The 70,976-nt window shown below is 33.1% G+C and overlaps 1 long non-coding RNA gene across 1 annotated transcript; it reads left to right on the top strand.

Moving 5' to 3' along the window:
• Window positions 1-31,635: 31,635 nt before the first annotated feature.
• On the top strand, window positions 31,636-57,870 carry LOC143048992 (uncharacterized). The gene is made up of 3 exons (XR_012969981.1): window positions 31,636-31,888; window positions 34,844-35,186; window positions 55,861-57,870. It is a non-coding gene; the product is annotated as an uncharacterized LOC143048992 (long non-coding RNA).
• The last annotated feature ends 13,106 nt before the right edge of the window (window positions 57,871-70,976 follow it).

Genomic DNA, 70,976 nt, shown 5'->3' with positions numbered 1-70,976 from the left:
TTAATTTGTTCTGAAATAATTCCACGTATTTGTAGTTTTCTCCAGATCCTATGCAATCCTCCGTATATACTTAAACATTTAGTAAACGTACCGCGGACGTCTCGAAAAGTTTCAACGGTGTCAGTTAAATAGAGTCCGTTTTAAATCTTTTAAAACAGACGTATAATTTTCAGGATTGAATTCTTTCAAAATGAAATGAACATCATCTGAAAATATCTCCATTGTACCAATTAGCATAATAATCTATTGCAATAACAATTCATAATTTATAATAAAATTTGTAGATTTAGCTAACTAAGTCCTTATATTTGTATAAATAACATTCGTTTATAGTGGAAAATTGTTTTAACAATGAATTAGCTGCAATCAAAATTTGCTTGCTAGTCCCTCTCTGTCATCAATAAGGGGAACTCTGGCTCATTTCCCAATAAATCTATCATGAAGGGAATTAATATCATGCAGTTTTTATTCATAGTCTATTTCAAAAATGATAAAAAGTTCTTTATATTGGTATGTAAAAATTTTAAACGTTTCAAATTTATGAAATTATATTCGTACATCAATTGTTTTGATACATCAATAACAAACACTGAAATATATTGCATTGATTCATTTTGTAATTATTCAAAATTATATCAGAAACCTAAACATACTTATAAAAAAAATGAACCTGTTAAGGGGAGAAAATTCTCGTATAACTTTTTCGAATTGGCACATAATACCACGGAATGTCACTCATCATACAAATGGCACATCCATATAATTAATTAACTGCGCAATCGCGCTCCACCTTCAATGATGATTCTGAATTATAAATATAACCAACAGTTGTTACTCTATAGATAGTGAAGACTAATGAAAGCTAACCCACTGTAAAAATATTTTTTTGCACTCTTTTAAAACTTCCTCAGGAAAAATTCTCTAGCCACTTGACTTTCATAGCTCAAAATTAACGTTTTTACAGAATATTTGAATAAAGTAGTTACAGATTATTCGCTTCTCAAAGTGTAAGACGCAATAAAAATCGTATGCTTGCACAATCTTACCGAAATACGGATTTAATTAAGTCCTAAACATTTTAATATTTCTTCGTATATTTTTAGCGAAAACCGGTTTAAACAAATCACACGTACGTGTTAAGATCCGACTAAATACCTATTTCCCGATATGGTCAGGTAAAATTGCTATACCAATGTAATCATACTTTACAAATTATGGCCGACAATGGTCCGTTGCTGGTAAAAAATGTCCATCTCGATCTTTATTTTGTACTTCGGTGTGTATGAAATATTCCACCATTTCCGGAAACGTAACATCGTGCCAACAGTGGTTTTTCTGTTTTCTTGTAAACTCCACAGCTTTTGACCCATTTAAATACCAATAATACGGGTTAGGAGAAAAAATCTTGTCCAAATACCCGGATAATAATCTTGAGTAAGGGTCTCGAACGAAAACAATTTAGAATTTTCTTTTAAAATTTCACGATAATTGTTCAGCTTCTGGGATTGAAAATATTGGTAAGTTTGCATACAATCCCGAGGTTTAATCGAGTACGGACTTTTAATTTCATGTTTATGTAGTAACTGAATAAGACGTTGCCAAAATGTCGATCCCACTTGTTACTTGTGGGCAAAAAAGCTTTGCCGTAGGCAAAATTTTATGAACGAAAGAAGGGGGATGGTAGGGTCACCCTAACTCAACTTTGAACCTAAAAAAAAGTTGCAAGGCGAATTTAGGCAAGTGTTTATTATTGGTATCTAGTGGGCATAAAAGCTTTGTTGTACAGGGAACATTTTATGAACGAAAGAAAGGGGATGGAAGGATCACCCTACCCCAACTTTGAACAAAAAAAAAGTTCCATAACTTTACCCACCTGGATATTTTTGGTCCAGGCAACTCTAGACAAGTGTCTATCATTTGTATCTAGTAGGCAAAACAGCTTTGTCGTAGGGAAAATTTTATGAACGAAAGAAGGGGATAGTAAGGTCACTCTAGTACCATAACTTTGGAACTCAAAAAAAGTTCCGTTACTTTACCCACCTGGATATTTAGGCCCAGGCAACCTTTGGCAAGTGTCTATCATTTGTACCTAGTGGGCAAAAAAGCTTTGCCGTAGGAAAAATTTGATGAACGGAAAAAGGGGGATGGTAGGGTCAACCTACCCCAATTTTGGACCTAAAAAAAGTTCCGTAACTTCACCCACCTGGATATTTGGGCCCATGCAACCCTAGACAAGTGTCTATCATTTGTACCTAGTACGCAAAAAAGCTTTGCCGTAGGAAAAAAATTCATGAACGAAAGAAGGGGGTGGTAGGATCACCCTACCCCAACTTTGAACCTTAAAAAAAGTTCCATAACCTTACCAACCTGGGTATTTGGGCCCAGGCAGCCTTAGGCAAGTGTTTATCATTTGTACTTTGTGGGCAAACTAACTTTACCTTAGGGAAATTTTATGAACGAAAGAAGGGGGGTTGTAGCTTATAGGGTCACTCCACCCAAGCTTGGTCTTTGTCGTAGGGAAATGTTTACAGATTATATAGTTTTAAACATAGGCCTGAATCAAACCAAACTATTTGTCAATCTTTTTCGTTCTATTGACGTGTGTAATTCTTACACTTATCGCTTTTCTTATCGAAATGTATTATTATTATAGACTATTAGTGACTATTTACTTTTGAATAATTACGTGAACTACATGTAGCTGGTTCTTAGGCGAAAAGTGAATACAATGGTTATCAGCTTGACTTTTCAATCGTATAATTTCTATAAATTTGAAGATCTAATTGTGTCGCTGCACTGGTTTAGTGTAACCTGTTTATATCAATTGCTATTATCATTATACAAACATAAACCCATCCTGTATCAGACATGTCAGCGAGAAAGGAGAAAGGGTTACTTAGCTACGAAGTTGTTTAGATTCCGGCTTTAACAAAAAGTTGTATTTAATACACTAAAAAATAATTAAACTTTGTCTGTGTTAAAATGGAATAACATTTCATCTTCCCACTGGAAATTATTTGTCATCATATTTATAAGTACGTTTCGTTTTATTGCAAGTCTTCAGTTTTAAGGCATGATCAGATCGGCGCGTTTTCCCTATTGTTCGCTAGATTGAGTCTCACTCTGGTACTAATTTAACCAGAAATCGCTGTTTGATTTATTCAGTTATGCATAACTCTATAGAACGGTAAAGGTGACGACACCCACACTTGATTATTGATTGGTGGACACAAACATTGCGTTTAAAGTTTCAAAACATTTGGCGGAGGCAAACTTAATTAGAGAATGGTAATCAATTCTGGGGCGACACGTATGTACATACAAACGGACAAGGATGAAACTTTTATACCTCTTCGCTACGGAAATAGTCAGATTTATTTTGTTGAAATCTTTTATTAAAAATATTTTTTTCGATTTTTGTTCTAATACTAAATCAAATTAAGGGATTTGTCTATATCCATACATTTAAAGTATAGCCGTTCCCGCTTTTTACTCTAGGTGCAGCGTACTCGAGAGCGTAATGATTGGCATTAACACTAAACAGATGAGGCTGTTGCGATTACAAAAAATCAAAAAGTCGTCCAACCTTAGGTCACTAAAATACAAGGGAAGCTACGTCAGAGTAGTTTATCTTTTCATGCGTATATGAATCAGGAAAAGTTTGTGACCGAGTCTTGTTCTTGTCCAACTTGGAAAATAATTAAATATATAATTTTTTTTTTCGTTTCAAAAGGTAAAGAATGTGTTTATATATATATATACATTGTATAATTTTCATATTCAAGTAAAGTGTAAATAATATATATATGTAAACAAGACTTAATTAGCAACATACAACGACATATATATATATATATATATATATATATATATTAATCAGATAATAAATGGATATAACAACGAGCTGCATCAATTATTTGACGATACTATTTATCATATTAAAGCTAAAACAGTCAGGTTACAGAATTATCTATTATAAACTATTATTTTCCGGTTTTGATTTGTTCTTAAAAATATTTTCATTTTTCACAAGTTTGACATTTTTTATATATATATTCATAGAAATAAAGTGTGTACTGATTATCTTAAGGTTACAAGAGCGCAATTATTCGTAATGCATTTGCCATAGGTACCACTAGTGTTCCGTATATTTTCCTCGAAGACTACAAAAACTAGGGAAAAACGAGTGGCAGTTCCTGTTACTAGAAATATACAGTGTTGCATTACAACCAAAACAAAGTATAGGGTCATGCGGCTCGAATTGACTAAAATGCAGTTGAAAAAGATCGTCTCCTTTTTTCGCCGAATGAAAAAGGAATATTTTTAATGGCATAGACGTGCAGAAATTGAACCTATTTTCTATACTTCGTAACATATGACACTGATTTTCGGCAATTTTGAAACCTAATTGGATAAGCTTTCGAAGAAACGTAATTAAAATCCTGTATCAACCAATCAGAAGCCGTATAGCCTAGACTATTCTGAGTACCATCTTGGGGTAAAAAAACTTGCCGGGGTAAACAAACTTGCCGGTAAAATGTAAACAAATAATTGCGCTCTGGTAACCTTAACTAAATACTAGATTCGGTCGAATCGTCATGTTTGAAAACACGCAGAAAGACAAACAAATTAAAAACTCAATTAAAAAAATGTGCTCATTGACATATATACTTTAAAAAATTTTCTTAATTCCGAGGCGAATTTAAAGGAGGGGAGCATCACCCCCGCCATCTTGAGATGTTTCGTATACTGTTGCATCATCCACACTTTTTTACCTATTCAACTCCAAACATTTTTTAGGAAGGTGAAACTCCCCCCTCCACTCCCCTTTTCAAATCTCTTATTCTACGGCTTTAACTATCTATTTCTTAACATATTAAAACTTTCAAAAATATATAATGTGTTTACTGGCAAACCACTAACAGCCAAATGATGCATACTCATGGTTAAAGGGTACTCCAAATGATTAAATGAATGGAGACAAACAATCGTATTTGAATCTTCAAGATACTATAAAAAAGAAGATGTGGTATGATTGCCAATGAGACAATTACCCACAAAAAGACCAAAATGACACAAACATTAACAACTATCAGATCACCGTACGGCCTTCAACAATGAGCATAACCCATACCGCATAGTCAGCTATATAAGGCCCAGATAAGACAATGTAAAACAATTTAAACGAGAAAACTAACGGCCTTATTTATGTAAAAAAATTAACGAAAAACAAATATGTAACACATGTCATAAACAAACGACAACCACTGAATTACAGTCTCCTGACTTGGGACAGGCACATACATAAGGTAGCACTCCACAGTTAGGTGTGTAGTTTCGCATTTTGGCCCCTGTGGATTTTTTAAATATGAGAGCTAGTGTGCAATAAAATTCATTTTTGGATAGCTGAGTATTAAAATAGCCTTTGTATTGGGTTTATATGAACATCAAGGTTATGTAATGTATGTTATATAGGCTGTTTTCTGTATGACAGTCCGTATTTGCATGTCCATACCATACATTGGTCCGGCAATTATTGTAATGTTTTTTTCCAACTTTTTATCGTACGAACTTTGTGATTGGATTTTACGAAAAAATGAGGCGAAAGACACCCATTTTTTTTTTTTATCATTGGGAAGATTTGAGAAAACAGTTTCTAAAAAGGTATCACTCAAAGGCATTGAAATTCTAGTTTGATCAAAATTTGGGGGGATATATGACATGTTCATCCCCCTTTTTGCAATATTTTATGGTAAATAAATGCTGAATGTTGCCATGGATACACATAAAAGGAATTAATTTTCACCCTTTTATCTTTGGAAAATTGAATCTATGGAAGATACTGATTACATACATATGCACATGTACAACACAAACAGTTAGGTTAATGTATTAGAAATCCAGGAATAGGAGATGATAAAACATTTTGGGGCTCATTTTGAATTTTATTTTCTAACTGTGGAGTGCTACCTTATGGTACATCATAAAGCACAGAAATGCACTTTTAAAGTTAAAATTGACCACAAATCTTTAGTCTTTTATGTTCTTGTTTTAGTTCTGAAGGTAAAAAAACTGCTAGGAATGCAATTTATGTTAATTTTATTGTTTACTGTCCTTAGCAACCAAATATACACATTTTGACACTTAGACATGTTACGGTCTTAAGTTTGTACCCCGTTAGCTTTGCCCTTGTAACCAAAGATTGCGCTTTTTATAATAATCTCAGAATGTATCGCTTTATTTTTTTGAATGCGAATAAGTCAAATAAACATTTTTAGCAGGATTTTATATCATAATTTGGCATTAATTAAATTTAATGATGCCAGTACTGTTAGAAATTTATACCCTGCTTGAGAGCTTCTAAACCAAGGTTAGGTATGCTATTTACAGCAAAAATTACCTATAAGTGCTTTCAAATACCTAAAACTTGTACAATTTGTCCTCTTTTAAGGTAATTTTATAATTTCAAATAAAAAAAGGGAAAAGTTTTAGAAATTTACACCAAAAATGAGACAGACTTGAAGTTTTTCACTATGATCCAGCATTTATTTTAAAATCACTTTTTGTCGCGTTTCAACACCCACTGCTAACCTTCATAAAATCTTTATTACTGAACCAATTTTAAAAACTAAGTTACCATTTTCATCGTAACAACTAGTAGAACACAGAAAACATAAACAAGTTGAGGCAGGAGGGGAAAAATTTCACCCTAAGGTAGCACTCCACAGTTAGGTGTGTAGTTTCGCATTTTGGCCCCTGTGGATTTTTTAAATATGAGAGCTAGTGTGCAATAAAATTCATTTTTGGATAGCTGAGTATTAAAATAGCCTTTGTATTGGGTTTATATGAACATCAAGGTTATGTAATGTATGTAATATAGGCTGTTTTCTGTATGACAGTCCGTATTTGCATGTCCATACCATACATTGGTCCGGCAATTATTGTAATGTTTTTTTCCAACTTTTTATCGTACGAACTTTGTGATTGGATTTTACGAAAAAATGAGGCGAAAGACACCCATTTTTTATTTGATCATTAGGAAGATTTACGAAAACAGTTTCTAAAAAGGTATCACTCAAAGGCATTAAAATTCTAGTTTGATCCAAATTTTAGGGGGAAATATGACATGTTCACCCCCCTTTTTGCAATATTTTATGGTAAATAAATGCTGAATGTTGCCATGGATACACATAAAAGGAATGACCCTTTTATCTTTGGAAAATTGAATCTATGGAAGATACTGATTACATACATATGCACATGTACAACACAAACAGTTAGGTTAATGTATTAGAAATCCAGGAATAGGAGATGATTAAACATTTTGGGGCTCATTTTGAATTTTATTTTTTAACTGTGGAGTGCTCCCTAAATAATGTGGCGGGTTAAACATGTTTGCGGGATCCCAACCTCCCCCTAACCTGGGACAGTGGTATGACAGTACAACATAAGAACGAACTTTACAAATCAGTTGAAAAGGGCTTAAACTCATCAGATAGACAAAAAATACAAGTGGACGTGGCATTCGTCCAACTTATTACTTTCAAAATTGAATGAGTAACTACAACAAAAACTTACATATTGATACAAGATTTTCTATTGTGTGAAAATGCAGTATTTCGGAACATAATGTTTGTTTCTTTTTTTTGTTATATTTTTCTATGAATTAAAAGCATTACATACGATGACACGTAATACCTTAAAAAAATAGAACGACAAACGATCTGTGAGAGAAAAATTAACATTCCTTCATTTCTTTCATACGACATGGATAACAATATACAGACTAGTCGCATCGATATGGTGTAACGAAAATTTGTGTTATATAATGAGAATATAGCCCTGCAAAAGCTTAACAAAATCGCAACAATCAGTGTAGAGGTCCTCATTGCCTTTTAATGCCATTTTGAAGGTATTCTTTCTACTGCATGTACTGCAGTGTAACACCTTCGCGTTAACCAATGACAAATGAAATACTTGTACAAACCAATGATTGATTGTTGTTTTCAATCAATCAATTACTCAATTTGTTTGATAACATTATTTCGGAAAAGACAAAAAAATATGTACAATTTGTTTTTTCTTTTTATCCGAATTCGGATAACGACCAAGAGGAATTTATTTTGAATTTAAGTATACTAGTACTTATCCGAATTTGGATAAGGATCTCCGCACTGCATACATAACTCTGTGCGTCATGTACTCTTATTATCCGAATTCGGATAAGAACAGTTAATGTGTATTATGTATTCTATCCAAATTAGGATAACATTGGTTTTTTCTCCTTATGTCTAAACGATGATAATTCAATTAGTTATTATTAGAATTAGGTCTAAATACAGTTTTGTATTCAGTTCATCTTAAAAAAAGTGTTGCCATCAAACATTCTTATTTCAGAAATATCGCTTATCCGAAACACCCATTGACTTGAGCATATGTAAATGCTCAAAAGCAATTGGAAGCTGTTTACGCAAATCTAAAATTGCGTCAGTTTATAGGAACGGCAAATATTTGCCTCCACCTAGAGCGCTTCGATCCCAAAGAATTGCCGTATTAGAATCGAACTATTACATCGGGGCTTGAATATATCTGTATTTTACCACTGGTTGGCCCTTTATGCCAAATATTTTACCCTGAGCGATATTCAATTCCCTGTGAATTATTTCTTAATTAAAATTTAGTTTGGTAAAATAAATATATATGATATAACAAAATCGGATTTTTTTTTAAATGAAGTTGATATAATTATCTCAGCATTCAAGTAAGGCTAAAATGTTGCTCTAAAGTTACCACATGTTCAGCAACAGTAGAATTATTACGTGTATTGTCATGCAATTATTTGCTCTGATTAAGCGATAAGACGCAGTGCGTGTGTGTGCTAACTTTCATGTGTGAGATAAAAGTCGTTTAAAAAAACTAAAGAAATAAGCTATTAGAAGCACACATTATGGAAACATTTTGGCATTGATAAAGAACGGATTATCCCGTGAAATAATCATTGTTTTGCTTACACTTTTAGGTCATTAACAAGGACAGTAGACACTCATTACATTTCTCAGTTTCGCTTAGTGTGTGGTTGAGTAATTTGTTTTGAATAGCTAGATAACTTAGTTAATTATTATTATCTTTGAAAGAATAATAGGCATAGTGTCTGTTCTTCAAGACTTTCAAATGTTTATTGAATATATAGTTTGTTATAATTGTAGTATAACAACCAAATCGGTCAATTTCGTGTCACATCCGGAATAAAGCACATCAAGACTATGTTATGGTTTTGCATGATTTATTTGTAACCAAAATACCCTTTCGTTGTAAAAGACAACTTAAATGTAGCATCGATATTTCTATGATAAATAAAACAGCAGAAACAACTACAATAATTCAAAAGCTACATGTTGTTCGAGCAAATTTATAAAGCCAAGGACCTATCTGTACATGTTAAGATACCAGCAGGACATTTTACTTCGTTTGTTGCCACACATTCTATTCTTATTCTACGCCTTTCATGAGCAAACAGTTATTTTACTTTGTTACTCATATATATCCTTATATCAATGTATATATCATTCATTTCACGTTACGAAGTATTTATTTTCATCGGGTCTTTGGCAAAGTCGGTGATTTTTAGTTCGCACCAGGCCAAATTATTCACTTTCAGAATCCTCCTCTCGAATTCAAACGGTCGTTCCCTGTAAACTTGGGGAAGGGAGTTATAAAATCAAAGTCTGCCTTAGAAATGTACGATCATAACCATTATTACCGTAATAAGTTAACTAAGATTATTTGGTATAGAATTTTTTTACTAACTGACCGAACGATTTCGAAATTCTTTGAAAAAAGGATAAAGGATAAGATGTACATACAGTCTCTACTCGATGTAGCCTTTTTTGATGAAGTGGCGTAAAGCTATCAACGATCAATCTATGAATAAATCCTGTATATAAAGGCAATAGTAGTTTACCGCTGTATATGTCTGTTCCAAACCTGGATCGAACCGGTATGTGAGTGGTCATGGTTGTTTCAAGTCTGTTAATTTGTTTGCGCCAATTCTTTTTTTATACATTATAACGTTATTTTTCTCAAATGAATTTTTTCAATGTTTGTATATCCGGACCTGTCATAGCCAACAATACGATATGAATTGTTTCATTGTTGAAGACCAAACACTTGCCAACACGGATTATTTCCGCATCTTCTGATATTAATTTACAGGTATTACTTGCAATTAACAGTTTCAATGTCCCATGCAAATGAAGTAAGTTCAGATAACTACAAAAGTTTAAAAGTCTGAAAAGACCAGTTTTTGTATTAATTTGCATAAGTTTTCACTCTACATTCTCTAAAATTATGACTATTTCTTGGCGAATTCTCATTTATATTAAATTTGCATGAAATTTACTCGACGTATTCTCGACATTCTGAATATGGTCTTAAAATATTTTGACAAATTCTTCACATTTAAATATTGTCTTGAAATTTCTCTACATATTCTCGACATTCTTTATTTTTCTCAGTATATCTTTAAATATTATAAAAAAAATATATTGTGTCTTAAATTTACTCGACAGTTCTGAGATCTACAAATCATGACCAAAATTTATGATATAACTTAATCTAATTTTATCTTAGTACGACAAAGTGTATGAAATACTACACTTCTTAAAACAAAAATAAAACTTGGGCATGTACAATAATTTATCTTTGGGTATATAAATATTTGTACAAATGTTTTTTAAATAATTACAAATGTTGATTCCTGATAAATTAAATGATTAAAATCAATCAGACTGTAGACATATTTCATTCAACATTCATAGTACTCAATGTTGATAGGGTAAATGATTATTGTACCAAAATGTGGTTTATATAAGTAGCAAATCATGATTATATACAAATCATTCATTTAGCAAAAGAAACATTTGTGTAATGTCATCTGTTGGAATATGTATTAAGTATCACGCAAAGACAGGATGTACCCTATACAATTAAGGTATTCCACACCCCAGAGTACACGCAACTTTTAAATAGAAATTACTGCTTTACCTGTTATCAGCTATACAACTTATCAGTTGACTGAACATACCACTACAATTTAAAAAGTTTGTTGATAGATGAAAATGAAAATCATCATTTTGATGGTAGGTTTACATTTTAGGCGAAATGTATACTGTTGAGACATTTTTAAGATAATCACGAATATGTTAAGAAATATTCAGACATTATTAAGAATGTCAAGAATATGTTAAGACAGATCGAGACAAAATAAGGACAGTCATGAATTGGTCGTGACTAATCTAGACTCTTATCAGATGATACGGGAATTGTAGAGAAATTTTTAAACCATGTGCATACTGTCAAGGCACTTGTCAAGAAAAATCACGAACCTTATTAGACAAATTCATACTATGTTTAGAATTTATTTTAAATTGTTCAGGCAAATTAAGAAAGTCGAGTAAAAAAGATAAGGACTTGGTCACTAAGACGTATCTTGGTTCACATTATCAATGACATTATGTCGATATCAGGTTAACCAAGTATGACCGACATGTTGACCGACATGTATCACAAGCCCAGTAGTCAGCACTTTTTGTGACAAAACATGAATTGTCATTGATATGGTTACATTAAAAAAAATACTGTTTATAATTTTTTTAATCTTTTGAAATACTAAGGCTTTTCTTTCTCAGGCATAGATAGACTTACCTGTATTTGGCAAATATTTTAGGAATTTTGGTCGTCAATGCTCTTCAACTTCGTACTTTATTATGCCTTTCTAACTTTTTTTTATTCTAGCGTCACTGATTAGTCTATTGTAGACGAAACGCGCGTCTGACGTATATATTTAATTTAGTCCTGGTATCTAGGACGGGTTTATTTTCACGGCTACTATTTATTAATACCCAAATATAGCTATCATTGAACTTACGATAAAAGAGTTGCGATAGGGCATTCAAACTCACAGGTGAGAAATTTGCATAACGAAAAAAAAACTTATACATGTACAGTATTCGAGAAGTCACTTAACAATGACCATGAAGTCAAGGAAAATATTTATATGACAATCACAATGAATATATATATTGCCGTCCCACTTTCATAATGTACAAAAAATGTATCCAGTATATCTCCCATCTGAGACTGGTCTCGAATGTGATTGAAAACAGAACAACTAAAAATAGCATTCTACAAAAATCCTGGTTGGTTAGCTTTTAAATTAACATAACACTATGCAACGATACAGCTGCTGCAAGTTTATGCAATTATTTTATATTATTTCAATCTGATAAAACTCTGATAAATGTTAACTCGCGTACTTGCGTACTCGTATATGTAAGCTCAGATGCTGATAGCGTAATCCCAGATCTATATTTAAGATTGATTTTATTACAATCCTTTTTTTGTGGGTATTCATCAGGTCATTTGTAGACCAATGTATGCTAAACTAGTTTTGTAAGATGGAGTTATTAACTTGTTTCGTATTGTAATTTTTGTTTTCATATCTTTGATGCAGTCTTTTTTATCTATGTAGAGTACAATTATACTCGTACCTGCTCATTTAATCCATTACACCTTAATATTACACAGGTTTTGGAACTAATTACAATTATATGTGCTTCAACACTTGCTAAAGGAAAACTGGATTGTGTTAAAAAAACACATTACGACCACCTTTCATCAAAAGATAGAAGGATTACGTTTTGGATAGAGAACGTGTGAATGTAAATAACTAAATAATAGCTCGAGAAATCACCTCTATCGAATGTTATGAAAATATTCAGAATTTTGAAATTTTAATAAATCAAGGTGACTTTATCAAACAGGTGAAAGGAATTTCTAAATATGCCCCTTATAAGTACAAATGTCAATCTCGAACTGTATTTGGCAACATAAATATGAAATAAGTCCTAAGTATAGAAACTTTAGTTATATTCATTTTTGTTTTGTTTTGCTATACATGCATATTTGTAAAAGCGACCAGTTGTCTTCACGATTGTTGTTTTCCCTGAAATTTTAGCGTTGACCTTTGACCCAAATTTAAGACAATTGTGACCACTGTAGTCAACGACGTCATCAATATTTCATTTTTATCCGTTTGTTATCAGTTTGTTTAATGATGTCAAATACAGCCGTGAGTTATCCGTTAACCCACATCGATAATGTTTGTTGGCTGGCACTCTATTATTACACACGTACACTAACATACGGTCGATATGTTAATATGTCAATAATTAGGACAGAGCAGCCAACTCTGTATAATCATACATCAAAGACAAAAAAATCAACCGATTGAAAATTCAAGGAAAAAACACATAAACCAAACAAAAACGCCACCTATAAAAAAAGGTTGTAGACTGTGAATTTGATAATTGTCATTGACATCAACATCAACAGCAATTATCATAGTTAGTAAATCTTGTAAATAGTAATTACAATTTCTCAAGTAAGTAAGTATAAGAAAAATATAATTGTAACGGTTAACAAATTAAAAATAACACAGTAAAATTCCCTAGTTTTTCGAAAAATTTAAAGTTTAGTAAACAGGAAACATCTTAAAATCACCATTTAATCATGATAATTGATATACATTTGTACAAGACCAAAGTGCTGACTATTGGGCAGGTGATACCCCGAATACGAAACGTCCACCTGCAGTGACGTCGACCTAGTGGTGTTAAGAGTTATCAATGGTACCAAGATTATAATTTAATACGCCATGCGCGTGTCATAAAACATCGATTTACAAAGTGTAGGTACCAGATGGAAACTCTTGAACATTGTAGAAGTTGATAAATATATATATTCCAGACTGGGGTAAAATTGGGTTTATTGGTTCTAAGTTAAGGATACGTTACAATTTTAAAATTGAAATGGTTTCATTTGTAAAATATACAGGTGCTCAAATTAACGCGGTTGTCGATTTATGATATATGTAAACAAATGAGGCAAAGGTAGCTATCTATGTGATTTCTTTAATCTATAGTTCAGGGAAATATATCAAGGAGACCCAGTCAGACAGGTTTGGATTGGTAATGGAAAAAACATGTCTTAAAAGAGTATAAACATATTAAGATATCGTTCAGAAAACTTGCACAGTTGGTTCCGATATGAATACCGACAACCGGTCTCCGTAATCAACACATATGTTGTGAATGAGATAATCCTGTATATCGATTACCTTTTCTTTTTTAAAGTATGTTTCATTTTCGGAATGATTTTAAAACGAAATGTGCAAAATTATATTCCAAATAAAGACAATTATAGCGTAAATTACCATTTGATGGTAGGAAAGATCTGTGTAATATAACGTTCAAACATACATTCATGTCTACTTGAGTAGGTCTGTGTTTGCCATATATTTACAACTGCATAAATCTAACGTAAGAGTGCTTGTGCTATGAAGAGTTTGAGCGTACAAACTGGGGGAATACAAATACAAATACCTTAAAGTTGGTCATATTAAGTTTTTATATAGTTTTTAAACATGTATTTGGTTCCTTAGACAAAAAACCATCAACATAATATCATTAGAGTGTGGAACTTTTGGTATGGACAAAATATGTGTTACGTTTAATTGAGTTTAATTCAGAGAAAGTTGCTAATCCTATGAACACAAATTATCAACTTTAACTTCATGTATTTGATTTTTTAATATGAAGCAGAACTAATAAAAAAAAATTAAAAGATTACAAAGGCAAATAAATCATTACATATTACTTTCTGAAGACAGCTTTATTCTGGGTCTCAGAAGAAGTTGATATTGACAATTTTCACTCATCTAAATTATATTCTTGTTCTTGTTTTTGTCACTGTCTTGGTAGAATAATATTATGGGTAAATAAATGTTATTGTCCGAACTATTTTATACCTGAGCATAATATGTTCCTAGGAAAGATCAATGCAGATAACAATAAAATACTTATTAATGTGTTGTATAAAATAATGTGGGACGGAATTCATGGATTGATAAATAGTTTATTTCAATACGAAAATGGACATCATCGTTTTTTAAGGACACAGCTTGAACCTTCATTTATCAAATTAGACTTACTGTTTTACAGGATTTCTAATGTCACTTTTCGTACTCAGAATAACATTACAAGCTCTTTAAAATCACTTGAATCTATTGAATATTTACTTCAGTCCAAGTCGTGTACATTTATTGTTGATGTATGTAAATGGCATCATGCCAATATAAGTCAATGTGCAGCGCAACAACTACCATCACTAACAGTAACGACTGAAAGTTACAACATACACAAAAGTTATCACAGACATTTACAAGACGGTATAAAAGCAGATGCTGTCTCAGGCTGGTTGTTATATGCGTCGTTTTATTATGTCACAGGACAGTTCAATGTTACACTTAGACTTACGGATTATGTTCTCTCAAAATGTTTACCTGATATGATAACAATAGGCTGTCAAAATTACCATGATCAACAAATCATTTATTACAGAAATCATGTACATGCCACAATGACATTGCAGGAGAAAATGGGATTGGGTGTCATACAACATGTTATGTACTTACAGCACTCATCACTAATACCAGATGAACTACAGCTGGAGGTAAACGACAATGCCATACACATACCTCCTATTGTTATGTCTCACTGTCTTAAATTTCTTTGCTATCATCATATCGGTGATGTCCTAAACAGACAACATGCTTTACGTGATTTATTATCAACAGTTAAACAACGACATTCAATTGGTTCAGATACCGTATCTAATTCATTAACAATACTCGGAATATGCCTTGAAATATCCGATGATAAAGACGCTGCCTATCTGTGTTATGAAAAAGCTCTACAATGTGATGGATATATATGTACTACAGCAGAAGCAAGAAGATTTAAACTCTTGACAGGTTTGATATAATCGTGTGCATTAACAGTATCAGAGTATTTGAATAAAATCAGTCAAATACGATGTGTGTCTTTATTTGATATAGCTGCAGGTAGCACCTCACAGTCAGGTGTGACATTTTGAATTTTCGCCCCTGTGAATTTTTCAAATATGAGATCTAGTGTGCAATAAAATAATTTTTGGATAGCTGAGGATAAAAAAAAGCCTTCATATTGGGTTTATATAAACATAGAGGCTGTTTTCTGTATGACAGTCTGTATTTGCATACTCATACCATACATTGTTTCGGGAATTATTGTAATGTTTTTTTTCGCAAGAATAAATAAGACACTAATTTTTTTTTTATTATTTGGAAGATAAATGTCAAAAGCATTGAAATTCTAGTTTAATCCGCATTTTGGACGGTTAAGTGACATTTTCGACCCCCCCCCCCCCCTTTTAATATTATATGCATATGTACAACACAAACAGTGAGGTTATTTGAAATCCAGGGATAAGAGATGATAAAACATTTGGTGCTTCATCTGTAATTATATTTTCTAACTGTGGAGTGCTACCTCATTCTGCTTGTATGAACATGATGACAGTAAATGAACACATAACACTACTAGTAAGATACTGTAAACATTTATCATTACAGCAGATTTTAGCGAGTATGAAGCTACAGGTAGATTCTTTTGAAAAGATATTTACCTTAAATTTGGGAGGAGCATAGCACTAATTCATCATCCATTGAAAACACTCATATCAATGGCTTAATTATTTATAATATGCATGTTTCATACAAACATGTTTACCTAAACAACTTTGCAAATTAAATTTTATTTCATAAAAAATTAAAAAAAATTCTTTGTATTACATTTGATTGGAAGCAGAGTTACGGTTAATGTTATGTTCAATGATGATAACATTTAGTGTTGATTCAATGCTAAACAAATGGAAATTTTATAGAAAATCCACAGCGTTCCCCTTGTACTCTGATAGTTGGCAATTTTGTGTTTGATAAGAGGAGGATTGTAAGCAGTGCTAGCAATGATTTCCTGAAAACAAGTTTATAAATTTATTAGATTTTGTTTTAAATAAAGGTAAATATGGACCATTTCAAGTACATCTTCTATTTGCACTCGACTTTTGTGACTTTTAAAACAAAATAAAGGTTCTTTAGGACTTTTTGTAAACAATCACAGCAGCAATAAAACACACTAGTCATATCATAGAAAATCAAGTTAGTAATCTATATCTTTAACTGTCCCTTTGGTATCTTTCGTCCCTCTTTTCTATGCTAAAAATTGTATAATACAAATACCTTTTCTAATAAAAACTCTTGGTTTATTTTCCACAAAATCCCGTTTAACTTTTGAATGCAATGAAACTATAAATTTTATACTTGCCTGAGGTTTCCCGTTTTATTTGTTTATGTTCAAAATAGCCCATCTTTCTTATTCACTATCTTTGCTATTTTTATACTATTGGAAGTTTGATAAATTCGTAATTCAAAGGCAACAAAAGGGGTCATCAACCTTATATTTAAGCCGTGATTGTAACCATTGTAAAGCACATACAAATACATGTTACAGAATTTATAAATGAACTGAATAATTGATTGAAATAAAATTGGCAAATACAACACACCTTCAACATGTTATCAATAAATTTTAAATTAAGATTGAAAACATATTCTTAAACTGACTTGTAAAACTAATTTTACAATGTTTATATTCTGTCACTAGTTCTGGTTGGTTCTCTTTTCAACTATTGACGCCACCCAAAGGTTTGTTTACCTTAACTTATAATCATTTCATGGTTGAGCTAGCAAGGAAGCTAACCAAAGAATCTACATGAAGCTACATACTCGTTGGAATTTGCTGTAATATCAACAATACCAAAAGGTCTAGGTGGACTCTACAATCATTACAGCCACCGTGTAATAATCAATGTTAAAATTATATCTAATACACAATTTTTTCACAGAATATAGTTTGATTTCAACATTTTTTTTAATTGATTAATAATTTGGGAAGGTGTCACATAATTTATTATTATTCAAGAACGAGATTTTAACGAGACTGAAACGTCCGAAGAGAACGTCCTTAAGTCATTTCAATTGACATTTTTTGTCTTTTTGTGTTGTAATTCTAAACTACTGTCTCCGGTCAATCTATTTTTCTCAATCCCTTTGTAGCTTGTTGTTCGACGATTCAACGCTCAATGTATAAGGCCGTTATTTAATGTATAACTGTTTTTATCTTTTTTGATTAAGACTGACAGTTATCTCATTTACACTCATACCAGACTTATTTTTCTTAAAGCAAACACTCGATTCCATTTATTTACGCAATATACATCAGGGTACATTTGGTTTAGCGGGTATTTAAGATAGTAGGTAACTACGGACCACTTATTACTGAATCTTTATATTTTGTTTTGTCTTTTTTCATAGTTATCTCCCTTTTAACATCGTTGTCATTTGTCAGTTGTATATAATGTATAGTAAATTGTTTTGTATTGGTTCTTTTGTGTGCACTATCAGCATATATGTATATACATATACCATTTGAATGAGATTTTGGTTAAAATACTGAATCATTAAGATTGTATACTAGAACTTAATTTTATTTTAAAGAATTCGTCTTATACATGTACATCACTGTTAGTATGATCCCTACATATTCTAGTAGTGAATTGATTATTACGGAAAACAGGAGTTAATCGAGCTTTGTTGGCATTCCGCCTTTGACGTCTGTTGGTATTTGGACCCTCCGAACTCCCGAACAGCTTTATAGTATACAGTACGTGTAGTCATTCTGCAAGTATACCTCCTTAGCCGCCTACTCTTATATTTTACATAACATCTTTCGCTCATATCATCTAGAAAAAGTTCGTCACAGTATAATATATATTTCATGAACTTTTTACCCTGAAAAAAAATATGTTAACATAAATATCAGCATAGTGTTAACCAGAGCTGACTCAATCACATATTTGTTACAGTTTTACATTAATATAATGTAAACCTCAAAGTAATCAATATCGAACTTAACCATGTTGCAACATTCATGCATGCTATGTTATCAAATCGGAATAACTGTTCCGTGTCTGCCGGCACAACCAGCGTACACAGTACAACCAAAAAAACAAATGATGTGATACCGGTTGGAAGACCAAGAAATAAAAAACGCAGAAACAAAACTGGATTTCATTTGTTAATTTACTATAAGTGAGTTAACCTAACTGAGTGCCTTTTAGAAACCGAAAAAAACATCATAAATCATTTCAATGACCTGTTCCATCTTTTATGTACGTAGCCGCGAAGGCTAATTTTGTGCAATCATCCATCCGTATCTTTTTGTCTACGACCAATTTTTAATTTTGTCTAGTACGAGTATGTCATGAAATTGAGAATGGAAATAGGGAATGTGTTAAAGAGACAACAACCCGACCATAGAATAAACAACAGCAGAAGGTCACCAACATGTCTTCAATGTAGCGAGAAATGCCCGCACCCGGAGGCGTCCTTCAGCTGGCCCCTAACAAATATATACTAGTTCAGTGATAATGAACGCCATACGCATGACCGTTCGAAAATAGTCACAGCTATTTTTTTCGTGAAGGTTACTTTCGAATTTTCAATCAAACGAAACTAATTATAACCCAGTTGTTAAAATCTGTAAAAAACGACATAGTGCATCTGCATACAGGAAGTATCATTGACGTTGCCATAGTTTAATGTCAGACCACTAATACTTATTTTCCCATCTGAAAACATAGAATAAACCAGCTCTGGCGCTCGTTTTAAATTGATTTTGTGTTTGCTTTCCAGGTTCTTAAATTTCGTTTAATTTCTAGCCATTGGTGAGTCTTGTATAGACGAAACCGATCTTTTGAATACCAATTCATTTACATGTATCTGGTATCCCATGTTTGTTTTTTGTTCTGACGTACCAATTATCCCAACAATGTATTTTACTTACACAGCTATAACAGATATCTTGACGGTTGCATGCTGTTTGTCTTTATATGGAAACTTTTTAAAGATTGGTATGGGACAACCATCAGTTGATATTCCTGGATTTCGCTGGAAGCATTTTGAATCTTGAGCTGTTAACTTGCAAGCAAGTTAATTGCAGCAATGAAAGTATGGAAATAATTGTACAAGCGAATCTGTAAATGTAAAGAGAAAACAGAACATTAAGCTGATCAACAGACAGATAATGTGTCCACTCTTTTCTGAAAATGTTCTGAAATCGATTCTTTTTCCTTTCTGAAAGAACTCTTCAGATCTTCAGGTTGTTCTTCGCTTTTCCGTGATAACACAGAAATCCATTTTTTGTTATGCACAATAGACAAGGCGCTGTTATCATACCTTTTACAAGTAATTAATCTGATTAACAATCATTGTTTACGTCAAGTTCTATGCTGATGTTCAGTGGTTGTTGTTGGCTCAATTGTTTCAATGATATAGGAAAATTATGTTTTAAGTAGCCTAATAGATGCTATGTATAGTACATGCAATACGTCACATCATCTTTATTCATATAAAACAAGGTAAATATTGTTGCTTTTTTATTTACAAAAAACAATATTGATTTAATAAATTGTTAACGCCCCTTATCCGTATAATGTACCATACCATGTAACATGTCAAGAAGCCAAATGATATCTGACAAAGATAAGGTATGACACTACAAATATTTTTTCACCCCGAATCAGACAACTTAAGACTGCTGTAAATCATTCTTCAAATTTATAAATGAGGTACAAAAAAAAGAAGAAAGATTAATATTTCTGATAATTTCATTATCGACACAATTATTACATCATTTATTATTAAATATTTTATAGATTCCTGTACAACACAATTTGAGCTCCAAATCAATGTCTCAGATGTTTTCGGTAGTATTTCATTCGCTCATAAACATCCAGTTCGATTTGCGACACCAATTCATAAGATATCACTAAATCAATTTGGGTATTAAATTTGTTCTAATGATGTTTTGGGAAATCTGACTTCACTATTGTTTTACAGTTAACCCAAAGAGAAGATCGTCATATCATATTTCTTCATATTTGACAAACTATTTTTCTCTAATTATGAATATTAGGTAGATAGTTTGAAGTTGATTCCGCCAAGCATACACATTGTTTGAAATATTAAAAGAACAATGTTCTCCACAACAAATTGAGTTTTGTTTTCTTGTATTGTTTATTATTATTACAAAATGAATATTCATTGAATCGACATCGTTCAAAAAATATATGATGTGCTTTACATATTCAACTCCAATGGTAACGTCAGGCATAGCCATCTTTGTTGTGTTTGACTTAAATATTATTTTTAGTTCTTTAAGCAAAAAAAGATCGTCATATCGTGTTTCTTGATATTTTTTAAGTTATGGTTATACGGTAGAGAATTAGAAGGTATTCTCCTCTAGTATAAAAGTAATTTGAATCGAAAAATGGAAAATAGTTTCCTTACACATTCAGTTATGTTTACTTAATATGTTATTTTGTTATTGTAATTATATACACATTAAAAAAACTCCGACAAATGTGTCTTATTGGATTTTCGGCATCTTTCAAAATACATTGAAAACAATTGTAGAATTTCACATAAAGAGCATACTTTAACTTTGTGGCCGACCCTTTATTACCCACATCATGGACATTTTTTTTAATTCACGCATCACACGGCATGCAAAATTAAATACACAGAAAAAATCGCAGGTACTGCTAGTGGTACTATTTTATGCAAGCCATACAGGTTTTAACTGTAAAATTAAACATGCTGAGGAGTCAGTATAAAAAAGTACAGACATTCATGCAATATATATAAATATATGTTTTTATTTTTCACTCTACCTGATTATATTTGTATTCATGCTGATTCCTTTAATATTTATTCACAACTGTAATTTGTTTAACAAGTCCATCCTTTTGAGCTACTATAAGTAAGCGCAAAATATGTGTGTCATAAGCGTCGAGTGTGTAATTACATCTTTCACAATCTTTTGTATCAGTACATAGCTTAATTTTGTATGTTGATTAGCCAATATATATATTAAAAAAAGATAAGTTAATACAAATAAAAGCATCACAGGTCAAATGGTAAATCATGTGACTTCCTTCACAAACTTTACTTAACACATGCTTGATATATATACGAATGATTTACATAAATTCATTTATAAGAGTACAACTTAATGAAAGTACAGCATTAACATGATTAATGCGCATAGATAGTCTGAGTTCAGTGATTTATAAGAAAACGTTTCAAGTTAATAAAAATAGTACTGATAAACAATTTTCATGTTGGCCTTCAAAAGCACGCAAAACTCCTCAATTCAACTGACAATGCCATATTCTGAATTAGGTAGATAACTTAAAAAACATAACTACACAATTTGAAACAAAGTTTGACGAAATCACGGGACAAATTTAGAGCGAATTGCGGGGAAAATGTTCACTAAATCACACGACACGATTTTTTCCCCTTATTACTGTCGGTTGTTAGATAGGTGTTCTAAACTAAAAGAAAATCGCTTTCATTTGTTCTTCCTTTTAAAGTCACTGTGAGATTTTTAACACATATTTAACCAACAGTTTTCCTGACCTCATTTTAGGTTTAGTATGATAATGTAAGACCATTTCTGAGAAATATGAATCCGTGGAATTGAACAGACCGATAAGATTGATATTGAAATAATTAATAACACATGCTTTTGATTTCCCAGGAGTCATCCGTGATACTCCAAAATAAGACACTAAGAGATGACAGAAGGTTTCAGATTTATTATGAGTTATGATGGAAAACTGAATATACGTATTTATACATAACGATCCTTTTTAGTCACCACTGTTACTTGTTTTATTTTATATTTCATATTGATAAAGTTCATTTAACTGATTCTTGCTATACCAAAGATATTTCGTGATTTGTGAAACAGGACAATGTTTTGTACAAGTTTATAACAGGATTGTATATACGCATGTGAATAACATAACCTTGACGTCAACAAAAGTTTGATGTTTACATTTAAGATTTACATACACATTATAAGAGTATTAATTTACAAATGTAAAGTCGAAAGGTTCAACAACCAATTCAACTTACGTGTTTAAGATATTGATATTGTTAAAAGGTTTATCTCGTAGCGTTATTAACAGTGCAGTACTATTCATGCATTAAGGACCTTAATAAAGCAAATTATTTAGTTATTCCTGCAAACATACTAGATCTATTAAATATGATATATACATTGTACGTCCATACGTTCAAATGATTCCTGTCATAATTGAACTATTTCATAGCATTGACCTGTCGGAAAAGAATGAACAGAATACGAAGATGACCAACATTATTAATTAACTGTAAAGAATAAGTTCAGGAGAGAACAAAAGAAGAAAATACAAATTCAAAAATCGAAAAAATAAAAAAACTCCGACAAAAACGACAAACAACAAACAACAAAAAGACAAATAACAGTACACAAACCATACTTTAGAATGAAAGCTAAAGACTGATATGATCTGATTCCAATAATATTTTAGTATTACTGTTATCATACTAAATTTAAAGCTCAAGATGTTATAAAGATTATATTCAAGAATCAAAGTACTGGTAACACAGCTTTATACTACCGGGAACACGAGGAGTTGAACCATTGTGTGTTGTGTCAACCATTTGTAAGCCTAATGGAATAACAATCAAGAAATTAAACGTCAAATCATTACAAAAAGAACTTCTAATTAATTCAAAACTACTCGTTTCATATATGTTACATATTCAGTAACAAATGAAATTATTTAAGCTGCAATGTGATAAAAAAATGACCAGTCTGCTCTTTTGTCTTTGACCTTTGACATATTTCCCATTTCCATTCTCAATTTATAGTATTTTCAAAACAACACTCACCTTTGTTTTCATTATGAGGAAAATGTGACATTATGCCATTATAATGTAAACCGTTACATAGTACGTAAACGGTCTAGAAGTATTTTGCGTCATTATTGGAAAGGTGTTTCAGGTACAAGATGACGAATACCAAGATGCTAAGTTATAAACTATTATAGTTAAGGACACATCTTTTAATTTTTACAGCCGCTTAGAATTAGATTTTATGTTGTACAATTCCATGTTTTTCAAAGATACCATTGAAATGTTGTACTGAAGGTTTAACTATTAATATTAAATTAGCACTTAATATGCCCACTTTGTAAAATGTACAAGGAATTTTACATGGAAGGTTTTTACAGAAAACACAGAAGTTAGTTACATAACATGTGGTTGATTTTTATAATTCCTACTTATGATTTATCAAACTATTTTGTTTGTAAAATCGCATTTTGTTACCCATGAAGCTGAGCCTGTAAAAGCTAACTTGTGTAAACATTTAGTGAACAAATAAGAGACATCTAGTAAGACTGAAAAACAAAATCCGATAAGCATTGATACAACAATGATATTTCATTCATACTGACGTTTCAAAACCATGGATTACACCAAAACCTCCAAAATAGAGGACAGAAATATGTCTTAGTCTTCTTAGAAGAAGGTGATGCATGTTTTCAATTTGTTTTAAACAGCATAACAACCAACAAAATACCAAGAAGAAGAAAATAATTTGAACAATTCTCTAACAATCTGTAAAACAGAGGACAAACATATGTCTTAGTCGTCTTATAAAGAGGAAGGTGGTGCATGTTTTTAATTTGTATTAAACCACATAACGACCAACAAAATACCAAGCAGAAGAAAATTATATGAATAATTCTCTAAAAAATCTATATTGCATTGCAATAAGACAATCTTATGAAGTGATTTTACATTTTCAAGAATAAAAAATTAAATGATTTGCATATTTCATACCTGTCATTGAAAGAAGGTTAATCTCCACATGTTTTATTATGTTGTACGAATGAGAGAAATATGTTATTTTAAATTTATTTTTTTTTCCTTCATTTTTTCATGATTTTCTGTATTTCTATAGAATAAGACACAATTGCTTACAAGTTTTTGTTATTTAAATTTACTTCATTGTTGAAAGTCTTTTGCATTTAAAAAAAACATGTTTAAAACTACTTTTACAATAAAAACATTTTTTTACTGAACATAGTCCTATATTTCACGTCTGAATATATACGTAGAGAAAAGAACTTTGACTCTATGTTTATGTAGAGAAATTATGTTGTCCTACTTAGTATTAACATTTTTGGTAAAATTTCTTTCAATAAAGCTTCTATGCTTGATTTTCGATTTTAATGAGACTGTCATTAAAGCGAGAGGGTTAGCGCTATAAAACCAGGTTTAATCCACCATTTTCCATATTTGAAAATGCCTTTACCATGTCTCGAAAAGGACAGTTCTTATCCATTCGTTGTCGATGCGTTTTTGTTATTTGAGCCGCTCGGATAGAAATCAACCTTATGCCAAAAAATCTCAATTAAAGTTTTGTTCACATTGGTTTTGCTGATAGTCATAAAATTTGAATACAAAAATCTGTTTTACTTTTCTTTTTTAAAAAGTTTCCTCCATTTCAAAAATTTGACGGATACATATAATTAACATCAGATCTCACGACAACGTCGTGAAATTAACGTTATCGTGCATTAATTTTATTCTGTATCGGTCCTTTTCTCGTTGTAAAGAGGAATATGAAAACATAAATGTGTATACAATATTTTATTTAAATTATCAGATTGTTAATATGAAGCAATACATGATTTTAATCTAACTTTAACCAGTATGTGTAAAATGTTACTCCTCTGAAGCACAAAATTCGTCACGGAAATTAAACTGAACGGACTTTATTGTACAGATGACGCATTCTCTCCTCTGTCAGCCCTACTGGCTGAATAACTTCTGGAAGTGTCGTGAGCAACTCCGGAAGGTTTGCACCTTCCTTTAGAAGAACAGTCTTTTCTCCGGTTGATCAAGAGTGTCGTGAGCAAATACGACTCCGACTTCGTCACTGGTAAATCTGAAGTGATAGAATTTTCCTATACCTCTGAGTGGTTTAAAATATTTAGTGAAGAAATTATCCCATCTGTACCACTTTAAGCTGTTTTTGTCATCGTCATGTTCATTGTAAACTTCTGACCTATTGCATTTGGCAGAATTGTCAACAATTTTAAACAGTTGCGATACAGTGTTTACGTCCGACTTTATAATATCAAAATGCCAAAACATGGGTCACATAAACATTGTCTGTGCCTGGCAATCATAAAATGCAAATTAATAGTTTTGTGTAAACCCTTTGCGCACCTTCACAACAGATAATGTATAGTAGTTTTATTTTTGTTTTGTTCCACGGAATTATCAGCATGAAAATGATACGTCTTTTCACCGTGAGTATTACCATGCAGATAATGGTGGAGCATCCTTTCTCCAAATATTTGAACCTTTCGAGGTGTTCAAAAAATATATAGCTTCAACTTGTTGAGACGAATATGGCAAGTTACATATTGTGAAAAGTCAAAAGTGTAATGAACATTTTCAAAATATTTTGAACATTGAGTGTAAGACTTTCTTATTGGAGACTCAGCTAACTTAAATTCACCACGTGATTTTTGTGTACATAGTTTATATTACTCATGCTCCGTCCGCGCAGACTGTATATGGTCAATTAATTTTTAAGTTGTCAGTAATTTCGCGTCTTCTGAAATTGATCCGGAAATATCCTCCCTCAACTGAAAGCACGTTTTACACAGATCCGTCTTTGGTTTTATCAATTGAATATGAGGGTAGCATGCATTCCAAACTTCTTTAAGTACGGTTAGTTGAACATATTGTTGTCTTGAGTAAAGGCATGAAGTAGCATATTTAGAGTGTACATATTTCTGGCTCTCGCGACAAGGTAGAACAATAGGAGGGGTACTGTCGGTTGCCCGAAGCGCAGCCGGGAGAGGGAGACCATTTTTTTCAGGATACCGCTTGAAAAAAATTATCGTATTTTCAATCACTTCAAATGAATGTCCGTGATTGGATTTTCTTCCACTAAGACCATGTGATCGAGGGGTTACGCAATTTGCATTTGCGTGCTGCTTATAACTTTTCAATTCGCTCCTTCAAATGTTATAAATATTTCTCCATGTGAACTTGTATATCTCAACTCCTTGAAAAGAATTTCGGTATCGTTTTCGTTTTCATTTTCCTTCTCTGAAAACCGAGTCTGTTATTTCTATGTTTCCTAAGTTTTAAAGCAGGTATATGCCACGCTCTGCTTTTGTAAATTCACAAACAGACAACGATACATCATAGGCCTGTTCTCTAAATGTGAAAAGCTTTGTAAAACATTTTTTTTTTGTACAATTACAGTCGTTAGCAAATAGAGAATTTATTCGGAGTCGGGAAGGATACTCTAATTCACCATTTTGATAAAGAGAACATATATTTTCCGATTGATCTTGAATGACGGAAATGGAATTAAATTCCCGGTCCCTAGCCTGAATGTGTCACCTGTATTTTCAATATCAGATTCGTCATTTTCAATATCGGAATCGCTGTTATCAGACACATTCAGCTCTGGTATTGACCCTAGATATTGTTCAAAATAGACAACTGCTTCATTTTCTAGTTCTTCGCATCCTATGTTATTGAACCAGTCCATTTCAGAAATTTACCATAACATTGTAAAGGAATGAAATTAAAAACAAATTGAACCAAAATAACTTTTCTTTACGACTGGTTGTCGGGCTTTGTGCCTTTACAGTTCACCAGTGATTTGTGACAGGTAGATCAACATCTTAAATACTATCTATTTGAATAATAGTAGTTCAAATTTCCAAATAACCTCTTTTTCTAAATAACATTTTGGTTTATTAATTATTAATCCGACATCGCAGTTTACATCTATCAAAATTGATACCTTAATCACGTAGACGGACGGACGGAGGCAAAATTGTAAGACACACGAATGCATAGATCGGGAACTTTATTGCCCGTATCTCGGGCCCGAATACTAATGTTAAAGTTGTTTGGATATGAAAAAGGAGGTATAAAAGGTTTTATTTTGAAAATTATTAGTTTTCGAAATACATGTACACATGGATTATACAAATCTTTCCTCTTTCTTTCAATTTCTTAATTGAAATTTCATTAAACATAAATTACACACAAAACGATTCTCAATTTCTGAATGGATATTAACAGATAAATTGCACGCACATAGTACTAAAATACACCTAGAGCACGTCTTAGTCTTGGTCTTTGTTTGATATTGTATATTAGTGTTGTTGTTTCTTTTAAGATTTTACAAAATGCAACAGTACAATGATTTGAAAAATTAATTTAGTTAAGTTAAGCATATGAATTGTATACAATTATTTTTTACTTCAGACAGGTGTGTTATGACACTGGACGAAATGAAAATAAATCTTACTAAAATAGATAGTACTATCACTTTGTATAAAATGTAAAAATAGATTGTACGTAAAAAAAGTTCAATATATAGAACGTATTAGGAAATACACACCTCAGCAAAACGGCGTATTCCTGTTAGCCAAAACTGATACTAAGGTTGCGAAATATGTTATTTAAGGTGGTACCCAACACTTTCCCTAAAATTAATTTGGCTCGTTTAATTTTCATAAAATTTTGACAAAGTATTTACTTTGACCCTTTTACAAAATTATTAAAAATTCAAAAAATTTGAACCAAGCGTTTTATCAGAAAAATTACACTGTTTATATAGCAGTTTGACAAACACTAGTTTTGATCATTGAGAAGCTTTATATTGCCTTCACAATGCAACGTAATTAAAACGTTTAGCTGATATTACAGAGTTATCTCCCTGTAGTGTTAGGTACCACCTTAAGGAATGACTGTAATATTTTTTCTGGTTTTTTTTTCAAAGCCAGTCGTCTCTAACGTACGCATCATTTGTTTTTTGTCGTATTAAACCGGTCTATTAATGGTTTCTATGCATTTGTCGCCTCAATCATGTACATCATTAAATGTCGTCTAAAACATGTGCATCACTTGGTATTTGTTGTCACAAACAATTGGAACATGTGCATACGTTGTTGCTTGTTGTCTATTTCTAGGCATTTGTCGTCTCAAACATGTACATAACTTAGCAAGTTGTCTCAAATGTATGTATCATTTTGGCATTTGATCTCATTAGATTTTTGTCGTTTCAAACAGTGAATCGATGGGGTAAATTCGTTACATAGTCATTTACTGACCGGGTGTCAAACCTACTGACCGGGATAAATTCCGTACCCAGTCAGTTAATGAATATGTAACTAATTATACTTAATTCAAAAACTGTAAGTGACATATACATGTACGAATCTATTGGAATAGGCTTTGACCCAAAACTTATTAATCATGGGTAAAAGTAATTATGTGGAAAAAAAGCCTGAAATGGCGTATTTGTATTGTCCTACATAAATTAGATATTCAGTTGAATTATTATTTCTACTACTGCTACCTTTCGGTCTTTTTTTACGTGCCGTTTGAATGTGATACCAGCTATCAAACTGGACCATTATTAAAATAATATAAATAAAGTGTATCTTGCAATGCGTACTTTCTTTTATATTACTGGGTCTTCATGAAAAGTCCTACATTAGGCGCCATTTCTGTGTATTCTAAATATAACAAATTAATAACAGTCATATCATAACAGTTATTAAAGATCGGATCATTCTCATTATCATGCATTGCCAGTGCACCAAACATTAAACAAACAGACAGGCAATATTTTGTATTATGTGCATCATCCAAATATAATCTACATACTATTAACACTTGAAGGTTAACTTCGCTTAACCTAAGAGAAAATTTGGTAGCTTTTATATTGATAACCTTAACACATGGCCAAATTTCAATTTTAACTGACGTTTACTTTTTTTGAATTATGTATATATTTTTATTGTTAAATCTTGAGAATCAACAATCAGTTAGGTATTACGTTTAATTGAACAGTGACTTTCTTAATATATGCGTAGTTCATCAATTTACACGATTGAGATAATTCGTTGAGACGCAAGTTACAGCTTTCGAAAAATCAGATTATATATTATGATGAGCTTTCTTCTGCTTTCCTTTTAACCTACGGAAAGCTGACAGAAATATTACTTAAAACACGTATGATGGTAAAAATATCCGATCATGTGCCAAGAATATTTCGATTGTGCTTGGTTGTTGCAAACACTTCCCACTACGAAGTCAGAGGTAGCGTGTGCTATCTCGGACAAATAGAAATCAACTAACCCATTAGGGCAATATAAGGGCAGACACGTTTAATAATTTAATACGGAACGCTTACAAATTTAAAAAAATGACTTTACATTTTTACATTCACAGTTTATATACTGTTAACCTTTTCTTGTTCAGTTTGTCTGTTTTTCCTGAACTGTAGATTGTTTTATTTATCGAAATTGTGGTTTGTTTAATCTAAGTTCTTCATTGTAAAAATTCGATTATGACGACAAACTTTCTTGATTTCTTTTGTATATCCTACAGTGACGGCATACAAAAGGGTGACCATGTCTATTGACGTCGAATAGAAAGAACAAATCACATTTCATAAAGGAATACGTTTACCTGCATATTGTTTCAAAATCTTTAGAGAAACCCTATCAAATCTCGTGTAATACGATAGCTATCCATAATCGACAGTTACATTTTAATCATTTAAAAATATAACTATCTCGGGTGGATAAATATCTTATCAAAATCAATCTAGTGTAAATTCTTTATTTATCAATACAAGTTTAATATTTCAAGCATCTGTTTAAAAAGGTTCATCGATGTAAATGATGAAAATATGTATTGGTTAATCACATTAAAAAATTATGCACGCAGATGATTTGGAATTATATTTTCTACATAGTGAAATGCATGTACCAAGCCAGGAATATAACAATTGTTGTCCATTCGTTTAATATTATTATAAAATGCTATTGCATGGATGACAATATTTTTGTATATCATAGTTTTGTATTATCGAAGGAGGTTTATCAACATGAAGATTGGGTTTCGTTTTTTTTTTCTTATCTTAATAGAGTTGTTTCACACCCTATATATAAACTTATGCTTATAAATAGCGAATACAGAACTTTTTAAGTAAATTCCCTTAAGTAGACTCTTGTAGTATGACAGACTGTTTGGTTTTGATAACAGGCTATTTAGAAAAAAAAGTTGATAACGAAAGGTGAGTATGAGTACTATATTAAAACATTATACATAAATACTGTACACAGAATAAAATAACAATATGTGTTGTCACATCAGTATTCTCAAACCATAAAGGTTCCTATGTTATTATGTTCATACTGTTATTGGTCTTCCTGCATTTCATTTTACCCTTTGCATGTCCGTTGTCCGTTGTTTTGATGTGTTTGAAATCAACAACTGCATATATTTAACTTCTTTTTAAATATCAGTCAGAAATATAATGAACGAGTGCACTGAGATGTTTTTCGAGCATGATCATTTTTTTTTATTATTTACATTCTTCATTCACATTTTTTTTGTAAACAATTTTATTTGAGGATATATGTTAACATTCTCCATTTAAAAGCCTAGTGTAATATGTCTGTTAACGTTTGTGTCTAGTCTTTCATATTAGTAAAGTATGTTGATGTTATGATAAAACATCTAAATATAGACGTTTACCTATTGAATAGATTTAAACATTTAAAATCACATCGAAGTTATAAATAAATGGTATCGTGACTTAGTTGATTGTGATATCGAAAGTGGAAATTCCTGTTTGATTGTTTGTTAGCGTCCATTTTATATAGTATATATTTGTAGCTAGGGTTAACTGTTATTCATAGAATATTCATGCAGCAATGTAGATAATTTATATCGTAAAAACATTTAAAATCAATCAATACATATAACGGATTACCAAAATGCTGAGTGATGGACTCGGTTAACAACACAGAGAAAAAAGTATATATTCATGTGGAAATAGGAACTGGTTGATTGTGATATTAAAACTGGAAAATCCTGTTGAATTGGATGCAAGCGTCCCTTTTATAAAAAAAAATACCATTTGTAGCAAGGGTAAGTTTTTATTCATGCAAGATTTATTGCAGGTATGTTATTACATACACCGATATAAACATGATAAAAACATAATAAATACATATATATCATATATTACGGATTACAAATGAGTCGAGTAAGGTGAATGGATAACAACACAGATATCACAATGTTTATTCAGGAATCTGCCTGGAATTAAACAACGTTTTCAGCCACACTAGGAATCATAAAAAAGTCACCTGTTACGATGTGACGTAGTCGGAACTTACCAGAGCACTATGGAATTTCAGAGGCTCACATTAGGGAATTAATTACGTGAACCTGTCGTAAATACCTCGTTAATACAAAATCACACAATTAACACTTGAAATACTAAAATGTTTTTATTGTTTTCATAAAATTATTTTCACAAAAAATTATAAATTCCAATGCGGAACATATCAGGTTGGGTTTTTGAATATTTGTGTTGTTAAAAACAAAGCCATAAACACACATAAAAAGAAAAAAACATGCACTCTCAAACCTGTATTGAAAAACATGTTCTTAATGGGAAACAATTGTCAAAACGATAAGCTGCATTTAACATGTTTAAAAACATTTTTTCAGAATATTTAGAAATAATACACATGTTCTTCTCAAATATGTTATGATGGTATGATACAAAACCCCTAACGGGAAGGATTGTGCCTGATGTTCATATGATGAAATTTATAATCTTTCAGTCAGTTTAATTGAAGTCTGGAGCTGGCATGTCAGTTAACTGCTAGTAGTCTGTTGTTATTTATGTATTATTGTCATTTTGTTTATTTTCTTTGGTTACATCTTCTGACATCAGACTAGGACTTCTCTTGAACTGAATTTTGATGTGCGTATTATTATGCGTGTACCTTTCTACATTGGTTAGAGGTATAGGGGGAGGGTTGAGATCTCACAAACATGTTTAACCCCGCCGCATTTTTGCGCCTGTCCCAAGTCAGGAGCCTCTGGCCTTTGTTAGTCTTGTATTATTTTAATTTTAGTTTCTTGTGTACAATTTGGAAATTAGTATGGCGTTCATTATCACTGAACTAGTATATATTTGTTTAGGGGCCAGCTGAAGGACGCCTCCGGTGCTGGAATTTCTCGCTACTTTGGAGACCTGTTGGTGACCTTCTGCTGTTGTGTTTTTTTATTTGGTCGGGTTGTTGTCTCTTTGACACATTCCCCATTCCCATTCTCAATTTTACATGTAATGAATACACATGATGCATTGTCAATGTTTTTTACAAATACCCATTACTACAGAGTTAATCCATGAAATACGAGTAATGGCGGTCTCAGACAGGTCATATACTGTGACATTCCAGGCTTAAATCCCATTCGCTTTCAGCTCACAGAATATAAACAATCAGCTGGAAGTGTCACAATATAAACCCTGTATGAGACCTGATTACCATAAAATATAGCATGAGTTCAAACACAGGTAAGGAAAGAACCAAATTTTGCTCACGCAAAAATGCAGATTTAATCATCGTTCTGCTGATATCTAGAATAATTATAAATATAATATGTATGTTCAGCAGTGTATCGTCTTCATTGGTGAACCAATGACTGGTTCATCGTAGATACATTACTTATTTAGATGTTTTAAAATATATAATATATATGTTATAGTGAATTTGTATAATCAGTGATTATGTAGAATCCCTGAAATTTTCAGGGATTATGTAGAATCACTGGCTAGTTTAGGGATTATATATGATCACTAAGTTTTTTAGGGATTATGTATAATCACTAAAAAAACGTAAAGGATTATACATAATATCTGAATTAAACAAATAGTTTTATCTATAAAAAAAATTGAATAAAAGTCAAATAATTTATTCTACAAAATCATATTAAAACATCATTATAAATATAAAATTGTAAAATGTTAAGCACAATATATCAAAAACACCATTTTTTTAAATGTTAGCCACAATATTTTAAAATGTTAGGCACAATATTCTAAAACGTTAAACACAATATATCAAAATAATAATATGCTTCACATCTGTTTCTATCACAATATCCACATTTTAAAAAACTTTTTCCTTCACATATCGAATCAAATTTTTCGACACACCTAAGAAAAATAAAGTGGTCAGTAAACCATCTCAAGGTACCCCGAAAAAAAGGAAATAAGCAACCTCAAATCTGTTCGAGCAATATACCATTTTTAGTGGCCAGGCAATATTTATTTTTCAGAATTTTTGTGAACAACTGTCAATGGTTATGTTTTTTGGGTTTCCCTTTCCTTTTTTCCCTGCGGATTTGCTATGAGAATATTACACCAAATGCCAGCTTCCTCTAAAAAAAATATATTTATCAATCCTAAGTTCTGCCTGTTTTATCATCATGACATTAACATGCGTAAGTTCTCTCGGTTTGAATTTTCTTGTTCATTTGACCAAAAAATTATTTGCCCCAAATAACTAGCTCTTCGGATTTACAAATGGAACATGAATATCCATTTAACGCTGGCTTTTAAGCAACACGTTATCGCTATAAAGGGAATTTTGATTATTATTAATTTTGAAGTCTTCAACTTTAATTCGAAATACTGTGTTGTTTATATATGTATGATTATCCTCTGTGTTTTTAAGCAAAATTATTTTATCTGGCAAGGAATATAAAAGAAAAAAAATATAATTTGTCTATACTATTTATTTTTTAACAAACAAAGGTTCCTTAAATTATTGATAATCCCTGAAATCATATTAGGGAACATGTAGAATAATTATTAAAATGTTCAGTGATTATGAAAAATCACTGGTCATTTTCAGGGATTATATATTATTACTAATGATTTCAGTGATTCTACATATTCCCTGAAAAATCAGGGATTCTACATAATCCCTGATTATACAAATTCACTGTAACATATACACGTTGTTTACATTATTCAAATAGTATTAAACTTAAGCAATATTGCATATTTTATTCAATTGATAGTTAACAACCAACATGAATCGCAATTCAAGATATGATAGAAAGGATGACGATCAAAATGTACGAGGATTGAGGAAAATAACTTACTTGGAAAAATACGGCATCAAACGTTTTCCTTATCCAGGAAGGCGCAGATACACACCATCACTTTACCAGTCTGAAGACGTAGGAATCGCTATCTCAAATGACGTTTTCGGGCTTACAATCAGTCAGTTTGAACGAATGTATAGAGCTTGTTTAGACAGAAGGAAATCACGAGAACAATATATAATAAATCTAAGATATCCGGACAAAACCTCAGATGAATATATGGAATACCTACAGAACAGGAGAGATTATAATAAAGGTAAATACTTAAATTTAGAACGGTTTAAGAAATCTTAGAATTCATGGTTATACAACTGAAGAGAACTGTTTAAGCAAATTGAGAACTATGAGGTTTTGATTTGTATGACCCCACTTTCATCGTAGGGTATATTAATTTATCGCTTACAGGTTCGTTTGTCTACCCGTTCGTCTGTTAGTCCAGCTATAGATTGGTTTGTCCGACTATCACCTCGTCCAGTTTTTGACGGTTGCAACTGAAACATTTTAAGAAAAATATCCTCAAAATGCAAGGTAGTTGGATACATTTTATTATAAAACGCAAAGAGAGAGATCATGGTTTGTCCTGCTTCCTCTTCCAAGATTTGTTGAACTACAGTTTTAATATTTCAGAGGTTGCCTGAACACACAATTGAGATGTTCATGCATGTATACCTCGGCATTTTTATTTTTGTCAAATATTCTTAAATGCCAGGAAGACCGAGTTGAATCTTAACAATTATGTATATTACAAGCATCTAGAGCTACTCCTACATTTTTTAAGCAACGACCTTGATATCTTGTAGGATGAAGAGGCGAATCAAGGAAATCCGGTGGCAGGTGGCCTGCTCCCCCTTTTTGTGATTTTTGTTGTTGTTTATTATGAAGAGAAGCACCGAAACATGACTGGAACAAGCCCCTTTTTCGGAAGTCACTGAATCTCACTTATGAATATTTCTAGTTCCGCAACTGGGATGTTTATACGCATAATAGTGATGTGCAAGTCCATATTAGTCTAAGATGATTAGTTGTTACTGGCCGTTTGAACGATCTGTTAAGTTAACTGCGAGTACTATTAGATCTGCACTTAGTATCTTTTTGTTGTTGGGATGTACACGTACCAGGCCACGTCCACTTGTAGTTTTGTCATCTAATGAGTTAAGCCTTTTTCAATTGTTTATAACATCTTCATGCCTTATATATAATGTACTGTAGTACGCTGCTAGATTAAAACTGACGAGGAAAGGTAACACACGGCCAGCGAAAGCTCTTTTATTGTAGAGCCCAGGTGGTCGTGTGGTCTAGCTGGACGGCTGCAGTGCAGGCGATTTTGTGTCACGATATCAAAGTAGCATGGGTTCGAATCCAGGCGAGGGAAGAACAAAAAATTTGCGAAAGCAAATTTACAAATCTAACATTGTTGGGTTGATGTTTAGACGAGTTGTATATATATGTAGTTCGTTCTTATTTTGTACTGATATACCATTGTCCAAGGTAAGGGTGAGGGTTAGGATCCCGCTAAACTTGTTTAACCCCGCCACCTGATATATATAAGTATGTTCCTGTCACATGTCAGGAGTCTGTAATTCAGTACATGCATGGTTGTCGTTTGTTTATATGTTACATATTTGTTTTTGCTTCAATTTTGTTTAATAGGCCGCTTGTTTTGTCGTTTGAATTGTTTTACATTGTCATTTCGGGGCCTTATATAGCTGACTAAGTAGTATTGGCTTTGCTCATTGCTGAAGGCCGAAGGGTAACGTATATTTGTTAATTTCTGTGTCAGTTTTGTCTTTTGTGTAGAGTTGTCTCGTTGGCATTCACACCACATCTTCTTTTATATGTATATATAGGATTTTATTATTTTTCAAAATATATACATTCTTATACATTTTTACTAATAATTGGATTTCAAATAAGAAATCAACTATAGCTGGGGGATCTTGTGCATGCATATACAGTTCCTAAAAGGTTGTTATAATTTTATACTATAATCATTTAAATATGAATTGCCATGGTATTTCTAAATCATTTGTAGAACATCTTTTCATTTTCGCCAATAAATATTTCTTTCCTTCGCCTAAATTTTTAGAAACATGACGTTAACACATCAAGGTCAAATAATAATTAAAAAAAACCCACTTCTTATGCTATTTGCACCCGCCTCGTTCGCCATGGAACATGACTGTGTGATACTAGTCATCATATATAAGCGGTACTTTTATATTTTTGTGAACGGGATGACGATCGGAATTCATTTTTGTAGACTTCGGAAATTAGTACATACATGTAAAAAAAAGTTCTTATAAGTAATCGTGTCAATTATATCGCTCCAATATATATTTTGGTGGGAAGGTTGGAAGTCAGCAATGTTCTTCTTTATAATTCTAAAATGTATCACCCTACGCGACATACGTTGCGGTGGACATGGAACTTTTCTATTGGCTTCCGAATGTGTCCGTGTTTCTGTCTAGCCACCTGGTTTGTTAGCCCTTTCATATAAAGTTCTTGTCAATTGTGAATCAAGCTTATATCAGAGATGAATCGTCACTAATGGCTCAGACGGTGAAAGAAAAGTGACCAGTATTGCATGAATTTCGAACTTATACTAGATATTGCTCGTATAGACATTGAATATATTTTTTATAAATATCTGTCAAAATTGTCGACATGAGAGCGCTTTGGTACCCAACGCTCTTCAACTTTGTACTTTATTTGGCCTTTAACTTTTTTTGGCCATGATTCGGTTTAACCCCGCCGCAATTTTGCGCCTGTCCCAAGTCAGGAGCCTCTGGCCTTTGTTAGTCTTGTATGATTTTAAATTTTAGTTTCTTGTGTATAATTCGGAGTTGAGTATGACATCCATTATCACTGTACTATTATGCATATTTTTAGGGGCCAGCTGAAGGACACCTACGGGTGCGGGAATTCTCGCTACATTGAAGACCCATTGATTGCCTTCGGCTGTTGTCTGCTCTATGGTCGGGTTGTTGTCGCTTTGACATATTCACCATTTCCTTTCTCAATTTTATGTTGTGGTTTTTATCTGGCGCAGAAGTAACTGGTGTGTGTGTGTGGGGGGGGGGGGGGGGTCAGTCTGATGGGCTAAGCACAGAGTATAGAGAAAACTCAAGTGAAATTGGTTAATGGCTACTGCAGTCTTTCGGTGACCTTTCCTTCCCTCATGAAATCGAGGAGTGCTTCACTATTGCCATTATGTCTGATGCTCGAATCCGTCTCGGATGACAATTTCATGCATTTTAAGATGTTGTACTTATATATATTGAACATCAAGTTAGCCACCTCAATGCTGGTCAGCTGCACGCGTTGAAAACTGTAAGAATAACGGTGTAAATTTTCATGGATGTACTTTTACTAGTAATTTTTTAAATTGACTAAATTCGTTCTTATTTTGTACAGTTATGCCATTGTCCAAGGTTAGGGCGAGGGTTGGGATCCCGCTAACATGTTTAACCCCGAAACATTATGTATCATGGTTTGTGTCTGTCCAAAGCCAGGAGCCTGTTATTCAGTGGTTGTCGTTTGTTTATGTGTTTCATATTTGTTTTTCGTTCATTTATTGTACATAAATAAAGCCGTTGGTTTTCTCGTTTAAATTGTTTTACATTGTCATATAGGGACCCTTTATAGCTAATTATGCTCATTGTTGAAGGCCGTACGGTGACCCATAGTTGTTAATTTCTGTATCATTTTTGTCTTTGTGGAGAGTTGTTTCATTGGCAACCACATCTTCTTTTTTATAATCCTGCTCGGAAGCCTACTTCCACCCCCTCCCCCCGTGAGTATGTTACAACAGTTAGATACATGTTATGATTGACAATTCATAACTTCTGTACTAACGGAAGAGATTTGTAATGATCAAAATGAACCTGTAATTTACAAGTACACAAACAGCACAAATGAAACACAAATTCGGCGAAAATGTAATAAAAAAAATCGGTGCAAAAGAAATGCAGATCTGATCGATACAAATGATGAGTAATCACTGATAGCGTTTAATTGAATTTGCAATTTGCATACATCAGTTTATTTAAAATTAAAGATCATTTTTTCTTCTGACACCCCCTCCCCCCCCCCCTTTTTTTCTCTCGTTTATATGTTGTATCAAAAAGAAAGGATCTGATTCAGAATATACATCTATTGTTATCTCTGATCATGTTTCATTGAATGCAGCTGTGTACCTAGTTGCATGGGGTTGATATAAATGACATGTTAATTTGAAGTTATGTAGTACTACGTAGTTACTGATAAGTGTTACTTAAGACTAGAGCGTTGTTAATGTGCACAACTGTGCACAAAAGTTATAAAATTTCTATAGCAAGGTCAACATTCAAAAATTGAATGATTACCTTTGACAGATAAAAGTTTAGTCGTATTAAGAATAGCCTGCTACAATAAAGACGCTCGAAAAGCATATTTAACTGTAGTTTTTGGGAGAGAAGTCGTCAAAATTATAAAAAGGATGTTTAAAATTCAGAAGCGGATTTAGAAGGGGGCCAGGGATCCCCCCGGGGTTTCTGGGGGAAAATGGTTGATTATCACTGTAGCATGACCAGGGCGGACCCCTCTTAGGCAGTCAGTGGGCCCCACTTATAACATTTCTTGATCCGCTAGTTAAATTCCCTATTCTTATAATGGAACTTATTAATCCAATAATCGCCAGAGGGAAAGGCTATATATAGGAATAGCTTGAATAAGTCTTTCAAGCTTCATTAATATATGAAAAGGGTGGGAAATTTAAAACGGTCTGGGTTATTTCTTATTAAGTGTCTGATGCTGGTATTTATTGTGTTCCGGTTAAAATCACATTTGTAAATGTATCAGATGTTTCCGGCATTATTATGAAATTTGCACCCATTTGACATCTAAAATAGACTTTTGGAATTTGCAATTGTCGATAAGCTTTGTTTTAAGAGGGAGTGGCAATGTAGCGCATATCAGATCATTATATAGGTGTAGGTCTTCATTTTGTTATACATATATTTGGAAATATACATGGGTATATATCATGTTTAAAAAAGAATATTTGAAAAGGGACAGGTCATAGGCTGATTCGGTTTGGGGGGGGGGGGGTCTTGGCCGCCGCCCCCCTCCCCGTTTTCTGGAGAAAAAAGATTTGAGTCAGTCAGCGCCCCAGCCCCCATAATAAAAAATTAGGCCTCCGCCACTGCAGGTATATGAAGTCTTATTGGCTAACATCTACCTCCAAAAAATGAACAAAATTAAAAGGGTCTTTTTGGAAAAACTTGTTTGAAATGTCTGTTTATTTTGATATTTATAAACATTAATATTTCAATAAAATCTTACTGGCAATAGGGCTTCCTTAAAAATAAATTGGAATTTTCTTTCAAATGACAGCAGGCAGATCGAGAAAATTTGATCGAAACTGTACTTATTTTTTGTCTATCTGATGAGTTAAGCCTTTTTCAACTGATTTTTATAGTTCGTTCATATGTTATACTGCTATACCAATGTCCCAGGTAAGGGAAGGGTTGGGATCCCGATAACATGTTTAACCCCGCCACATAATTTATGTATGTGCCTGTCCCAAATCAGGAGCCTGTAATTCAGTGGTTGTCGTTTGTTTATGTGTTACATATTTGTTTTTCGTTAATTTTTTTTTGTACGTAAATAAGGCCGTTAGTTTTCTCGTTTGAATTGTTTTACATTGTCTTATCGGGGCCTATTATAGCTGACTATGCGGTATGGGCTTTGCTCATTGTTGAAGGCCGTGCGGTGACCTATAGTTGTTAATGTTTGTGTCAGTTTGGTCTTTTGTGGATAGTTGTCTCATTGGCAATCATACCACATCTTCTTTTTTATATGTATTTATATACATGCATGTTTCTGTACGGCTTCGGTATCGATCCGTAGCATACCATAACATAACATAACATCTTAGGTATATGCATAATTGTGTAAATTTATGTTTTTTTTTTCTGTGCAAACAATTTTTTTCGCCTTCGGCGAAGAACAATCTATTTTTTAGCGACCAACGGAAAACAATTTTTTTTCTTTCACTTTTAGCATTACATATAGTGAATTATTTTTTTCACCAAAACCTGGAAACAAACTTTTTCCAGAAAAAAAACATAGCCCCCCCCCCCTCCCCCCAGAAAATCAAATGGTTGCTGCCTAACACTTCAGAGAGTATCACTTTTACTGAGTTTATATTAATTAAAAACTGATTTGTCGTTCCCGCTTGAAGGATGCTGACACTATGCTATGGAATTTCTTCATGTTTCATGTATGCAAACCTTTCAATGTTAATGAGGTGGAAATGTCAAAATGATTGGATTTATTGCTCCTATATCTAACCTCAGTGGAAATACCACATTGAATAAATAGAGTTTAATTGGTTTGACAAATAGCTGATGTATTTATGACTGTGGTTTAACCGCATTAAAAATAAACAGGAACATTTGATTAGTTTTAGATACTTATAATATATATCCAGTGATAAGTGATAATATCAACCTATTGATATATTTAATCTGAATTTCTTACCCTTTTCATATATCATGAAGCATGAAATAGTGACCTATTCCAGCGGCTCATCCCTACCAGTCATTACATAGGAAGTGCACCCCACTAGTCACATTGTCGACCAGACTCAATCAAAATGATTAACACAGATCGATTAAGAAACCAGAAGACGGATTAAACTCGTTTAACGAAAATGTTCGGGTGTCTATCTTGCTTGGCACTGATTCAACTTTCGATGCGATAACTTTTGCGGTGCATTACGTTTGCGCGCATTACCATTACATTTGCGCGCAAAAACCATTACGTTTGCGCGCAGCTTTCCATTACATTTGCGCGCATTTTTTTGGCAGGTAAACTCAGGTAAACTCAGGTAAAATACAGGTAATAAGGCTTATTTATCTATTAATTTGTTCAATTATTTATAAGTATCAGTACCCCTTCCGTAAGTCTTAGTACATGTATGTTGTCTCTCTGACACATTCCCCATTTCCATTCTTAATGTTATCATAAGGCATATATTTTGAAAGTATTCAATCAGTAAGATTCCAAGGAAAATACAGGTAATAATGCTTACTTATCTATTAATTTGTTCAATTATTTACAAGTATCAGTACCCCTTCCTTTAGTATAAGTCTCATAAGGCAGGGAAAAAAGATAAAACCGCAGATTTTTTTCGATTTTCAGACTCAATTCAATAAGTCAAAGGTGTATGCAAAATTTTAAGAAAATCCGTGACATTCATATATTGTGACTTGACCTTAAGCTATAACGGAGTTTTTACTTGCTTTTAGAATTCAATATGAACAGTATATAATTTGACTGATAAGCAAGCTATTTTTAAAAAAATAATAATTATTTATAACTTAATATAATTTTTATTTATATTTTTACCTGAGATTACCTGTAAAATAAATGCGCGCAAATGTAATCAAAAGCTGTGCGCAAACGTAACATATTTTAACCCCCAAATGCGCGCAAACGTAGTGCGCCCAACTTTTGAAGGTCAATAAAATTCGAATAGGGATCAAGAAGAACAATCCATGCACCAGATATTCGTTGGGAAATGTTAGTATATATAGAGAGAGATCAAGATAGGTCATTATACAAATATTTTAGGTAAACGGACAGAAAGTCACAGAACAAAAGTCTAGACTCAATCGTATCGTGTTCAGTAATTGTCCGAACTCAGAAGAGTGTATATTGCCGAATTTCGTATTAATTACGGGACTGTTTCGGAACGGATTCATCAAAGACGGTTCGTATTCGGGATGCAATCTTGACTCAGTTCGCAAAAAAAAAAACACCAATGACAAATCTATCCAGATCATGCCCGTTCCACAGGACACCGTCCAAAAACACAAAACATTGTTCCGATTTTGATCCGATACTGTACTTTTTTCACTTTCGATCTTTTATATCTGGGCGTCACTGGTGAGTCTTGTGTGGACAAGGCGCGTTTTTGGCGTATTGAATTTTAAACCTGATGCTTTTTGTTATCTATTAATCATGTTTTTCTTTGTCTAATATGTTCTCCTATTTATTTGTATTGTAGTCCTGTAATATTATGTTGTCATTTCAATGTTATATTTAACTTTGCCATTAAAGTGCGAGGTTTGGCATGCCATAAAAACAGGTTCAACCCACCACTTTTATTCCCCTTTAAAAGTGTCCTGTACCAAGTCAGGAAGATGGCCATTGTTATATTATTGTTCGTTTCTGTGTGTGTTGCATTTTAACGTTGAGTCGTTTGTGTTTTCTCTTATTTTTGAGATAGGACGTGGCACGGTACTTGTCTATCCCAAATTCATGTATTTGGTTTTCATGTTATATTTGTTATTCTCGTGGTGTTTTGTCTGATGCTTGGTCCGTTTCTGTGTTGTGTCGTTGTTCTTCTCTTATATTTAATGCGTTTCCCTCGGTTTTGGTTTGTTACCCCAATTTTGTTTTTTGTCCATGGATTTATGAGTTTTGAACAGCTGTATACTACTGTTGCCTTTATTTACAGCAGAATCTGTCACGACATAATCACGATTGAAATCCGACTAGACAAATCGAATTTGCTCAATTCCTCTTTAAAGTCACCTCACTTGGACCTCTCTAAGCCGTAGGAATATGTTACGAACGTATACTACAGCGATCGGTCAATAATAGGACATTCCATGACATTGAGGATAGTAGGCCGACTTTTTTACTTTCCGTGTTTACGGTGTCAAACGGGAGCAATGATCAGCGCTGTGTGAATCCCGCATCACAAAATTACCGGGAGTCCGGTTGTGTCCGTGTATATGTCCGGCCACCCAGTTTAAAAGCCCTCTCATCTGTATAATTTTTTCCAAATGTTTATCAAACTTACATGTATATCAGAGATACATCATCAGCAAGGGTCCGTACGAGGATGTCGGGGCCATATAGTTTTATCCTTGTCCGTAATTCCGTATTTTCCGTAATTTCGTTATTCCGTTATTCCGCAACAAACCATTTAACGGTTTTTTTTTCTAAACGTCTTCAGATATTTGACTGGTTTTTGGTATGTGAGTTAACCATGATGAGTTACAGATAGGTCAAGTTTAAGTTTGGTTCCGCTCCGCTAATTGTTACCGAAATTACGGGCTTTGAACTTCGATATTTGTTGAAAAGCACAATTATACATACCTTTTTTGTAAACGCTTTCAGATATGGGCTGATTTTTGGTATGTGAGTTACCCATGATGCTCAAGAATAAGTTTTGTCCAATTCGGCTATTTTTTCTGTAATTTCGGGCTTAGGACTTTGATAATTTTTTTTAAAATCGCACTTATACCGATTTTTTTCTAGATGCTTTCAGATATTGGGCTGATTCGTGGTATGTGAGTTAACCACAATGAGTTACAGATCGAAGTTTAAGTTTTGTTTTGCTCCGCTAATTTTTGCCAAAATGAAGGTTAAACAACTTTGAAAATTGTTAGAAATCAGTTATACAGACTTTTTTTCTATATGCCTCTAGAATTTGAGCTGATTTTTGATATGTAGGACTACTATTATGTTTGTGTCCACATGTGTCCACAATGTCCATGCACATTGAAATTCCTGATTTTTCAACTTTTTTTGAGACGGGGTTGTTCGTGTCGCTTTGACACATCTAGTTTTTAAAATGTGTTAGGCTTCAGAAATAATAGTTTTATGGGAATATTGCATTGTAAGCGCTCTTTTATACGCATTAACAAAAAATGACAGATATTTATGAAGCATAAATCAAAGATTGATATGAGCAATGTCTAGGACTAGTTCGAAAATATAAGTGAATGAACCTCTCTGAATTTGTACTGTTATGATATTGTAATTATTATGTTTATTTATGTTGGCCTAATTTGTGTTGTATGGCCTGATAGTTGTTTACCAAATAATCTTATAACTGTGCAGTTTAGGAATCACTGGAACAATCACAGAATGATTGGAACTTTCTAGAATGATCCTTATAAAAGATGCGTAATTTAAACTTCTACGTTATTCCAGAAACTTCCGTTGTAACTTTCCAGGATTTTCCACAATGTTCCATTATAGAGTGTTCCAGAATTTTCCATGACAACACTATATATACAGACACTAAAGTTAAACTCTCATAATTAAACTTGGACATAGACATTGATAGACATTAGTATTCACAGCATTTGGATTGACACTTTTATTCTACAAACAACATCATACTGGATTGTGACATTAGTAGTGAACGTAATATTCAAATTGGATTCCGAAAGATTTCCGGATACAGATAAAGATAACAGATTGGACTCATATTTTGACAGTTAAGTTAACAGTAATATTTGTGTAATACCTTTTGTAAACTTTTGTATATTAAATGTTGTTAAATTTTACTATTGATTTGTGTCTTTTGTTGGCTACAATTTAAAGGCGATTTCTGGCCGTAACAGAAATTGGGGGCTCGTCCGGGAGACTGAATTGTCTTATTCAAAATTTGTTTAGTAATTTTTATTATAATTAGCCAACAAAATTCTACAAAATGGCATTTGATGCCGGTAAATTTTTGAAAACGCCAGACCTGGAGGGGTTTGATAATTTAAAGAAAGAGGAATTAGTGTTGCTTGCTAAACATCTGAAATTAAATTTTAAAGTATCTATGAGAAAACAAATTATAAAAAATTTGGTTATAGACAAATTAGTTGACGCAGAAATTTTAGGTGAAGAGGCTCTTGAACTTAAGGTCGAAAATATAGATGCCTTTAAATTAAAACAGCTTGAATTAGAACATGAACTTAAATTAAAAGAACTGGAAATGAAGGAGATGGAGAAAATAAAAGTAAAAGAACTTGAAATGAAGGAAAGATTGGAAATGGATAAAAAGGAAAAAGAAGATGAATTTAAATTAAAAGAACTTGAAATGAAGTTAAAAGAACTTGAAATGAAGGAAAGGCTAGAGATGGAGAAAATGAAAATTGAAATGGTCAAGGAAGAAAGCAACACTAAAGTCCAGTCGAAATCAGATTATTTTGATGCAGCAAAAAATATACGTTTGGTTCCGAAATTTTGTGAAAAAACAGTTGATAAATATTTTCCACAGTTTGAGAAAATTGCAAATAATTTGAAATGGCCGAAACCATATTGGACTACGATGCTGCAAAGTGTTTTTGAGGGTAAGGCCGCTGAAATTTATTCCGCACTTCCATCAGAAAAAAGTTCTGATTATGATATGGTAAAACAGGAGGTTTTGAAAGCTTATGAACTAGTACCAGAAGCATATAGACAGAAATTTAGATCTTATAAAAAGTTTGATTCACAAACATATGTGGAATTTGCTCGGGAAAAAGAAGATCTATTTGATAAATGGCTTACTTCAAAGAAAACAGATAACAATTTTGATAACCTAAGACAATTGATGTTATTAGAAGAGTTCAAACAATGTGTTCATTTAGACTTAAAAACACATTTAGACGACAAAACTGTTGAGTCAATACATGATGCAGCTGTTATTTCAGATAATTATACTCTTTCACATAAAAGAAGTTTCAAGGGTCAAAATGTTAATACTTCCAGTGGAAATTACAAAAATCAAAGCACTGAGCATACTGATAGTAAGCCTGTTCCACAGAATAAGAGTCAGTCCAGTTATAATATGTCTAGTCCAAAATTTGATACTTTTGAGAAGAAGTCACTGACTTGTGCTTATTGTAAGAAGATTGGTCACCTGATGGCTGATTGTTTTAGACTCCAGAAGAAGAATGAACGAGATAATAAGCCGAAGACCAGTGCTTGTACGACACCTTATATTACCAGTACATTGGAATGCCCTGCGCGTCAGGCTTTTAAGTCCAGTTTTTGTGATTACATGGAGGAATACAAACCCTTTATGTCTGATGGGTTTGTTTCTATTGTTGATGATACCACTCTTCAGCCTATTAAGATTTTACGGGACACTGGAGCTTCTCAGTCTTTATTGTTAGAAGGTGTGTTGCCTTTGTCCGAGAAGACTTCTGTTGGTGCCTCCGTTTTGTTACAAGGTGTAGAGTTAGGTTGTATAGATGTTCCTCTCCATCGTATTTATCTGAAGTCAGATTTGATAACTGGACCAGTTGTTGTAGGTGTTCGTCCTAATCTCCCTGTTGAGGGTGTTACCTTATTGCTAGGAAATGATCTAGCTAGGAACAAAGTGGTTGCTGAACCAATTGTTACCAGTGAACCGGTGGTGGATGTTAAATCACCTGAAGATGATGCTGAATTGTATCCAGCTTGTGTTGTTACTAGGGCGATGGCTAGAAAACAACAAAATGAGAATTTGCAAGAAGACAAGTTTGATTACATGGACCTTTCTGACACTTTTATAGCTGATATTGAAGATCCTGGTAACTCAGAAAAGGCTATTATAAAACCACCTAGTGTTAACAAAAATGTTATTATGCCATGGCCAGATGTAAACAGCCATTCATTAGACCGAAATAATTTACTCGAAGAACAACATAAAGACCCTGAGGTTCTTCAGCTCAACCAGCGGGCTCAAACACAGGAGGAAGCAGACAAAGTGGCCGAATGCTTTTACCATCAGGACGGCATTTTAATGAGGAAGTGGAGGCCTCCTGATGCTACCCCAGAGGAGGAATGGAGAGTGGTGTACCAAGTGGTGGTGCCTAAAGTTTATAGGCAAGAAATTATTGGTCTTGCCCATGACACCCCCTTGGCTGGACACTTAGGTATAAGGAAGACTTGCCTTAAGATCTTGCAGCACTTCTACTGGCCCAGACTTCGAAATGATGTCGCAGAATACTGCAAATCATGCCATATATGCCAGGTTGTTGGTAAGCCTAACCAGAAAATACCACCAGCACCACTTCTGCCTATTCCAGCCTTTGACGAACCTTTCAGCAGAGTTTTAATTGACTGCGTTGGACCTTTACCAAAGACCAAAACTGGAAATGCGTATTTATTGACAATCATGTGTACATCCACTCGCTTTCCTGAAGCTATTCCGCTCAGAAATATCAAGACACCTACTATCGTCAAAGCTTTGATCAAATTTTTCACATTAGTAGGACTTCCTAAGTCTATACAGTCCGACCAGGGATCAAATTTCATGTCAGGTTTATTTCAGCAAGTCGTATACCAGTTAGAGATTGCTCAGTACAGATCAAGTGCTTATCATCCAGAATCTCAAGGTGCCTTAGAACGTTTTCATCAAACATTGAAGAACATGATTAGAACTTTTTGTCTTCAATTTGACAGAGACTGGGATGATGGAGTTCACTTTCTACTTTTTGCGGTTCGAGAGGCTGTTCAAGAATCCCTTGGATTTAGTCCCTTTGAGTTGGTATTTGGTCATACTGTAAGGGGACCGTTAAAATTGATTAAGGAAAAGTGGCTTACTGAACATACTGACTTAAATCTTTTAGACTATGTATCTAGATTTAAAGAAAAATTGTATACTGCTTGTCAAATTGCTCAGAAAAACTTAAAAAATGTACAGAACAAGATGAACATATGGTATGATAAAGTTTTTGAGCCTGGTGATAAGGTACTTGTATTTTTGCCAGTCCCTGGACATCCTTTACAGGCTAAATATTGTGGTCCTTATACAATAGAGAGTAAAATTAATGATTTGAATTATATTGTAAAAACTCCAGGTCGGCGTAAACAAAACAGAGTGTGTCATATTAATATGTTAAAACCATATTTTGAGCGTACTAATGAATGTGAGAGTAAACCAGTTGCCACTTTAGGCATGGTTAAATTTGAGAACAATCATGGCAAACCAGATGTAATTGAACCACCTTTTAGTTCTAAAACTATGGAAGAGACAGTTAGATTGAAAAATTCAGAAATTTTGTCAAATTTAGACTCAAAACTTGCACATCTGTCTTTTGATCATAGAGAAGAAATAAAAACTTTGGTATTTTCTTTTACAAATCTTTTTCCAGATGTGCCAAACAAAACCACTGCTGTTTGTCATGATGTTGATGTAGGAGATGCTTCTCCAATTAAGCAACATCCTTACCGGCTTAATCCACTCAAACTTGAAGCTATGAGAAAAGAAATTAAATATATGCTTGACAATGATATTATTGAGCCGAGTAACAGTGAATGGAGCTCTCCTTGTCTCCTTGTGCCAAAACCAGATAAAACCTTTCGTTTCGTGACTGATTTCAGAAAAGTAAATTCAGTCTCAAAATCTGATTCCTATCCGATTCCAAGGATAGACGATTGTATTGACAACATTGGTCAAGCAAAATTTGTGAGCAAATTTGATTTGTTGAAAGGTTATTGGCAAGTTCCACTGACACAGAGAGCTCGTGAAATATCAGCTTTTGTTACACCAGATGGCTTATTTCAATATACTGTAATGCCATTTGGCATGAAAAGTGCTCCAGCTACATTTCAAAGAATGATCAATAATGTTATAAAAGATTTAGACTGTTGTTATGCTTATATTGATGATCTTATTGTATGTAGTGATAGCTGGGAACAACATTTAACACATTTGTATGATACTTTTGATAGATTGTCACATTCAAATTTGACTGTTAATCTTGGTAAAAGTGAATTTTGTCAGGCCACTGTTGATTATTTAGGGCATACAGTTGGCCAAGGTCAAGTAAAACCTATTATGGCTAAAGTGGAAGCTATTTCCAAATTTCCACCTCCTACAAATAGAAAACAACTTATGAGATATTTAGGCATGATTGGATTTTACAGAAAATTTTGTTCAAATTTTGCTACTGTGGTTCAACCATTGACTCATCTTTTACGAAAAGATTCTAAATTTATCTGGAGTGAAAATTGTCAAAACGCTTTTGAAAATAGCAAATCACTTTTAATTAATAGTCCAGTTCTGATTACTCCAGACTTTGAAAAACAATTTAAACTTGCCGTTGATGCAAGCGATGTAGGAATTGGAGCTGTTTTATATCAAGAGACAGATGATAATGTTGAAAAACCTATATCATATTTTTCTAAGAAATTAGATAAACATCAGAAAAATTATTCAACTATTGAAAAAGAGTGTTTTGCAATGTTGTCAGCACTTCAACATTTTGATGTATATTTGAATCCCACTGTATATCCTATTCTTGTTTATACTGATCATAATCCTCTCACCTTCATGCATAAAATGAGAAACAAGAATCAGAGGTTGACTAGGTGGAGTTTATTGTTACAGGAATATGATGTAATTGTAAAACATATTAAGGGTAAAGATAATGTAATAGCTGATGCTTTATCTAGAGCTTATTAAATCACTTTGTATATATTATGTATTTTTGTTCATATTATTCATGATAAGTTTTTGTTACACTAAAACTTCTTTTAAGGGGGGAGGTGTTATGATATTGTAATTATTATGTTTATTTATGTTGGCCTAATTTGTGTTGTATGGCCTGATAGTTGTTTACCAAATAATCTTATAACTGTGCAGTTTAGGAATCACTGGAACAATCACAGAATGATTGGAACTTTCTAGAATGATCCTTATAAAAGATGCGTAATTTAAACTTCTACGTTATTCCAGAAACTTCCGTTGTAACTTTCCAGGATTTTCCACAATGTTCCATTATAGAGTGTTCCAGAATTTTCCATGACAACACTATATATACAGACACTAAAGTTAAACTCTCATAATTAAACTTGGACATAGACATTGATAGACATTAGTATTCACAGCATTTGGATTGACACTTTTATTCTACAAACAACATCATACTGGATTGTGACATTAGTAGTGAACGTAATATTCAAATTGGATTCCGAAAGATTTCCGGATACAGATAAAGATAACAGATTGGACTCATATTTTGACAGTTAAGTTAACAGTAATATTTGTGTAATACCTTTTGTAAACTTTTGTATATTAAATGTTGTTAAATTTTACTATTGATTTGTGTCTTTTGTTGGCTACAATTTAAAGGCGATTTCTGGCCGTAACAGTACCACAAGTTTCCATACCAAACAAGAAAGGTTTTTTTTCCGTAGAAATGATAGGGAAAATAGAGATGTTGACGAAAAATGATGCATTTACCTATCTGTTTAAAAATAATATTTTGAGCCTAAATGGTCCGGGACCCCCTTTTTTCAACCAATTTGATTCACTCTTTGTAAAGATGAAAATATAAAAAAAAATACGTCACTTCTGACCTCGGGCTTCTGACAGAAACTTCTAATAGGACCGAGCCACCTTAAAATTGATAGACTTTTGTGATAATGGTTCCATGTTGGAATTAGGGCAAAAAGAGGAAGTGGAAACAAGTTGTTTTCTGGTATCCGAACAATAACTTGTGTATACTGAGTGTATTGAGTATATTTTTTTGAAATAGTACTACAAATATACGTACAACATTGGATTGGCTCTGTTGGTTATTGCTTAAACCGTTTAGGAGTTAGGAGAAAAAAGGGGGATTTGAATAGGTTTCCTTAAAATTGCTGAAGTTATTAGTATATTGATATCTTTAACTTTGACCTAAATTTATAAAGTTACTTTACTAGAATGCATTCTCGAACCTACAACTGGGATATAAAGTTGATTCTTTGTCACGTGATCAGATAGGTACAATAGTAGATAAGGTGCACACATATATATATATACACATTATGTGACGTCATTGGACATATATTCGAATCCCGGCGAGGGAAGAACCAAACATTTGCGAAAGCAAATTTACAGATCTAACATTGTTGGGTTGATGTTTAGACGAGTTATATATATATATATATATATATGCCCATAACTGCAGTGACGTCAGTTAGAACTGCTCTATACTATCTTGACAGGTTTGGACAGTTCTACGGCTAGAAAACTTTTAGACAGTTCTGTTGATAGTTCTACGGTAAGAAAACTTTTAGACAGTTCTGTTGATAGTTCTACGGTAAGAACTGATAAAGTCACTTCTGCCGACATTTCCACGATTATAACTGATTTGGTCAGATCTGCTCACAGTTATACGACTAGAACTGTTTTAGACATTAGACAGTTCTATCCTAAGACTGATCGTCCTGAATATGCATGAAATATTTGCCACTGGACGTTAAGCAACCAACAATCAATCAACCCTAAGACTGATCTAGACAATTCTACCTAGAACTGATTTGGTCAGTTCTATCTAGAACTGTCCTAGGATAGATTATTCTTACAGTTCTATCGGGAGATTAGAAGTGATCTTCACTGTATGATTCCAAAAGAAGATCCTGAATTTATTGCAGTTGTTTCTTTGTTTTTTTTTTCAAATCAGGTCGTCATAATGCACAAATATTTTTTTAAATATTCATCGTTTTTTAACTCATAGGAAATAAGAGAAAGAGGTAGGCACATGTAACCTGCCCAAAACGTAAGATTGTGTTCACGATAAAAACAAATAGATAAAATAAATAATACATCCACTTTGAGGTCCTTATTGCGGTCTGCTTTTAAGTCTTTTCGTTTTCTTAAAAAAAACAAATAAAATACAAAATTATGAAAAATATATAATTTAAATTTTGAACATGTTCAAGTTTAATATTACTACAGTCATTTTTAATATGAATTTTCTTAATTTACCTGTCACAGTGTTTCTGAAAAACTAATTCGCGCCAATGTAATCACAAAATGCGCGCAAATAAAATGCGCCCGCGTAACGTCCACTTACGGAAAAGCGAAATATGTTGTACAAACGAGTAACATTATTTGCGAAAGAGTCAGTAGCAAACTACGACAACTTGAAGTTGGAAAAAAGAAAAAATCCCGTTTACTTCGTGAATATTTTGAAATTTGCGCTAAAACAGCTCTTACTTTTTCTTATTGGACCCTTTTATACTAGTATGCGGCACTTTTTTTTTAAGGATTATCCATCCATCCGTAAAACAGTGTTGAATATAAACAAAAAAAAGAAGAAAAAGAAATTTTTATAAAATGTTATCTTAATATTTACGCTTTTCAAATGTAATGGGAGATAACTTATTTTAGAAATAAATAGTTTCATCTGAAACAGATATGACTGATGACAAAATGAGTTACATCCCATTTTGAATATTATTAAAAAACTTTAAAGTAATACGATCTGTAAGAAATATCTGACAAAGTGCACTGTACAGAAGTGCATTTCGTATACATATGATTATAATAATATACAATTACTGTCTTTTGATGAGGTAAATGTGTGGTTTATTGACTTTTGAAAAACTGATATTCACTGAGGCCAACGGCCGAAGTGAATATCAGTTTTTCAAAAGTCAACAAAAACCACATATTTACCGAAACAAAAGACAGTAAATGTTTTATTCCATATTCCGAAAGAAATGAATGCAATAGAAAATATTTTCCAAAAGTAATTGTAAATCAAACGTTTTTTTTTTTACCAAAATTGTACACGAAAAAGCACGCGACGTTTAGCGCGGTGAATATCCATTTTCCGCAGGTGAATATGCTTATTTATTCAAAATCCCATTCATATAGAAAAACCTACTAAAAGTTTATAAATATGGAATAACTATAATTATCAAATGGAAGAAGAATGTCAAAATGCAAACTATATTTAGTCTATAATAAGGGTGATAACCAAAACTGCTTGTTTCTAAAAATATCTTCTATTTGTGTTTATGTACTTCGATAAATACATGTTTTTTAAACTATTCATTTCTTAGTTATTCCTTATAAAACGATATAAACAAACGATGAAATTTAGCCATTATTTATAGAGCTCTTGTTATTTGTTGTGTTTTGAATTTTCTGTTATTGAGAAAAATAAAAAGATAACCAGAATGTCCATGGAAATCTGACGAAGACATATACTTGGTTGACAATCTCTAAAGATTTGGGGATTTTCAAGATTTGAATAATTATTTACGTTAGTTGTTGATATTTTTGCAACGAAAGATTTTCTTTTTTTTTCTTTTTGGACAATTATAATAAGCCCGATTGTAACTTTTGTCGTCTTTTTTTCTTACTAACTCTCCATTTTATTTTGTACAATATGTATTCATCTGTGTCGTGACAGTATTGAGCCTTAATGTGTTGACCCTTGAGAAAAAGAAGTAATCATTGAAATAAAACAAGATACTTAAACTAAACAAGTTACGGAAACTGGCATTAAATTACAAATTTACCGAACGAAAGTTTATTTGTTTAAACTTGTTATTTACTCCAAATTAAATTTCAGTTAAATTGTCTTATATTAGTAGTTTGTTAAAAAATAAACGTAACTATGTTTAAACGAAAACTTTAACGGCGATAAACTAGATTTAAACCTTTTAAATAACAAATTTAAACTGGTATTATTTTTCAAATAAATAACAAATTTAATAACCCATAAATCGAAGTTAAACTTAAGATAATAAGAAATTTAACAAAATTATGAAACTTTAATAAACTACTAAAATAATTCGTCATAAATCAGACCTTAAATTCAAAACTAGAAATTTAATATATGAATAAATTTTGTAAACGTATCATTTCATGCAGTGTATAATGTGATGATACTTAAAAGTATAAACAATAAAATGGTCTTGTTTGTTTATGATTCTGGTTTAAAGTGGCACCACTGTTGTCCTATCTGAGGTAAATGTCTAAAACTAATGCTTAGGAAGCTGTATCTTATATCTTACCTATAATTTAGTGGGATATTTATATTGGAGTCAATCAGAAAAACGCATTATACCTATAGCATGTATATATACAATTTAATATTACAATAGAGTAATAAAGGATACAAAATCAAAACATGCACAGCAAAAAAAAACAGAAAAACTGACAATAGCAAAATAATTTCAGCTTTAATATTATTTTTCTTTTAATTGTCTCAAAGATCTATCATGCATATGAAAATAAGTAAAGGTCTTATAGGAATATTAACAACTTGCTAAAACTAAAAAAAATCAGGTATTGTCCTCTCAAATGACATTTTCTGGCTGACAATCAGACAGTTTAACTGATGGTAAAAAGCTAGTTAAATTAGAAGGGAAATACATGAACAGTATATACTAAATCTAAGATATTCCGATAAATTATCACATGCATATTCGGAATACTTACAGGATACAACAGATCGCAACAAAGGTGATAGCACAGTTATATAATTCTCCATAGACAGTCATAACTGTGTATATGTTTTGGTGTAATACAAATTATGAAAAAAGTCTTAAACAAAGAAAAGTATACCTAGTTTAAAATTAAATACCATAAGATGAAGAAAAATGGACATTTTTTTAAGATGATTTTTTGGAGTGTGGATAGTTTTATTTTTTGTATTTCCAACAATACAATTGTTGTTTTCGCACATGTGCTACAATTTTTATTACCAAGTCTATTGATCATTCCAGGGAGGTAGTATTAAACGAGATATTGTTAAGAGAGTCAACCCAACACTACACATTGCACTTTTATTGCTTTATTGGAATTTTTATTGTCTATGTAATTTTATCATCAGTTAATAATAATAAAAAAAATCTCCATTTTCAAATGTTGGTTTGTCTCATCCTACCTTTTCAAATTACGATGATGTTGAACATGTTGAAGGCATAACATCAATGACATCGTTATTTCTTTTCTTCCGTTATATTTTTCCCAACAAATGCCCAATGTTTTTAAATTCTGTGACGTTTGCTTTTTGTAGAAAGATTCGCATTATCTAATTTGCATTAAAAATAAAAAGTTAACGTCGTCGCACAGTGAAGCGAATTTGAGACGCATTGCAATTTGAACCAGAATTTACGTTTGGACGTACAACGTTTCGAATTCGAATTAAACTTATTCACATCAGTTAATGCGAATTTAATTCGATTTACATGTGAACGCAGAATCACAGTCGATTTCTTCAATATTTTGATTGCAACATACATTTGTCTCTCTTAAATTGAAGAACATCCGTCATTGGTTAATAAATATCTCCAGATTCACAACACAAGATTTCTAGTGTTCTACATTACATGCACTATTATTAAATAAAAAAAAGCTACAATGTTTATGTAATTAATTATTTGTTTTATAGAGAACATTTCTTGGACGGATAGTAATTTGAAGGACAAATACTTATATGAGCACTTAGTGAGTACAGCTGGTACTGAAATAGACATACGTAAGAGACAACAACTATTTATCACAAAGGATATGATACAAAATACAATTCTGTCTCAAGCAATACAAATATCGAGTGGAAGTTTAGCAGAGGGTCTTGATCTACTAGGTAGTGACATGGATATAATGGTACTCATCAAAAGCGTAGACGTAATACGGGATGTAAGGAATATCAAACACACAGTACAAAGCACAACATTGGTTATGGAGAATGATAATGATCATCCTGGATTTGCTAGACTCCGATTACTAGCAGGAGGGGAAGGGGAATCTGTATATATACAACCCAAATGCTTTGAAAGTACAAGACAAGGTCTATATTTGTCAGTCAACTCATTTGTTGATAATATAAATAGTAAAATCACCGATTTCAAGCTCTCATCTCACGGCCCCTGCTTATCAGATAACAATCAACAGGTGGATTATGCATTCTGTCTACGAAGTAAATACCTACCTTACAATGCGTTACCCTGGGCATCGCGTCACCGATTGCAATGGCCGCCTAATTCCGTAATTGATAAGATAAAAAAATACGGATGTTTGTTAGTACCTATTGGACCAAGCACTTTGCCAGATTGTAATATATTATGGAGATTATCTTTCTCTGTGGCAGAAAAACAACTTGTACATTCGTTTAACTTCACTCAACTGTTATGTTACTGTCTCCTTAAACTAACATTAAAGCGTATCATTAACACGAACAAACATGCAGAAGGCTTACTGTGTTCTTACTTTCTGAAGACAGCTTTATTCTGGGTCTCAGAAGAAGTTGATATTGACACATTTCACTCATCTAAATTATATTCTTGTTTTTTTCACTGTCTTAGTAAAATGATATTATGGTTAAACAAATGTTTTTGCCCAAACTATTTTATACCTGAGCATAATATGTTCTTAGGAAAAATCAATGCAGATAACAATAAAATACTAATTAATGTGTTGTATAAAATAAAGTGTGACGGAATTCATGGATTGGTACAGAGTTTATTTCAAAACGATAATGGACATCATAGTTTATTAAGTACGCAGCTTGAACTTTCATTTATCAAATTAGACTTAATATTTTACAGGATATGTAATTCAGATTATGCTGATCTGTATAATATTTCCAACTGTTTGAAATTACTTGAATTTATTGAATATTTACATAAGTCGAAGTCATGTACATTTATTTTTGATGTATGTAAATGGCATCATGCCAAAATAAGTCAATGTGCAGCGCAACTACTACCATCACCAACGGTTACAACTGATAGGTACAACATACACAAACGTTATCACAGACATTTACAAGACGGGATTAAGGCAGATGCTGTCTCAGGCTGGTTGTTATACGCGTCGTTTTATTATGTCACAGGACAGTTCAATGTTACACTAAGACTTACGGATTATGTTCTCTCGAAATGTTTACCTGATATGATAACATTAGGCTGTCAAAAATACTATGATCAACAAATCAATTATTACAGAAATCATGTACATGCCACAATGACACTGCAGGAAAAAATGAGAATGGGTGTCATAGAAAATGTTCTGTACTTACATCACTCATCACTAATACCGGAGGAACTACAGCTGGAGGTGAACGACAATCACATATACATACCTCCTATTGTTATGTCTCACTGTCTTAAATTTCTTTGCTATCATCATGTCGGTGATGTCTTAAACAGACATCATGCTTTACATGATTTATTCTCAACAGTTAAACACCGAAATTTAATTTATTCAAACACTTTATCTAATTCATTAATAATACTCGGAATATGCCATGAAATATCCGATGAGAAAGATGCTGCCTATCTGTGTTATGAGGAAGCTCTACAATGTGATGGTTATATATGTACTTCAGCAGAAGTAAGAAAGTCAAAACTCTTGACAGATTAGATATAATCGTGTGTATTAATAGTATCAGAGTATTTGAATAAAATCTGTCGAATTAGATGTGTGTCATTATTTGATTGATCGGTAATTCGTATATTTTCCCTTTGATCTTACTGCCAAATATTTTGGAGTATCAACGTACTGGCTGTATCACTGAAAATATTAGGCAAACCTTTGCGTGATGTCATATAACATTGCGTGACGTCATAATTACCGATACACAGAATAATAAGTAGTTTCGTTTTTGATACTGACTATATCATGTTGAATATCTTAACTCGCCCTAACGGGCTCGTCTAGATATTCCACATGCTATAGTCAGTATCAAAATCTAAACTACCTATTACTCTATATAAGGCTTCAGGTAGCACTTCACAGTCAGGTGTGCACTTTGGAATGTTCGCTCCTGTGAATTTTTCAAACATAAGAGCGTGGTTGCAATACAATTCATTGTTTGATAGCTGATGATTAAATTAGCCTTCATATTGGGTTTATATGAACATCACGATTATGTAATGTCTGTTATATATGCTGTTTTCTTTGTGACAGACCATTCATTGTTCCAGAAATTATTTTATGTTTTTTCCAACTTTTTGTAGCACTAACTTTGTGATTAAATTTTACGGATAAATGAGGCAAAAGACACGCATTTTTTTTGTATTTGATCATTAGGCAGACTAATGTTAACAGTTTCTAAAAAGGTATCTTCTAGTTTGATTCGAAATTTTGGCGGATATATGACATTTTCACTCCTTTTTGCAATTGTTGATGGTAAATAAATGCAGAATGTTTCCATTTATACATGTGAAAGGAATTATAGTCCACCCTTTTAACTTTTGCAAATCAAATCTAGGGACGCTACTGATTACACACATATGCATATGTACAACACAAACAGTGAGATTAATGTATTAGAAACCCCGGAATAGCAGATGATAAAATATTTGGTGATTCATCTTTAATTTTATTTTCTGTGGAGTGCTTCGTCATTCTTCCAAACATTACATTACTAGTCATATACTGTAAACATTTGTCATTAACACCAAAAATACAAAAAAAAAAGTCTAGATGGACTCTTCAATTATTAAAGCATCCTTGTAAATGTAAATGTTAAATTTATACCTAATACACATTTTTTTCACAGAATAAAGTTTGATTCCAACATTATTTTTTTGTTTAAATTGATTGATATTTTGCGGAGCTATCACATATTTTTGAAGATTTTAACGAAACAGAAACGTCCGAACAATACGCCCTTAAGTCATTTCAATTGACATTGTATGTCTTTATGTGTAATAATCCTTAACTACTGTTCCCGGTCATAGTAAACAAATTGTTACGTAATTGTGAGGTTTGGCATGCCTTAAAACCAGGTTCAACCCACCACTTTTATTCCCCTTTAAAAGTGTCCTGTACCAAGTCAGGAAGATAGCCATTGTTATAATATTGTTCGTTTCTGTGTGTGTGTTACATTTTAACGTTGAGTCGTTTGTGTTTTCTCTTATTTTTGAGATAAGACGTGGCACGGTACTTGTCTATCCCAAATTCATATATTTGGTTTTGATGTTATATTTGTTATTCTCGTGGTGTTTTGTCTGTTGCTTGGTCCGTTTCTGTGTGCTGCTTCGTTTCGGTGTTGTGTCGTTGTTCTCCTCTTATATTTAATGCGTTTCCCTCGATTTTAGTTTGTTACCCCGATTTTGTTTTTTGTCCATGGATTTATGAGTTTTGAACAGCGGTATACTACTGTTGCCTTTATTTATCGTTTGTTTGTGGGGTTTATACGTTTTTCTGTTTCTTAGTTTTCTTTCATAATGATAAGACCGTTTATTTTTATGTTTATTTTTTTTTTTTTCTCAATTCTTTTGTAGTTTTTATCCATTTTGATTAAGATTGAGAGTTATCTCATTGACACTCATGCCAGACGTCTTTTTCTTAAACTAAACACTCAAATGTGTATAGATTATCGGGTTTTCTACAAATTGATATCGTAAAATATCATCCGCGAGCCACAATGTGAACCTCTTTTGGCGAGTGAACGTAGCAAACGAGCTAACAAGTTTCACATTGAGTCGGGCAGCTGATATTTAACGACATATATACATGTACGTAGAAAACCCGATTATTTGGGTATCGTTCTAATAATGGTCTTTTTTCCTCTCTTCTCCCTAAGACAGTTTTACGCTTGACAAAAGCAAGCTTGATAACGTTTTCTCTCGCATTTTAAGTCGCTGATAACTTCTCTTACATTGTGACGTCGCTGATAATTACTAATCTCGTTTTGAAGTCTAGATACGAGAATTACTGAGCGTCAGAGCAGGGTGATATAGGCGTAGGAAAGGACGATAACATTAAATAACGCAATATATATCAGGGCATATTTGGTTTAGCGGGTATTTAAGATAGTTTTAAGCTAACTTATATTTTCTCTTGTCTTTTGTCATAGCTATCTCCCTTTTAACATTGCTGTCATTTGTCATTTGTACATAATTTATAGTTTACTGTCTGGTATGGGTTCTTTTGTTTGCACAATCAGTAAATCTACGGTATACTTATATATATATATATATATATACAACTCGTCTAAACATCAACCCAACAATGTTAGATCTGTAAATTTGCTTTATATATATATATATATATATAAAACGTCTGTATAGTAGTCAACGATTTTCCCCACGAGGGCGCTGGATCGTTACGAGTAACGATACATGTACACAATAAATAAATTATATAAACGCCTAAAAAAGTGTACACAACAACTCCAAATACAAAAAAAAGGTAACTATAAATGTAATTATTTATTAATATTTCGGATAACAGATATCCTTCGTCAGTCAGATTCTGATGTGAAATGAATCATCTTTGAGTATCGTTAGATTAAACTTTTACAAAATCTTGAATTATATACAATAAAAAAAGTCAAACCGAACATCAGTAAAGACGCTTGCACCATTCTAAAAAAATGTTAACATGACATAGGTTATATGGTTTATTACAACAGAGAGCTCATATATATGCTTTAAATACAAATAATAATGTGCGATTTGAACTAGCACAATTCTAAAACTGTATCGGGAACGACAATTATGATGGTATAACATGTATACGCATGATAACGTCTGTAAAATTACCAAATAGACAGCACTGAACGATCTAAATATTTGAAATTGAGAGTAAAGTAGTTACAACAGAGTCTGAATATTTAAACATCGTGAACAAACGGCCGTAAAAATGTAATAATATTTTTTTACTAAGTATTGTCCCACTTCACTATACTAACATCCCCCATGACGATGGTATTGAAGCCTGTAGGGAAGTCTGGAACTCTCGTAACACCTTACATCCACCAACTGAATGTCTCATCCAGCTTCTAACTTTGGTATTGAAATGCAATAACTTCGTATTTAATGGCGAACACTTCCTCCAAGTTAATGGAACAGCAATGGGAACAAAGATGGCCCCGTCTTATGCCAATATTTTTATGGGGAAATTAGAACAAAGAATTCTCAATGCATCTCTTCATCAACCCCTCTCTTGGTTTCGATTTATCGACGATATTGACATGAAGTGGGACAATACTGAACAAGAACTAAATCTGTTCATTCATCATGCCAACAATGCCCATCCCTCAATAAAATTCACATATGAAATCTCTGACTCTAAGATCACATTTCTTGACACTACAACGCAATTGAGGGATGGAAACATATTAACAGATCTGTATTGAAAGCCCACAGACAAACATCAATATCTATCTCCTTTGAGTTGTCATCCCAAACACTGCACCAAGAGCATTCCCTACAGCCAGGCCATACGAATAAAAAGGATTTGCTCCACCAACGATATTGCAAAAAAACGTCTACAAGAACTTCGCGGTCACCTTAAACATCGGGGCTACAAAAGAAAAGACATTGATAAAGGTTTTTCTCGTTCTAACAACATCAGCCGAGATGAGCTTTTACAATATAAAGAAAAAAAGGTCAACAAGAGGGTGCCTTTTGTGTTGAATTACAATCCAAAATTTGACTACTTATCTCACCTAATCCGCGAAAATTGGAAAGAGATCGAAAAACATTCAAAACTATCCAAGATCTTTCCCGAACCACCTGTACTGGCATTCCGTAGGCCCAAAAGCCTTAAAGACTTGCTGGTGAGAGCTGATTTATCCTCTCAAGCAGGCTTATCATCTATGGGATCTTGCAAGGGTTGCGGAAACAAACGATGTCTGACTTGCAAACAAATACTGGATACCCAGACTTTTAACAGTCACTCCACTGGCACAGAATACACCATATTTTGCAATGTTAACTGCAAGACTTCAAATGTTGTGTATCTCTTACAGTGTAAATGTGGTAAACAGTATGTTGGCGAGTCAGAACAGCCGTTTCACAAACGAATGAACGGCCATCGTAGCGACTACCAATGCAAGCCAGACCTCCCTCTCAGTCGACATTTGAGATCCCCTGGCCACACTAAGGCAGATCTCAATCGACTGACCATTAAAATCATTGACCACAACTCTGCTTGGTCTAAGGAGGATAGACTCGCTCGGGAAAGATTTTGGATACGAAAATTAACAACTTTGGCACCAAATGGGATAAATGAAAAGATGTAGTTCGACTCCGTGTAGTGCTTCACATTCAGGTTATATTACTTATTATTACAGTCTCTGTTTCTTTTTCTTAACCTTTTTCATTTGTTATAATTAAATACATTTGTTGAAGATACCAATTTAAATTGCCTAATTTTTTGAGGGATGTATAAGTACCTAGCCACGTTCTTCTAGTTATACTTAGTAAAAAAATATTATTACATTTTTACGGCCGTTTGTTCACGATGTTTAAATATTCAGACTCTGTTGTAACTACTTTACTCTCAATTTCAAATATTTAGATCGTTCAGTGCTGTCTATTTGGTAATTTTACAGACGTTATCATGCGTATACATGTTATACCATCATAATTGTCGTTCCCGATACAGTTTTAGAATTGTGCTAGTTCAAATCGCACATTATTATTTGTATTTAAAGCATATATATGAGCTCTCTGTTGTAATAAACCATATAACCTATGTCATGTTAACATTTTTTTAGAATGGTGCAAGCGTCTTTACTGATGTTCGGTTTGACTTTTTTATTGTATATAATTCAAGATTTAGTAAAAGTTTAATCTAACGAGACTCAAAGATGATTCATTTCACATCAGAATCTGACTGACGAAGGATATCTGTTATCCGAAATATTTATAAATAATTACATTTATAGTTACCTTTTTTTGTATTTGGAGTTGTTGTGTACACTTTTTTAGGCGTTTATATAATTTATTTATTGTGTACATGTATCGTTACTCGTAACGATCCAGCGCCCTTGTGGGAAAAATCGTTGACTACTATACAGACGTTTTATATATATTTTTATTCTTAGTCTGTATCGAGTGATTTATTGCGCGATCCGATTTTTCTTACAGCCTTAACATCAGGCAAACTATGTCGTTTTTTAAAAAGCTTAGAGCTTTGAGTCTAAAAATAGTTAAAACCGAACATCATGTATCAAATTTAAAAACTTATTTGTCTCAGGGTATTGTTCCGATGGGGCTTATTTTGAAAGCTTCACCCCTTACCACCGGTGCAAAATCTATCAGATTTATGGATAGATGGAATAATATTCTCCACAGCAGTTCCGTGAAATTGATGGATCTATTACACGCTGAAGCGTCTCATAAACATTTAAATTTACAACGTAGTTATAACAACATTTACAACAAATCATGTCAAGAACTTTCCGGTCCTGAATTGCTCAACATCAACGAGCGCCTCCATGACATCTTACGCATTGAATCCCGGAAATTACATAAAAAACAAATTAATAAATTTACACGAGACGGCGTACTTTTGGACACTGTTGCAAGAGAGCAGACCACCTTAACTCTCAATCGTAACATCATAACCGGTAAAAAAAAAACCGGAATCGCCGATTCAAGAGAAAAAAACAAGTTGCATGAACTCCACAAACACTGTAGTCAATTTGTCTACAGTTGCTTTGTCGGAGACCGAGACTAAGGTACTGTCAAAAGGTCTTAATTTTTGTCCCACGCCGGGCAAAATAGATTCTATACTTTTGGAAGATGACCTAGACAAGCTAGCAAGATCCCTCAGAATCAAGGAATATTTTTATAAGAACACCACAAATGGTACAACTGAAAGTGACACAAGTGATCTCGACTCAGATGATGATCAAGCAGATGTCGATATTCCCAGATTCAGGAAAAAAAGTTCATGGATTCCGAAACCCAGTAAATGTGCAACTTTGGAACATATAATTGACAAAATTAAATCCGACGTAACACATCTGTCCACTGCCACTTCCCAAACATTCAGCAATCTATCGTCTGAAGAAAATGAAGCTATGCGGAAACTTAAGAACAGAGACGACATTATAATTAAACCAGCTGATAAAGGTAGCGCTGTTGTCGTCATGGACAAATGTGACTACATTCAAGAGGCAGAACGTCAACTCTCTGATGAGAGATTTTATAAGAAATTAGACACTGACCCCACCCCTCAGTTCAACAAAGAGATCACAACAAACCTGAAAAACATGTGTGAACAGGGGCATATTGATGAAGACACATTTAAATACCTAAAACCTGAAAAATCAAAGCCCGGGCGTTTCTATCTTCTGCCTAAAATTCATAAAGTTAATAATCCCGGTAGACCAATTGTTTCCGCCAATGACCACCCTACAGAGAAAATATCAGAATTTATTGACTTTCATCTGAGACCACATGTAGAAAATTTACCATCCTATATACAAGACACAACACACTATCTTAAGAAAATGGAATCTCTGAACCCTCTCCCACCTGAAACGATCCTTGTTTCGCTTGATGTTTCCTCCCTCTATACTAACATCCCCCATGCCGATGGTATTGAAGCCTGTAGGGAAGTCTGGAACTCTCGTAACACCTTACATCCACCAACTGAATGTCTCATCCAGCTTCTAACTTTGGTATTGAAATGCAATAACTTCGTATTTAATGGCGAACACTTCCTCCAAGTTAATGGAACAGCAATGGGAACAAAGATGGCCCCGTCTTATGCCAATATTTTTATGGGGAAATTAGAACAAAGAATTCTCAATGCATCTCTTCATCAACCCCTCTCTTGGTTTCGATTTATCGACGATATTGACATGAAGTGGGACAATACTGAACAAGAACTAAATCTGTTCATTCATCATGCCAACAATGCCCATCCCTCAATAAAATTCACATATGAAATCTCTGACTCTAAGATCACATTTCTTGACACTACAACGCAATTGAGGGATGGAAACATATTAACAGATCTGTATTGCAAGCCCACAGACAAACATCAATATCTATCTCCTTTGAGTTGTCATCCCAAACACTGCACCAAGAGCATTCCCTACAGCCAGGCCATACGAATAAAAAGGATTTGCTCCACCAACGATATTGCAAAAAAACGTCTACAAGAACTTCGCGGTCACCTTAAACATCGGGGCTACAAAAGAAAAGACATTGATAAAGGTTTTTCTCGTTCTAACAACATCAGCCGAGATGAGCTTTTACAATATAAAGAAAAAAAGGTCAACAAGAGGGTGCCTTTTGTGTTGAATTACAATCCAAAATTTGACTACTTATCTCACCTAATCCGCGAAAATTGGAAAGAGATCGAAAAACATTCAAAACTATCCAAGATCTTTCCCGAACCACCTGTACTGGCATTCCGTAGGCCCAAAAGCCTTAAAGACTTGCTGGTGAGAGCTGATTTATCCTCTCAAGCAGGCTTATCATCTATGGGATCTTGCAAGGGTTGCGGAAACAAACGATGTCTGACTTGCAAACAAATACTGGATACCCAGACTTTTAACAGTCACTCCACTGGCACAGAATACACCATATTTTGCAATGTTAACTGCAAGACTTCAAATGTTGTGTATCTCTTACAGTGTAAATGTGGTAAACAGTATGTTGGCGAGTCAGAACAGCCGTTTCACAAACGAATGAACGGCCATCGTAGCGACTACCAATGCAAGCCAGACCTCCCTCTCAGTCGACATTTGAGATCCCCTGGCCACACTAAGGCAGATCTCAATCGACTGACCATTAAAATCATTGACCACAACTCTGCTTGGTCTAAGGAGGATAGACTCGCTCGGGAAAGATTTTGGATACGAAAATTAACAACTTTGGCACCAAATGGGATAAATGGAAAGATGTAGTTCGACTCCGTGTAGTGCTTCACATTCAGGTTATATTACTTATTATTACAGTCTCTGTTTCTTTTTCTTAACCTTTTCATTTGTTAAATACATTTGTTGAAGATACCAATTTAAACTGCTTAATTTTTTGAGGGATGTATAAGTACCTAGCCACGTTCTTCTAGTTATACTTAGTAAAAAAATATTATTACATTTTTACGGCCGTTTGTTCACGATGTTTAAATATTCAGACTCTGTTGTAACTAATTTACTCTCAATTTCAAATATTTAGATCGTTCAGTGCTGTCTATTTGGTAATTTTACAGACGTTATCATGCGTATACATGTTATACCATCATAATTGTCGTTCCCGATACAGTTTTAGAATTGTGCTAGTTCAAATCGCACATTATTATTTGTATTTAAAGCATATATATGAGCTCTCTGTTGTAATAAACCATATAACCTATGTCATGTTAACATTTTTTTAGAATGGTGCAAGCGTCTTTACTGATGTTCGGTTTGACTTTTTTATTGTATATAATTCAAGATTTAGTAAAAGTTTAATCTAACGAGACTCAAAGATGATTCATTTCACATCAGAATCTGACTGACGAAGGATATCTGTTATCCGAAATATTTATAAATAATTACATTTATAGTTACCTTTTTTTGTATTTGGAGTTGTTGTGTACACTTTTTTAGGCGTTTATATAATTTATTTATTGTGTACATGTATCGTTACTCGTAACGATCCAGCGCCCTCGTGGGAAAAATCGTTGACTACTATACAGACGTTTTATATATATTTTTATTCTTAGTCTGTATCGAGTGATTTATTACGCGATCCGATTTTTCTTACAGCCTTAACATCAGGCAAACTATGTCATTTTTTAAAAAGCTTAGAGCTTTGAGTCTAAAAATAGTTAAAACCGAACATCATGTATCAAATTTAAAAACTTATTTGTCTCAGGGTATTGTTCCGATGGGGCTTATTTTGAAAGCTTCACCCCTTACCACCGGTGCAAAATCTATCAGATTTATGGATAGATGGAATAATATTCTCCACAGCAGTTCCGTGAAATTGATGGATCTATTACACGCTGAAGCGTCTCATAAACATTTAAATTTACAACGTAGTTATAACAACATTTACAACAAATCATGTCAAGAACTTTCCGGTCCTGAATTGCTCAACATCAACGAGCGCCTCCATGACATCTTACGCATTGAATCCCGGAAATTACATAAAAAACAAATTAATAAATTTACACGAGACGGCGTACTTTTGGACACTGTTGCAAGAGAGCAGACCACCTTAACTCTCAATCGTAACATCATAACCGGTAAAAAAAAAACCGGAATCGCCGATTCAAGAGAAAAAAACAAAGTTGCATGAACTCCACAAACACTGTAGTCAATTTGTCTACAGTTGCTTTGTCGGAGACCGAGACTAAGGTACTGTCAAAAGGTCTTAATTTTTGTCCCACGCCGGGCAAAATAGATTCTATACTTTTGGAAGATGACCTAGACAAGCTAGCAAGATCCCTCAGAATCAAGGAATATTTTTATAAGAACACCACAAATGGTACAACTGAAAGTGACACAAGTGATCTCGACTCAGATGATGATCAAGCAGATGTCGATATTCCCAGATTCAGGAAAAAAAGTTCATGGATTCCGAAACCCAGTAAATGTGCAACTTTGGAACATATAATTGACAAAATTAAATCCGACGTAACACATCTGTCCACTGCCACTTCCCAAACATTCAGCAATCTATCGTCTGAAGAAAATGAAGCTATGCGGAAACTTAAGAACAGAGACGACATTATAATTAAACCAGCTGATAAAGGTAGCGCTGTTGTCGTCATGGACAAATGTGACTACATTCAAGAGGCAGAACGTCAACTCTCTGATGAGAGATTTTATAAGAAATTAGACACTGACCCCACCCCTCAGTTCAACAAAGAGATCACAACAAACCTGAAAAACATGTGTGAACAGGGGCATATTGATGAAGACACATTTAAATACCTAAAACCTGAAAAATCAAAGCCCGGGCGTTTCTATCTTCTGCCTAAAATTCATAAAGTTAATAATCCCGGTAGACCAATTGTTTCCGCCAATGACCACCCTACAGAGAAATATATCAGAATTTATTGACTTTCATCTGAGACCACATGTAGAAAATTTACCATCCTATATACAAGACACAACACACTATCTTAAGAAAATGGAATCTCTTAACCCTCTCCCACCTGAAACGATCCTTGTTTCGCTTGATGTTTCCTCCCTCTATACTAACATCCCCCATGACGATGGTATTGAAGCCTGTAGGGAAGTCTGGAACTCTCGTAACACCTTACATCCACCAACTGAATGTCTCATCCAGCTTCTAACTTTGGTATTGAAATGCAATAACTTCGTATTTAATGGCGAACACTTCCTCCAAGTTAATGGAACAACAATGGGAACAAAGATGGCCCCGTCTTATGCCAATATTTTTATGGGGAAATTAGAACAAAGAATTCTCAATGCATCTCTTCATCAATCCCTCTCTTGGTTTCGATTTATCGACGATATTGACATGAAGTGGGACACCTGTACTGGCATTCCGTAGGCCCAAAAGCCTTAAAGACTTGCTGGTGAGAGCTGATTTATCCTCTCAAGCAGGCTTATCATCTATGGGATCTTGCAAGGGTTGCGGAAACAAACGATGTCTGACTTGCAAACAAATACTGGATACCCAGACTTTTAACAGTCACTCCACTGGCACAGAATACACCATATTTTGCAATGTTAACTGCAAGACTTCAAATGTTGTGTATCTCTTACAGTGTAAATGTGGTAAACAGTATGTTGGCGAGTCAGAACAGCCGTTTCACAAACGAATGAACGGCCATCGTAGCGACTACCAATGCAAGCCAGACCTCCCTCTCAGTCGACATTTGAGATCCCCTGGCCACACTAAGGCAGATCTCAATCGACTGACCATTAAAATCATTGACCACAACTCTGCTTGGTCTAAGGAGGATAGACTCGCTCGGGAAAGATTTTGGATACGAAAATTAACAACTTTGGCACCAAATGGGATAAATGGAAAGATGTAGTTCGACTCCGTGTAGTGCTTCACATTCAGGTTATATTACTTATTATTACAGTCTCTGTTTCTTTTTCTTAACCTTTTCATTTGTTAAATACATTTGTTGAAGATACCAATTTAAACTGCTTAATTTTTTTAGGGATGTATAAGTACCTAGCCACGTTCTTCTAGTTATACTTAGTAAAAAAATATTATTACATTTTTACGGCCGTTTGTTCACGATGTTTAAATATTCAGACTCTGTTGTAACTACTTTACTCTCAATTTCAAATATTTAGATCGTTCAGTGCTGTCTATTTGGTAATTTTACAGACGTTATCATGCGTATACATGTTATACCATCATAATTGTCGTTCCCGATACAGTTTTAGAATTGTGCTAGTTCAAATCGCACATTATTATTTGTATTTAAAGCATATATATGAGCTCTCTGTTGTAATAAACCATATAACCTATGTCATGTTAACATTTTTTTTAGAATGGTGCAAGCGTCTTTACTGATGTTCGGTTTGACTTTTTTTATTGTATATTAAAATAAAAATAAGATTTAGTAAAAGTTTAATCTAACGAGACTCAAAGATGATTCATTTCACATCAGAATCTGACTGACGAAGGATATCTGTTATCTGAAATATTTATAAATAATTACATTTATAGTTACCTTTTTTTGTATTTGGAGTTGTTGTGTACACTTTTTTAGGCGTTTATATATATATATACGAGTCTAAATTGAAAACTACGTTCAAACCTATGACTGCGTTGGATAAAAACCGCAATTTTTATACGTGTGCATGTCAAACAAATTTCGTTGTAGAAGGGTCTAAAAACAGCACAAACAACATTTTCCAAAAGACCAAAAGAGTGAAAAAGTATATTTAAACAAAACGCATTTGACTAACAGGTCGAACAACTGATGTTCTTTAACCCTGCTGACTGCCATTGGCGATTGCCAAATAAAATTGATCACAGGTTGTAACAAAATGGATCTTATTATAAATTTAATACGTCACAGAAAAAAAAAATTGTTAACTTGTGGACAGGATGTTGTGCCACAAACATTCGGTGTCAATATTTCTTTAGTACACCATATCCGGATTTCGACAATAAATGTCTCTTCAGTGATGTTAGGGATCGAAACGGTATTTGGAAGGCCATACAAAAAGCACCCTCATTTTTAGATTAATATATAGGATGAACGGATCATATAAACCGGAGGGAAAATATGATACATGCCCAAACAAAAAATATAAACGAGTCTAAATTGCAAACTACGTTCAAACCTATGACTGCGTTGGATAAAAACCGCAATTTTTATACGTGTGCATGTCAAACAAGTTTCGTTGTAGAAGGGTCTAAAAACAGCACAAACAACATTTTCCAAAAGACCAAAAGAGTGAAAAAGTATATTTAAACAAAACGCATTTGACTAACAGGTCGAACAACTGATGTTCTTTAACCCTGCTGACTGCCATTGGCGATTGCCAAATAAAATTGATCACAGGTTGTAACAAAATGGATCTTATTATTATATATATATATATATATATTGATAAATAAAAAGTCCTTGGTACAGAAAATATAATTTAAAAGTAAAAAACACAAAAAATCACATCATAAATCGAACATTGTTTCTGTTAGCGCTTTCACCGCATCTCCAGCGGTTCATCAGACAGAATTGTTATCGTTAATAGTAACGACTTGTGACGTTACGTTATAGTAACGACTTGTGACGTTACGTTATAGTAACGTCATGCGGTAATTGTTTATATCTTACGGAATTTTATTAACGGACCGAATTTCACTTCCTATTTAGTGT

The sequence above is a fragment of the Mytilus galloprovincialis genome, chromosome 10 (genome assembly GCF_965363235.1).
Source record: "Mytilus galloprovincialis chromosome 10, xbMytGall1.hap1.1, whole genome shotgun sequence".
In the NCBI taxonomy this organism is placed as follows: Eukaryota; Metazoa; Mollusca; class Bivalvia; order Mytilida; family Mytilidae; genus Mytilus; species Mytilus galloprovincialis.
Note: the sequence above shows the minus strand (reverse complement) of the source record. Positions and strands in the feature narration are given on the sequence as shown.